Source organism: Lepidochelys kempii, chromosome 26 (assembly GCF_965140265.1).
Source record: "Lepidochelys kempii isolate rLepKem1 chromosome 26, rLepKem1.hap2, whole genome shotgun sequence".
Classification (NCBI taxonomy): Eukaryota; Metazoa; Chordata; order Testudines; family Cheloniidae; genus Lepidochelys; species Lepidochelys kempii.
This window is the reverse complement of record NC_133281.1, coordinates 1,443,388-1,495,724: the sequence shown is the minus strand read 5'-3', so window position 1 is coordinate 1,495,724 and position 52,337 is coordinate 1,443,388. Positions and strand designations below refer to the sequence as shown.

Below are 52,337 nucleotides of genomic sequence, written 5' to 3'. Positions count from 1 at the left end.
GGATGTGTCTACACTGTACAGTGATCCAGGTTTCAGCCCCAAGCTCCTTCCATCCACACACAAAGCAAAGCAGCTTGACTTGGGTCAGTAGCATTCACCCAGGACCCTGATCCTAGGGCCCAGCTGGGGTGTTCAGAGCCCAAGTCCTGCTGTGACTTGGGGCTTTCAGCGGGTCCTTGGTATCTCTTCTAGGCTGGTACCCAAGATATTCAAGTACAGAGTCATAGATGTTAAGGCCAGAAGACTATTGTGATCAGCTAGTGCACTGGTTTCAGAGTAACAGCCGTGTTAGTCTGTATTCGCAAAAAGAAAAGGAGGACTTGTGGCACCTTAGAGACTCACCAATTTATTTGAGCATGAGCTTTCGTGAGCTACAGCTCACTTCATCGGATGTGAACTAGTGCACGGTTTCTCAAATGCGGACACCAGGGGTTTCCCTCATCCCGTCCCCTTCGCCCCTGTTGTTCCTGCATGTGCGGCCTCTCTGGAGACACAGGTGGGACACACAACGCTTAAGGAGCAAGGTGAGGCGGTGAGGAAGGGGATGAGAAGGCGAGTGGCGAGGTGAGCAGCAGGCGGAGGGGTCTGGCGGGGGACTGAAGAGGTGAGTGGCAAGCCAGCAGCAGGGTGAGGAGATGGGCAGGTGGGCTGGCTGTGAGTGGGGGAGTGAGGAGGCGAGCAGCGGGGAGGCTGAGGGGGTGAGGAGGCAAGCAGCGAGCCAGCAGCAGGGTGATGAGGTGGGCAGGGTGGGTCTGGCTGCAAGCAGGGGAGAGACAAGGCGGGCAGGGGGGTGTCTGTGGCAGGGGAGTGGGGTGGAGTGAGGAGGGACACAGGAGGCGGGCGGGGGGTGAGGAGGTGAGCAGTGGGGGCATGGGCAGCAGGTGGAGCCCCCCTTTGGGGAGGCTACCCCCACTCCACCCCTTCTGCCCATGCTCCCCTCCCAGCAGCTGGACCCCCAAGACCCCCTGCGCCTGGAGCCACAAGCCCCCGGCCCAGAGAATCCCCGAGCACCCCACCCCTGTGGTTGGAGGAGCCCCGGGCTGGCTGTAGCCCCATGGACCCCCACCCCCCACCTGCCTGGAGGAGCCCCAGGCTGGCCAAAACCCAGAGTGCTTCCCCTGCGCCCCCCCGCTTGTTCAGAGGAGCTCTGGGCCAGCCGAAGCCCTGAGCCCCCCCCCGCCACCTGCCCAGAGGAGCCCTGGGCCAGCCACAGCTGTCTGTCCCCTGCCCAGACCTAAGCCACCCAGATGTGTTTTTCATTATTATATGGACTTCTATTATGTCAAAGCATTTTTAAATTTACTTCAGAATTGTTATACAGACCACTTCTTTTACCATAAATCAAAAGAAACAATAATAGTAAAGACAAGAACGTGCAAAGCACCTGATTTGTGTTTCTATTCTGTTAGGTCCAGTAAAGAATAGAGAGAACTGTGTGTGATTTTTGTTATTGTCTGCCACCACCACCACCCCGCAAAAAAACCCCTTACATTAATAAATTACAATGATTTGGATGTATATATGTGTGCATATTATTTTATTAACTTTAGGTAAAATAAATAATTGTAGGAAAAAGTGTCAGTGTGGCCACCCGCAAGAGTTGGTGGCCGCACTCTGAGGCCACCAAAAAATTTGTTGCAAGAACCCCTGACAAGTCTGACTCCCTACATAACATTAACTATAGGACTTCCCTGAATTAATTCTTGCTTCAAGTCCAGTAGTTGTGGTTGAACTCAAGAATATTTTTTATACAAACAACCAATAGTGATGGAAAGATTTCCAGTGAAGGCAAATCCTTCACTGCAACTGTTGGTAAATAAATACTACCACCACCTTACAGCACCCCTGCTACCATGGTGAGATTGTGACTCCAGAAGAAGCATGCTTCCCATTGAACCATCTGTTCATCAGAAAATAAAATAGCTTTAATGCTTAGCTATAATCATGGGAACTTACTTACTTTTCTTACTATTTGTACAGCTTTCTTACAAGAGGTGTCAAAGTAGAGAGGACCCTAATTTCCTCCCTGCCCTACCTCTCCCTACTTCAATCCCTCAGCTGAACCTAGCTGATGGATCGCCACTTTTTGAGGATGATGAGAGGTCATACTGGTTTTAAAACATACTTGCGCCTAAGTTTCCCTAGGCTGCCTCATGGAGAACTGTTTATCTAATAAAAGCCAGGATCCCTCTGATTAAGGAATGTGCAGAGGCAAGCCTTAGCCCCCCCCTCCTGTGTTATTTTATCAATTAAATTACACATTAATGACTGCAGCATCAGGGCCAATGTTCGTGACTATATGCTGCTGTCTGATCTTCTGTCATAGGTGTTCTTCATGCCTTGATGGTGTTTCCCAGCAACAGCTTCTGCGAGGGATTTAATTGATTTCTGGCCTTCCAAGAAAACCAAAGACCTAACATTTCATTTAAAAAAATATTTTTAAGAACATACAGGAGAGTACCCCACTTTACCCAGTAATGGGGATTTGAAATACAAATGTCTTTTTTCCTTAGGTTTTCTTTAAAGTATTTATAAAATCACAATTGCGGCATGTGAAGGATCCAGTTATCTGATAATGCTTTCATCCTTGTGCCCTCACTGGACCCTCAGGTCTCCTGGGCCATCACTTAGGTTTTAAGGCTGGAGTCTCTTGCTCTACGACCATTAACCAGGATGTTACCCACTATAGTAAAGCAGACTGGGGGCATTGTTTTCTCTCAAAGGTGTCAGATAATATCCCCCGAATAAATCAATTATAGTAGCCACTTTGGGAGAAAACGTAACCAAGAAATGTTTAACATTAAGCCGTTAGTCAGGGTCTTACATAAGGTCCAGGAAAGCTAGCAAACATACTAGGTTATAGTGCAAGGTACAGCTCCTGTTTATGGCATGGTAAAACCTGCCTGCGTAGAGGAGTCACTGTGCCGTGTGGTTTCGTTTCATATTATCACCGGCTATGGTTTCCTGTGGGGTGGGGGGGAATGATATGTCCAACATGCACACTGCACTTTTCTTAACATACATATTTCCTTCGTAACGTCACTTCCCTGAGACATTTCCAGCTTCTGACTCCCACCCTTTCGAGGGCATCAGACAACCTGTATTTAAATCCCAGAACCCAGAAATTAAACATGTCCTAGTTTCATATTTACGAATTTCCCGCAAAGTCTTCATCTTCAATGCTTTTCTCATATCCCTTGATTTTTGTTTTGTTATAATACCAAAGTCTGAGCCATAGGAAGACTCATTCATCCGTTCTTCTACCTGTGTCGAGCAAACCACTTGTTGTAGGCATTGTTTTGCAGAGGTGAGCAAGGAGCCTCGATTTAATTTTGGATAACAGTTCCTGACACTTCGAGAGCTACTGTAGTTTTCTTTGATTTTCTCTTATCCGGAGTTCACCGGTCTGAATTTCAACAGATACACAGGTAAACGTGCAACACCTTATGTGTGAATTTGTTTCCGAAATTCCCAAGTGTAATCCACCCTGCCCCCAGGATGTGCCCTCCCCCAGCTCCTGGTGCCTCCCCCAGCCCTGGATCCCTGCCCCTGGGGTGTCCCCACCCCAGCTCCTTGTGCCTGGCCCCCGCCGGTCGCTGCCCCGGCAGGGGGGCGGGAACCATGTGCGCAGTGGGGGAGCCCCTGAACCAAGCGGCGACCCCTGTGTGAGGGGAGCCACTTCAAGCGGGGGGGGGCAGCAGCCCCCCCGGTTCCCGCCCCCAGCGGCCCGCCCCCGGCCCTGGGGTGTCCCCGCCCCAGCTCCACCCCTGGCGGGCGGCGGGCGGAGGAGGCCGCGGCGCGCAGGCTCCAGAGGACGCAGAGCGGCCGCTGCCCCAGGCCCGCAGCCGCCCGAGCTGGAGCCGGGGATGGGGACGGGCATGGCCTGGGCCTGGGCCCGGGCCGCGGGGAGCGGCCTCGTCCTCCTGCTCCTCGCGGGGCCGGGCCTGCCGGCGGAGCGGCCAGGTGAGTGCGGCTCCCGGGAAGGGCCCGCGGCGGGGCTGGCGGGGGCCCCTGGCCGCGCCTCCCCGCCCACAGGGGTCCCGACCCCGGGGGGGTCGCAGCATCGAGTCCCCAGCCTGGGTAAGGGGCAGCGGCCCCCCCACGCCGCCGGGCTCCCAGCCCAGGGAGGTCCTGAACCCAGCACAGACCCCAAGCTTCAGGGGAGGGACCCCACGGAGCTCATGGGCTCCCAAACCGCGGGCCAGGGGCAGCGCCGTGTGGCAGCCGCCTGCCCCTGCCTCCTCTTCCCAGGGCTTAGGGCATCTCGCCGAGGTCCTGACTCCCGGGGCGGCCTGTGGCAGCAGGGCCCGAGCCCAGAGAGCGCTCGCAATAAATGTGGGGACCCCAGGAGCTGGGACAGGGGGGAGGCCTTTGGGATATACCTAACCAAAAGATCTAGCTGTGATTCGTGATTCCCAGTTTGCCTTCTGGTTTTCTGCTTTGAAAGTGGCCCTTGTTTTTGAACCGAATTTGAACGAGTTGTCAAAATCTCATTTAGGGAAGGCAGGTACTCAGTTAAGTTTTCAAACCAGGGAAACTGGTGTCCTTAAAGGCAGATATGGAAAAGATCCTTCACATCTACATTTTTTCCCATGTAAACCTGGAGTGTTGGAAGCTCTGTCTTGGGGTTCTCAAACTTCTTTGCACCGCGACAACAAAAATTACTTAATGTGACTCCAGGAGTGGGCACTGAAGCCTGATCCTGCCTGCGCCGCCCTGGACAGGTGTGTGTGTGTGTGTGTGTGTGTGAGTCAAAGCCAAAGCTCCCCGGGTGTGTGTGGGGAGCAAAGCCGAAGCCCAAGGGCTTCAGCCCCAGGCGGGGGGCTTGTAACCTGAGCCCCGTGACACAGGGGTGAAGCCCTGGTCCCCAGCAAGTCTAATGCCAGCCCTGGTGACCCCATTAAAACAGAGTTGCAACCACTGTTCCCTCTAAGCAGTGCGCGTGTGTGTGTGCACAAATCCTAAACCCTGCGCACACGGCGAAACACTGCACACAAAAATTTGCACAGAAGCACAACAATTTGCACAGAAGAAATTTTTTGCACACATGGCCTGTCAAAAATTAGAGGGAACGTTGGTCGCAACCTACAGTTTGGGAACTGCTGATCTACCTCATTATCTTCTGGATTATAGAGTTTTCTGACTTTTGAGAGTATGCTGGGTTTTACCTCTTCTTCTGTATGAAAGAGAATCTTTATCACCCTCTCAAAAGGTAATGTTTCTAGTATTTTAGTCCCTGTTAGTAATTAAATAGGTGGCAGTTTTTTGCCCTTTTAGCATTGTGCTGAAGAAGAGAGGTTTTTATTGCGTTCTGATTGATATTTTAATAGTATGACATGGATGTCACCTTTTTAGTTTGTGTATGGTTTTTTTTGTATTTGCAAAAGACATAATGTCATATGTGGTCTAATAAAATTGAACTGAATTGTTACAGTCACATCACCCAACCTGGAGGTGCTTTCGGCATGCAGACTTCAGGCAAAGGGGAAACCTCAGTGACAGGAGTTCCCCTCTTCAGGGAAACCCTAGTATCCAGACCTCTAAATCCTCAGCTAGGGGAGCACTCTGTATCAGAATCCCACAGTTGGCACTCCCCAATCTCTGGCTAGGGGAGCATTTTGTAAAGCAAGCTCCCCTCCACACCCCGAGCTTCATGTAGATGCCTAAAACTTTGGTCAAGGGGGAGCTTTCTGTGATAGAAGCACCCCTACCATGGGGACTCCTGGGGCACAGCTGCCAACGGTTGTGAGCTCAATCCTTGAGGGGCCCAATTATGGATCTGGAGCAAATATTGGGGATTGGTGCTCCTTTGAGCAGGGGGATGGACTAGATGACCTCTTGAGGTCCCTTCCAACCCTGATATTCTATGATTATTTTGAAAACACCCCAATAAATAGATAGAAGTTGGAGCGTCACTTGGAAACTGATAAGTCACTGAGGAAGCCATTATCACAAAAAGATGTACATTAATTAGTAAATGCCATCAGTTATGTATGTTGGGCATTATTTTCCCTACCTATACCCCTAGAAAGATCAAGTATTAGTCTAATATAGTAATAAAATGTTCTAACATTGCGTGGGAGAGGAGCTATGCCTTGTGCTTACTAGAGTTTCTGACTTTCAGGGTTTAGTTTTTTCCCTGATATTTAGAGTCTTATACCAATTCTGACTTTCTAACTACATATTTTATCAATTTAAAAAGTTATTTTCAAAGCACATCTCAACATTTATGCTCTGAATTTTCCTGGCAGTTGCAATCTTCAGTTCTGAGAATTCTCTTGTTTAATCCTTGAAAATTGCTGAGCTGCCTTAGAGAGCTTCCTCCATCTCAGCAACACATATGGGGACAGAACTCAGCAGAAGAGTCAGGGCATAGGAAGTTGTTTTCCCCTGTAGTGGAATAAAAGGAGGAAGAATAAACTTAAAAATAGCTAAGATTGGTTCTTTCAGTGCTTATTTAAAAAAAAAAAAAAACTTTGAAAATTTACTTTATGGTAGCTTGACATTGGAAAAACGTTAACTGCCAGCTTTACCTGAGCTGTATGGGACTTTGAGTTATGTGGTTAACTCAGCAGGAGAGTGAGTTTGTGTGTGTGTGTGGGGGGGGGGGGGGGGGGGGCGGTGAGAAAACCTGGATTTGTGCTGGAAATGGCCCAACTTGATTATCATACACATTGTAAGGAGAGTGATCGCTTTAGATAAGCTATTACCAGCGGGAGAGTGGGGTGGGAGGATGTATTTTTTCATGCTTTGTGTGTATATAAAAAGATCTTCTACAATTTCCATAGTATGCATCCGATGAAGTGAGCTGTAGTTCATGAAAGCTTATGCTCAAATAAATTGGTTAGTCTCTAAGGTGCCACAAGTACTCCTTTTCTTTTTGCGAATACAGACTAACACGGCTGTTACTCTGAAACCTGTGGTTAACATTAAATATCTTGGAATATATCCTCTCTTGTGGTTCAACTTGTATGAAGTCTAGTTTGTTTTGGTAACCAAAAATGGCCACCATACTTAATTTGTCTGAGATACTAGTATGATGGGCTTGGGGGAGATGAGAGTCTAAGTTAGGTAGCTTGGAGACTGACTGTCTAAGGTCAGAGACAGTGGAGCAGGTACTTGGTATGTTATGAAAACCAGGATGAAAATTTAAAAAAAAAATTGGATTTAGAGGTGGCTTGGTAGCCAGGGAAGGTGGCAAAGAGTCCCACTTCCTGTACAAGAGAGTAGTCATCTGGTGCCTTCTGGACATTAGCGTAGGAATTAAGAAAGGCCAGAAGCAGGCATGGTACACCATCTAGACTATTACCATTTAAGGCATGGATCAGGATTTCAGCAGGAGTGAGGTAAAGATGGATTCTAGCATTATTTCTGAAGGAGGAAGACATGAGTAGACCAGGGAAAATACTGCAAGAAATAAGAAAGTTTCGGGTCAGGGAAGACTCCCTAGATTTCTGGTCTAGGATAAAAAAAATTAAAGTTTGAGGGCGGGACAGTGAGGAATCTCTTTCTGGCACGGGGAGAGCCTGACTTGTTTCTATGGTGCTTTGAAGATAGAGCAGCACAGCGTAAGTGTTAGGCACAGTCTAGCCTATGAAGTATGAGCTTTGAGGATCAGAATGGCTGCAGGAAATGGTGACTTTAAATGAAACGGGCGGATCTTTGGTGGTAGACTTGTTCCGCACAAACCACCGTCCTGCATGCTACGTGCATTTCTGTAGACTGATCGCACATTTGCTGAAGACCAAGAGACACGTAGGCTCCTCAACAACACTGGTTAAACTCTCAGCATTCTGGGTCTGCATCCTAGATTGTGTACAGCTCTCCCACACAGCTTGGCATTTGCATTAAGGAGGATGTGGTTTGTATTAATCTCTAAATAATACATAAGTGAGCCCAAGCAATATCTTCAAAACAAAGCTGAAACATCTTAATTTCCCCAAAGCCATGAAAGATGAAAACTTGCTTCTGCCGTGAAGTACACTCTTTGTATTCTAATCCCATAGAAGGCCTCGAATGCAGTAAAATTCTAAGGTCTCTCCCCTTCCCCGCCCCCACAGTGCTTTAATGTTGTTGACCGAAAAGATTGTTGTGCATGAGCATAAAATGAATTGTGCAGTTCACCTTTCCTGTTACTCACTGTAATTAATTATATTTCTAAGTATTTAATGCACCCAGATACTACAGTAATAGGTATCTTTTTATAAATGTTTTAATAATCATGAGTAGGTTAGAACTCATTATTATTGCTAATTGTGATGTTTTCTGAGTTGCTAGGTTTAATTTATTGTGCATCTGAGTCATTCAAGTTTATGGTAAATGAGCTAATTCCTGGGTTGGAGGTACTCCCACAGCAAGTCCAATGCACACCTGAACAACGCTGTTTGTTTTTTCCATGTGCTTCCATGTGACATTTTTTTCTCCCAGAAGGCTCAGTATTGTGAATTGGAAATTCAGTAGGATACTTTGAAGTAGGGAAACCCAGTTGCTGCAGTATTAATGGAAGTCTTCTGTGTAGTAAAGTTCATAATAACCATGCGAAGGAGCAAGCAAAATCAGCTGGAGTAAAAGTCTAGTCTCTTCTCTCCCTTTAAGAGGTGGTGATATACCCACCCAGAGTTAAATACATAAATCCACGCAGCAAGAGCCAAAAGTTCCCAGGAAAAGGGGAGCCCTGTGCATGAGTCACGCAGTACAGTTATTGCTGGTCCTTCCGCTGCATTGCTGGATCCAGGGATGCTGCCAGGAGTAGGGTCTTCTCTCAGTGACAGAATCTCTGCATCCATTGATCTCTTTGTTTAGAGAGGTGGGGTGAGTTTTTTACGTGCCTTTATTGCTCTGATTTGGCTAGCAGCAGCCTGAACTAATGGATCACACAGTTGGTGTGACCTATGCTAGGAAAACGATCTGGTTTTAACTGCTAGTTTGTTGCCCATCATAACAAAGCTTGAGCTGACTTTTTGTTCACACCAGGGTCTTTAACACCACTTGAAGGGAACGGGGGAGGAGTTGGGAGTCACTGGCAATGTATCACAATCAGGGCATATCTTCTAATGTAGACACAGACTATATGATGCTGTGTTGTAGTTCTGATTGCAATTAAACCATGGAAAGATCTGTAAATGTGTTTAGGTTGTAAAGGCTGGGGTGGGAGAAGTCATATGATACTAGTTATCATCTACAGATCCTCTTGCTGGAGCAGAAAGGGCCCTAACTACTTAAAATGCTGCCTTAAAACTGTACAGGGCTTCTGTGATTGTGTGCTATATTTTAATGGTTCTCAGACTTTCACACACGGTGGACCACTTGCAAAGTTCCTCTTGTGACTCACCTTCCCCTCCCACACCTTCCACTTGGCAATTGGAGCCGGGTTAATTGAAAAAGTCATTAGGATAATATTAATGAGACAAAATAATTGCAATGGGTGCAGCTGCTTGTGAATGTGGTCACAACTGAAATTACACTTAAGAAAGAATGACCAAAACAGGTGGTTAGATATGAGGAGGAGTGTGGTACAAATGACTAGACCGGGGTGGGGAAATGTTTTGGTCCGAGGGCCACATCTGGGTGGGGAAATTGTATGAAGGGCCATGAATGTAGGTCTGGGGCATGGGGTTGGGGTGCGGGAGGGAGTGCAGGCTGTCGGAGGGGGTGTGGTGTGCAGGAAGGGGCTCAGGGCAGGGGGTTGGGGTGCAGCAGGGGGCTCAGGGCAGGGGGTTGGGGTGCAGAAGGGGGTGCAGAGTGTGGGAGGGGATTGGGGTGCAGGGGGGCTAGGGGTCTCAGGGAAGGGGGTTGGGTTGCAGGGGGGGTGTGGGCTCCAGCCTGACGCCGCTTACCTTGAGCGGCTCCGGGGTGGCAGTGGAGCAGAGCGGGGTCCCTGCCTGCCCTTGCCCCGCGCTGCTCTTGGAAACAGCCAGCACCACGTCCTTGCGTCCCCTGGGGAGCGGGGGATAGAGGGCTCCGTGCACAGCCCTCGGGCACTGCCCCCCACAGCTCCCATTGGCCAGGAATGGGGAACCGCCGCCAATGGGAGCTTCGGGGATGGTACCCACAGGTGATGGCAGCGTGCGGCAGAGCTGCCTGCCCCGCCCCACCCCCAGGAGCCACTGCCAGACATGCTGGCCACTTCCGGGAGCGGTGCGGGGCCAGGGCAGGAAGGGCTGGCAATCCTGGGAGCAAGATTGGAAGCCCTGATGGGCTGGATTTGGCCTGCGGGCCATAGTTTGCCCTCCCCTGGACTAGAGAGAATAGCCTGATCCAATGGCAGGAAGCAACATCATTAGAAGAATACAGAGGCAGTGCTGCAGATGACTGCAAAATGTGCTGCAGACAATCAAATTATGATGCTTTATAAAAAAATAAGAAAATTATCCGTAAAATCACTTACATTGGAGAGAGTATAAACGTAGTTCTACCCTTTCACAGTCCTCTTATATATGAAACAGTTGCTTTCTTAATTTATTTTCCTGACTGAATTTTAAATCCCTGGAATCTAGTGCCCAGTCTAGGACTGTTAAATGTGGATGAAATGTTGTATGGGGAATTCAGATAGTAGCTAGTCAGACTCTTTATAAGTATTTGAGTAAATGCGATGGCTGTATGTGCTAGAATCAACTCTTTTGTTCAGGGGTTGCCTCGGGATTAAATGCTTCACTTTTTCAGCAAGTCCAGAGTTGGTTTTTGTTTCCTGAGGAGATTCCTGCCATATAAACTCTGGTTATCTTGTACATAGTGGTGGATATGTGTATTTTTTTGTCTCTTATTGGATTGAGCCTTTAAAACCAAATGGGGAATACTGAGTAAACTGGGTTTGGGGTGCGGGGTGGTGGGAGGAAATGCATATTGAAGGAGGAGCGTAGAAGCAGTCTAATGCAAATTTATGTAAAGTTCATGTCAAGCTGTCCTCCAAAAAGTAGGATCCTTTGATTTAATTAAACATCAATATTTTATCTTTTTAACTTTTTTTAAATTTAGAAAGTTTTTAACGAGTTTACATATCTTTGCTGTGTAAATATCAGAAACAAAACAATAGTTACAACTGTTCTTTTGTTTAAAGAGACATACAGGAATACAGTAATCATATCTTTCTATGTAACAGGGTGTTACCATATTAGAGAAAAAAGACCAGGAGTACTTGTGGCACCTTAGAGACTAACAAATTTATTTGAGCATAAGCTTTCGTGGGCTATATTAGAGAGTATCATCATAACACCTATAATATGTCTTTTCTAAGAGATTTTCAATTTATTTATTTTTGGACAATTGTTTGAAAACAGTTTTTTGCTTTTTTAATTTTACATTTTGATAGTAAGCATTCTGCTAGACAGGAATGAGAGAACGTAACTTCTTATGACAGACTGTACAGAAAATACACGCCTTTCAAAGTAGAAAGGGGAGAGAAGGTTAGTGCAGTGTATGTAAGGTACGTTTCCAAATTGGGGAGTGACGTGGGGAGGAAGGAGAACAGAAGGTGAGGGGAGAGAAGTGCCTGTTGGGATATATAGTAGAAAATTATATCATCCTTTTCTTATCGCTGCCTCCTCGTCTTCCAGATCCATTGAGATGCAGCTTCCCACGAGAGTCGGATGTCCACCTACGTCCTTCAGTTACTCTAGCTCTGCTCGTTGTTTCAATCCCTCATCTTTCAGTTCTGTGTGCCTTCAGCATAGCATGCAGCTTTGTGAAATCTGCCATGTTTAATGGAATCTTAATGTTTTATCCTGAAGGAGTCCGAAAATGTTCCACAAAGTATATGGGGTTCCCTTCACCCACCACTCAAATGCAGCCACCTCTTCGTGTGGGATATGGAAGCTGTTTAACAGTGGACAGTAATTATTTACAAAAATCTGGGACAGGATGTGAAGAAGAATCCCTCTGCAATTGCAAATGGAAGTGCTAGAAATGGCAAGTGGGGAGTTGTCACTTGTGAGAGCGTAGATTGTGGTGGCTTATCCCAGGGAAGGAAGTGGCCCTTCCCTCTGTTATCTTCTGCCTGAGGATGTGACTGTCGGATGTTCTTTACCCTCTCTAGACTTTATGAACAAGGGCTATTGTGAGCTGGGGTTGTAGTCTTCTGGCATATCCTCCAATCAATAAATCAGAGTAACTAAAGAGTGTTTTACTGCAGTACATGCATTACACCTTCCTTTTCCCCAAGAAGTGGTGTAGCTCTGTGAGTGGCTACACTTCGCTAGCGTGATTTGATACTCTCTGAGTGGATAGCAGGGTGTGGGAGACCGGAACTGAAAATACTCTAGTTGCTTTTCGTTAGATATTGTTGGTGGAAAAGTGCCTGGGGCTCCAGTCTTTATTTGTCACTGCAGCAGTGTCAATACAGAACCTGTCTGGTCCTTAAAACTAATTCTGGGCATAAGCCCAGTTATTGGTGAGTAAAATGATTAGCATTTCAGGGCTATGAAGAGTCTTCCAGATGCTGTTTGCCACCTAAGATAGGCAAAGCAGGTCTTCTTTTGTGTGGACTTGTTTTTCAGTACCTCTGTAGATCACTGTAAGTTTTAGTTTTGTAACTGTGCCCAAAGATGTGCGAGATGCCTTGCGGAAACAAAACCAGAGAGCTTAAAGCCAATACATCTAGACATGAGCAAGCCTATAAATATAGGAAAAGAGGAGGGGATGAGGAAGTGTAGCTGTATTTCCATAAGGGCTACTGTATCAGGATCATGTGGTGGCTCAGTTTAGATGTGTGCACATTTGAAGACTTTATAAACCAATAAATATACTGCTGATTTATTGGGTCCCCTCTCATGAGCACTGGAGAAAAACTGAATCTTAAGGAGAGATGTGAAAGGGTGGCTCAGTGGATTGGAGCTGGGCGGGTGTCTCTGGCTTAGGGAGAGCAGTAAAAGAATGCATGGACGAGTCTGTGGGGAAAAGTAGATGAATGGGGGTATCTAGATTGGCATTGCTGACAGCAGAGAGGGTGAATGGTGCTGTAGACAAATACATAGCCAGGGCTGGAGTTATGTAGGGTCTTACTGATGGCAAATTTAACCAGCACTTTGTTCACAAGATCACAGTACAGTGGAGAGTTAGCTTCCAGAATACAGTATTGTAGAATAAGATGGGATTCTGGTAATGTTTAAAACCTCTGAATTGAGACTTGAGACCTGGTTCTGTTCCTCGCTCTGCCACTGACCTGCTGGGTGACCTTGAGCAAGTCACTTCAATTCTCTGTGCCTCAGTTTCCCCATCTGTAGAATGGGGATAATGATACTGACCTCTTTTGAAAGGGCTTTGAGATCTGCTGATGAGAGGTGCTATATATGAGCTAGATTTTATTATTAATGGCAGTATCACAAATGTGATTTGGATTGGCCTGTCAGTCTAGTGGCAGTTTGAGGTGTTGCATTGTGGGGACTGGAGTCCTGGTTCTGAGATTAGTCCCTCATATTCAGATCTCTTCTCTCATGAGGGGCCGAGCCAACTGCAGACAGTCCACTGAGAGATGTATTCAGCTATTCTCTGCCTGAAGCCAAACTCCGTCAACACACTGAGAGGAGTACAAGATGGGCTGGGCCATGGAAGCCAAAGTTTAATTTAGCACTTAACTAGTTGCCATTGTACAGAGAGGCAAGAACCCATCTATCTGAGAGCACTTTAAAAAGGCCAAAGACATGCAGAGTATCATTTTGTGTGGGGAAAACAGACTTGGATAAACTCTCTGGTTTAAAACTGGGGGTGGTTTATGTTTGTGTCTTTCTTCTCAGTGAAGTATCCATTATTAAACATATGGTACAGTTCCTTTCTAGGTTTGCAAGGCAGAGCTAAGTATCTCATAGTAAGGGTGCCCTCCTTTTTGTCAACCCTTTCAACAACGATACACTAGAGAGAAGCACAAAGCTGCACCATGGGTAAGTTGATTTCCCCCTGTCTTGTGTCGGAAATGTCTGAACTGTGGTGCATAAGTTAATATAGACAGAGCTCCCTGAAGGAGAGATCCATGTCCTTCTCTGTCTGTATAGTGCGGAGTGCTCTGAGCAGTCAGAGAACAGCAGGACTGGTGCAGGAATCTACTAGTAAGAAAAACTCTCACAAACTTTTTTCTTCACTGACAAAAAGCCTTCTTGGTTTTAATGAGAACTGACATGCCTTAGGATTTTATAATGAGATAACCAAGTGGAGACAAGGCACCTGTAGCTTTTACTGTAAAGTACGTAGGGAGGCTGAACCCTATATCCTTTGTCTGTGATGGATTTCACCTAGTTTACTTCATGGTAAAACTACAGAGCCTTGTCTCCAGTATGCTTTGACAGCAGGATTGCTGCTGCCATGATAAAACCACAACTTGTTTGTCAGTGAAGACATAGCTCAAGTGTGAAGGGCCTCATAATTCTACAGGGACACTTGTGCTGAATCAAGAGCAGTCTCAGGGGAACCCAACTTAGATCTAGAGAGTAGCCATGGTGACACAAGGCAGTGTTGTCAATGCAAAATGTTACTAGTCTGTGTATAACACACATGGACCCTGACCCCCCAAACTGACTGTTATTTGTTCAGAGCCAAATACTTGAACTGGAAAGGTACTCCAGAGTTAAAAATTTGCTGTCCTCTTAAAGGACCGTACCTGCTGAGCTCCATCAGCTGGACCACAGGACAGCAGTGCTTGGAATAAAAGGTTTTTTTGGGACGTGTGTGCAGTATTAGCATGGAGAGGCACTGTTAAACTGGCATGGTGCTTTAATAACTTGACATGTTTTGGCTTATTTTAATGCAAATCCCTGTTGGAGAGACTGTCTCACCCAGCTTCCTCAAAATCCCTGCAGCAAGTGGCCAAGCAAAGAGCGCCCCCAGATGTTTAAATTTCAGTGCAGTTTGCTTGCACTGACGACGATGAGGGATGGTATTTTTAAAGGAGCCTAAAGAGTTGGTGACCCAAGTCCCATTGAATTTCAAACTCTGTTAGATGCCTTTTGAAAATTCCAGCCTACTCTCAAGTGATGGAGCAGGCCTCCAGTGGGAGAGTGCTTAAGTCATGGTGATGACCCAAAGTGTGACGTACAAAGCAGTAAATACATCTGTCGTAGAAAGTGGAGTTGTTCTTCAAAGCTGAGCTGCTGCTTTAAAATAAGTGCTGTGTATTGGTAAATAGCTGCTCTATTCCTTTTCCTCCCACTGTGGCAAACAGCTAGTGTGAGCTCCAGTTGGACTGTAGCTTGTGGAATATCCTCAGTGATGATAAACTACAAGAACTGCAATGTAGTTTTGGAAATTGTTACAGGAAATAGAAGTATTTCCCTCCCTCTTTATTTTAGGTTTTAAAGCTTGTGCCCTTCTGGTGAGCTCATTGATTCCACCATTATATGCCAGTAAAATCTGTTGTACTTAAAACCCTTTGTAGCTCCCATAACCATCTTTCCAAGGGGAGGTTTCAGAGTAACAGCCGTGTTAGTCTGTATTCGCAAAAAGAAAAGGAGTACTTGTGGCACCTTAGAGACTAACCAATTTATTTGAGCATAAGCTTTCGTGAGCTACAGCTCACTCCATCGGATGCTGAAGTGAGCTGTAGCTCACGAAAGCTTATGCACAAATAGATTGGTTAGTCTCTAAGGTGCCACAAGTACTCCTTTTCTTTTTCCAAGGGGAGTGGCTATTGGCTTAAGCACAGACCCTGTTTTTTTTTTTGGCTGATCATAAACCCACATGTGCTACCTTATTTTATAGTGTAAATGCATTAGAAGCATTTTATCCCACAACTGGTGTGTAACTGATTCTCCTTAAACAGCTCAGTTGTCCAGCAGTCCTTATCAGGAAGCATCTGCATCATGTTGCTGGCGGGCCTGTATAAATCCTGGTTTGAGAGTAGCAGCCATGTTAGTCTGTATCCGCAAAAAGAAAAGGAGGACTTGTGGGACCTTAGAGACTTACAAATTTATTTGAGCATAAGCTTTCGTGAGCTACAGCTCACTTCATCGGATGCTGAAGTGAGCTGTAGCTCATGAAAGCTTATGCGCAAATAAATTAGTCTCTAAGGTGCCACAAGTACTCCTTTTTTTTTTTTTTTGGTATAAATCCTGTATGTAACAACAATATTCTATGCTAGACTCTCTTATGAAAGAGACTACGTCTTCATTATATATTGCATGCATTCAGTAAGTCCTTAAAATGCCCTTTCGTGACTTACTGTGCTTTAACAGCCTTTAACATGTAAAAGCTTTGACTGGCATTGCTGAATTTTGTAGGACTTGTTGCCTGGGTTTGCTGCTGCTACACCATGGGGAGGGAGAAAAGTAGGTTTTAGGAGCCTCTCTAGTATAATCTAGGGAGGCAGTGTGGCCTAGTGGAAAGACCATTGGACGTGGATTCAGGAGTTGGGGGGGGTTCCATTCCCAGCTCTGCCACTGGTCTGCTGGGTGACCTTGGGCAAGTTCCTACCCCTCTTTGTGCCTCATTTTCCCCACATGTCATAATGGGGCTAATGATACTGATGCCTCTGTATAGTGCTTTGAAACATGATGAAAGGTGTAAGGTGTTGTTTGTATTTTAAGAGACTATCGCGGATTGTCAAGTCTTGAATGAGCTTCTTATTTGAAACAGTCTGGATAACTTTGTTTATTACTGTCCACTTCTCAGGTGATCACTGTATTTTGTGGCAGTTGCGTATTTGGAAGTCATTTTGTGGCCTGAAAGTTTTTATCTGGCTGGGTGGTGTTCTGACCTGTGCTCCCCTGCACTTGTCAGAAGCACCCTCTTCAGAAGGAGGTTGATCTCTTTAAAGATATGTTGCTGCCTTGGTAGTACAATACTTTCATGAACAATAGGCTGGTTGGCAGAATTTATTTTCTTCCTCTCCATTAAATGCTGAGTATAAGCTTCCTAGTTTGTCCCTCTTTGATGCATAAGGTTGGATAGTATCCTATATCTGTATGAAGAAGATACCATACCTGATATTAAGTATGCTGTCAGTTGTTGATACCTTTGTATCAATTTAAAAATAAAGGGTCTTAGATAGAAAGCCAGTTATAAGAGTCAATCTGGTTCCAGATTTATCATAGGTACTTGTCAAGGCTGAGTACCCACTCTGTCACTCCAAGTGCAGAAAGTGGGGGCCAGCAAGGATTCTAAACATTAATACTTGCCACTCCAGGCTTGTATTAAACTCCCAAGGTTACAGCTTCTCTCTGACCTGGGCTTGGTAAATGCTGCCACCATCCAAATGGAAAAAAAACCCTCCTTGGATCCGGAACACTTGGGAATTCCTCCCTGTGGGGAACCCTCAAGCCCTTTCATGCCCCTTCAGGGGAAGAGCTGTGAAAGAAAACAAAGGAAATTAGCTGTGGCCACCAGCTAATCAAACAGCATATGCACAAACCTCTTAGGACACAAAAATCCAAATCCTTCTTAAAAAAGATAAATTTTATTAAAACAAAAAGAAAAAAAATACATCTGGAACTTAGACTGTTGCTAGATTTTAAAAGAGCAATCCCCAAAATTAAGAACCCAAAATAGCTTTCTTCGGGGTTCAGCTTCAAGGTTACAAGCAAACAAAAGCATCTGGGATTAGCACAGAGGAGATCCACAAGCCAGAATAAACCTGATCGCGTTTATCTAAACGTGTCCTATCCAAATGATTCCTTCTAGGTATGGAAGATAATTTTTCATACCTGGTTCGAACTTTACACAGCATTACTGCTTATGGCGTTGCTGCACTGTCCCTGCTTCTCCAGAGAACAACGGAGAAAGGACAAAAAGAACAGGAGTACTTGTGGCACCTTAAAAAGAAAAGGAGAACTTGTGGCACCTTGGAGACCTCAGAGACTTAACAAATTTATTTGAGCATAAGCTTTCGTGGGCTACAGCCCACTTCATCGGATGCATAGAATGGAATATATAGTAAGAAGATATAAATATACATACAGAGAACATGAAAAGGTGGAATTAGCCATACCAACTGTAAGAGGCTAATTAATTAAGATGAGCTATTATCAACAGGAGAAAAAAACTTTTGTAGTGATAATCAAGATGGCCCATTTAGACAGTTGACAAAAAGGTGTGAGGATACTTAACATGACAAGTTTCAGAGTAGCAGCCCTGTTAGTCTGTATCCGCAAAAAGAAAAGGAGGACTTGTGGCACCTTAGAGACGAACAAATTTATTTGAGCATAAGCTTTCGTGAGCTACAGCTCACTTCATCGGATGCATTCAGTGGAAAATACAGTGGGGAGATTTATATACACAGAGAACATGAAACAAAGGGTGTCACCATATACACGGTAATGAGAGTGATCAGGTAAGGTGAGCTATTACCAGCAGGAGAGCGGGGGGACGGACGGACGGACCTTTTGTAATGATAATCAAGGTGGGCCATTTCCAGCAGTTGGCACCCTGACAGCAGGATTGTCTGGCTATGTAGACTCCCTCCTGAGGTCCTTCACTACCAGCACTCCCAGCTATCTTCGAGACACCACTGACTTCCTGAGGAAACTACAATCCATCGGTGATCTTCCTGAAAACACCATCCTGGCCACTATGGATGTAGAAGCCCTCGACACCAACATTCCACACAAAGATGGACTACAAGCCGTCAAGAACACTATCCCCGATAATGTCACGGCTAACCTGGTGGCTGAACTTTGTGACTTTGTCCTCACCCATAACTATTTCACATTTGGAGACAAAGTATACCTTCAAATCAGCGGCACTGCTATGGGTACCCGCATGGCCCCACAGTATGCCAACATTTTTATGGCTGACTTAGAACAACGCTTCCTCAGCTCTCCTCCCCTAATGCCCCTACTCTACTTGCACTATATTGATGACATTATCATCATCTGGCCCCATGGAAAAGAAGCCCTTGAGGAATTCCACCATGATTTCAACAATTTCCATCCCACCATCAACCTCAGCCTGGACCAGTCCACACAAGAGATCCACTTTCCTGGACACTACGGTGCTAATAAGCGATGGTCACATAAACACCACCCTATACCGGAAACCTACTGACCGCTATGCCTACCTACATGCCTCCAGCTTTCATCCAGACCACACCACACGATCCATTGTCTACAGCCAAGCTCTATGATACAACCACATTTGCTCCAACCCCTCAGACAGAGACAAACACCTACAAGATCTCTATCAAGCATTCTTACAACTACAGTACCCACCTGCTGAAGTGAAGAAACAGATTGACAGAGCCAGAAGAGTACCCAGAAGTTACCTACTACAGGACAGGCCCAACAAAGAAAATAACAGAACGCAACTAGCCATCACCTTCAGCCCCCAACTAAAACCTTTCCAATATATCATCAAGGATCTACAACCTATCCTGAAGGACGACCCATCAGTCTCACAGATCTTGGGAGACAGGGTAGTCCTTGCTTACAGACAGCCCCCCAACGTGAAGCAAATACTCACCAGCAACCACACGCCACACAACAGAACCACTAACCCAGGAACCTATCCTTGCAACAAAGCCCGTTGCCAACTGTGTCCACATATCTATTCAGGAGACACCATCATAGGGCCTAATCACATCAGCCACACTATCAGGGGCTCGTTCACCTGCACATCTACCAATGTGATCTGTGCCAGCAATGCCCCTCTGCCATGTACATTGGCCAAATCAGACAGTCTCTATGTAAAAGACTAAATGGACACAAATCAGATGTCAAGAATGATAACATTCAAAAACCAGTTGGAGAACACTTCAATCTCTCTGGTCACTTGATTACAGACCTAAAAGCGGCAATTCTTCAACAAAAAAACTTCAAAACCAGACTCCAAGGAGAGACTGCTCAATTGGAATTAATTTGCAAACTGGATACAATTAACTTAGGCTTGAATAGAGACTGGGAGTGGATGGGTCATTACACAAAGTAAAACTATTTCCCCATGAAAAAAGAAAAGGAGTACTTTTGGCACCTTAGAGACTAACAAATTTTTTTGAGCATCCGATGAAGTGAGCTGTAGCTCAGGAAAGCTTATGCTAAAATAAATTTGGTATTTTGCTAAGGTGCCACAAGTACTCCTTTTCTTTTTGCGGATACAGACTAACATGGCTGCTACTCTGAAACCTATTTCCCCATGTGTCCCTCCCCCACCCCCCGCTCTTCCTCAGACGTTCTTGTCAACTGCTGGAAATGGCGCACCTTGATTATCACTACAAAAGGTTCTCCTCCTCCCCCCGCCCCCCCCATCCGCTCTCCTGCTGGTAATAGCTCACCTTACTTGATCACTCTTGTTACAGAGTGCATGGTAACGCCCATTGTTTCATGTTCTCTATGTATATAAAATCTCCCCACTGTATTTTCCACTGCATGCATCCAATGAAGTGAGCTGTAGCTCATGAAAGCTTATGCTCAGATAAATTGGTTAGTCTCTAAGGTGCCACAAGTACTCCTGTTCTTTTAACATGACAAGTTTCTTTCCCCATTTTAAAAAATTCTAGCCTTCCCATTGGCTCTTTTGGTCAGGTGCCCACTCCTTTTCTTTTACCTGTGGGTTTGTTAACCTTTTACAGGTAAAGCAAGCAGAGAACAGACATCAAGAGGGATTTTACAGCTAACTGGCTGGCTGGGTGTTCATAAAAGGGAGCTATCCCCTACTTCATTTATTACAGTACTTATATGGCTCCCATTACTGTAGTATCTGAACACCTAACAATGTGTCTATCCTCTTAACACCCAGGAGAGGTAGGGCAGTGCTATTGTCCTAATTCTACCAATGGATAACTGAGGCACAGAGAGGCTAAGTGACTTGTATTAGGTCACTCTGGGAGTCTGTGGCAGAGTAGGGAATTGAATCTGGGTCTCTCAAATCCCAAACTTGCACCTTAACCCGTGGACCATTCTTTCAAAGAGAAGTTGTTTTGTTCCACGAGCATGGTCTGTCTGTTTTATTTCCTTAGTGACATGAATGTGGTGGCATTTGCTTTTTCTTTTTTAGGTTTCCAGCAGACCTCTCATTTGTCTTCCTATGAAATTATACATCCACAGAGGTTAACAAGAGAGCAGCGAGCGGCCTCCAATTCCTCCTCAGTACAGGTACTTGGAAGTGTTTAAAATCATTCTCTGCTTCTGAATCAGGTTCGTCTAAAGTTGGCTCTAAATTCAGTTAGTCCATCCCCTGAACAATGTAACTGCAAAAGATTTCAAGTATTCAGCCTCCCACAACATATGGAAGACATTGTGCTGGCTTTCAGATGATGGTGGTTAGTGTGTTGTAGACCCATCAAGCCATGTAACTTGCCCAGAGTAGGACAGAGTCTGTGCACTTTAAGGCACTCGAGGCTTAAACTGACTGTCACTTTGTTGGGATTAACAGGATTTCTGTGACCACAGCATGATGCTGTATCACAGATGACTTGCAGCTGACTGCGGTGGTAAGCCAGTGCTTGCTCATGTTGAGATAATTAATGTAGTCACAAGTGAATTTGAACTGTCCCTTTAAATAAACAAATCCAAACCTACTGGGATAGTACCAGGCAGTGGAGAGAATAGGCCATGAATGACCAGAACATACATGCGGAAGGATGCAGTAATAAAAACCACATTGTCCTTTCCCAGCTGAGGAGATTATATGAAAAGCACTAAGCTTCTTTCCAGGAGACTTAGGATCATGCTATTGGTGGAATAATTAAACGCAGAAAGCTAATTTTGAAATGAGTGAGTTAGAACCACGCTGGGATTTGTGTCTGGAGTGTCATGTGACATAATAGGATCACCGGTATTTTGTTTATGCCTGCAGTCTGAAATCAGCAAAATGAAAAAGAATGGGAATTTCTTTATTAGCTTAGTCCCTTGGGTTTTGTGGGTGTAGAAATGGCCAAGGCAGGCAGTAATTTGCCTCACGGGTGTTTGGGAACTAAATGTATCTGAACTAAGAATGAACGTGCATAGTGATGACCTTAAGTAAACCCTCACGGCTGAGTTATAGCAGTTGAATATAAGGTCTTAATGGCAGGGCTGATGGCGGTGACATTAGTGGCACATATAGAGTAACTGGGCATGTGGGTGATGTTTACCCCAGGGTTTGGATGGTGGCTGAGAGAGTGTTTTTGTTAGTACAATGTGTAAGTGTTCTCTTTTTTGTGCTCAGGACAAGGTGTCATATGTCATTCACGTAGAGGGAAGGAAACATATAATTCACCTAGAAAAAAACAAGTAAGTGACTCGTCTTTCCCTCTGACTTCTGGTAACTCTGCCCTGGGATTATTCACTTCCTATCAACTGCATTAGATTTGTACATGCTGTTTCCAGTTCTGGATGCTGTTTCCAGGTAACATGCTGTTTTCAGTCCTGGAGGTGGTGTTTGCACACTGGCTCTGTTAAACCTGTAAAGGAAAACAGTTGAAAGTGGACTAACTCTCCCTCCCTCCCACCTCCCCACAGTAGGGTACCAACTAAACATTTTTCTGAGCTGCTTTGATGATCAGTCTCAAGTACAGGAAGTGACTTGCCCAAAAGGGATCTGGGCAGGGATTAAAAGGACATGATCTCACTTCAAAGAAACAAACAAAACACCTACCTTTTTTAGCTGCTGGCTTGTGACTTCTGCAGTTTTATTTTTAAATTCTCTCCCTAGTTGCTGTGCTAAAGGTCCACACAAATGAGGAATCTGGCTATACACACAATGCTATAATGTTCAGAGTAAACACACACTGAACATAGAGATTTTTTTTTCTCTAGTCCTTGTACAGTGATTTTAAGGGTTACTAGTAATAACAATAGGTTAAAATCAGTCAAAAGTGTGTTTTTTTTAAAGTTGATCTTCCTCATAATCAACATGTTGTAATAATAAACAAAAGAGACAATGTGGTCAAATTCACTAGGCTGTGGGGTCTCGGGCTGTCATTCATCAGATCCCTGGTCCTCAGAAGCATGGGAATTTGACTTCTCTGCTTTCTGGCTGCTTGGCCATCTCTGAATTCAGTACTGGGTCACCCTTTAAAAAAATATTTCCCAATATGCTTTCCTCCAAAACTGGAGATAGAGAAGCCAGCTGCAGCCAGTTGGCCTCTGACTGCTGCACTTTTCTATTCCCTGCCTTCCAGCTAGTGAGCATTTAGCTCTGTTTTGATGTTTCCTCTTGTCTTTTTGTGTTTCATCCCTGAGGAGGTGGTAGATTCTTGCATTAAATATCCTATTTCAGTACCTTGAGTTTTGCCATAGTATAGTTACATAGAGGAATAGATCCTAGTAACTGCATAATTCCTCAATGGTTCGTGGGTTTGGTTTTTTTTTTATATCAGTTTCCTTATTTCAATACAGATTTTTCAATACTGCCACTATTGATGAGGATCTTTGTTTTCTTGTTGCATCAACATTTTTGTATTTCTCCCCTCCCCTCCTTTTTTCAGAGAATTTTTACCCAAAGATTTCACAGTGTATACCTACAGCGAGGAAGGGAAGTTGCAGTCTGAAAATCCGGACATGCAGGTGGGTTTTCTTTCTTTTGTGTCCTTGTTGAAGCAGGGCGATTAGAACTTCATACAGCTGCATTACTAAAGAGTAATGTATTACGAAACTGACTGGAGCGTCTTCTAAAGGAGTAGGTTCTAATCTGTAAAATGCACAACGCATTTCACTCCTCATCTGGGAAGATGCCTTGAATTTGGCCGCTTGCACGTAACAGTAGAAAAATCACACTTTTCTGTGATGGGTGGGAGGGTAGGCAGGTGGGTGGGTGTGCGCTCATGTTTTATTTAAAAAACTGAATTTTTCCTGTTTGTGTGTGGGTTTTTTTTTTAAATCTTAATTTTTTTAATTAAAAAAGGAAATAGTTGTTTTGATTAGCCACTGAGCGTCTTTTCTGATTATATTCTGGTTATACTGGTGTTTCAAAACTGTAAATACAAGAGCAACGTAATATTTCTATTGTTCGCTGAATGCCACCTCCCCTTGCAGGGCGTTAGTCCTGTCTGTCAGGTGTCAGAGCAATCAAGGGGGGCAAAACACCCTGTTGGGGGTTCACTTTAGTGACTCTCAGATACAACTCTTTATGGCATTTTGACGCAGTATAAAACCAGATATAGAATATAATGACTTCCATGGACCGTCTCCCTCTTAGCCATACTCCTCCCCCAACTGCTTGGATCATTAAATGTTTGGGATCCTATAGCACTAGTGGTCCCTGGATTATAATCAGAACTGCTTAACTAGAAAAAGTGTGCACAACTCTTCTCCCCATACGGGCAAGCTGCTGCTGCGACAGCTTCCACCCCCCTTGCTTCACCACATGGCCATTAGACATTACATTTTCAAAGAATGATTAACTGGTTTCATGGAACAAACACAAATGGTGCCTCATGTCATAACAAATATATGCACATTTTACTTTCTCCACCCTCCCCTTGTTTAAAATAAGTCTGCTCTGTTGTTTGTGTGTCTGGTGTGATGCACAGTATCTCTTGCTTGGAAATGGAGCAACTGAGTGTTTAGGGTTTTTCCCCCCCTTTTCCTTTCTATGGAAAGGCAGGTACTTGAATCTGAGGAGGAACACAGTTTGTGCTTATAGCGAGGCTTTAGTTCAGCCAGCGGCTATGACAAGCCCTGTTGCTCTGGGGGATTATTACATGCTTTAAGAACTTTGTAAGGCACCAGGCCAAAGAACAAATGATTTCAGCTGCCTGACAACTACAGTGATCTCCAAAAATATGTCTGCTAGAGAACCTTAGAGCTACAGCTGCAATGCAGTGAACATTCTGTGTGGCACAGAATGAAATGCATTTGCCTTGTACTTGCCCCCGAGGATAATTTACAAAACCGGGCCAGGTAGAGTACAGAGCATGTTGGACATGCTTCTGTATGGGTTTTTGTGATGGGGGTGTGATGTAAATCTTGTGTATTTAGTGGGCTGTGAAACCACATGTTTTGCTCCCAGGGGATGGAATTGCTGCATTAGAATGGATCGTTTTGTGTCTTGTCCTGGGATCTCTTTGGAAGTCAAGCTTGAGTGGATAATGGCTTTCATCTGGCATTGTTCTGTTTTCCTGACAGTGCCTCGTCAGGGCTGGTTGAGGCGTGTTTAGGCAGCACAGAGTGTCTGTCCATTGGCAGTAATAGCAGATGTTTACCTCGCTCTAGCCAGAGAGAGGCTATAAACAAGCCAAAGGGTGTATCATGCAAAATTCGTTCCTGGAAGGCTGAATGGCTCACTGGCAGGGCTTAAATTCAGCTGGAGCTGACCAGAGCGGAGCTCCAGTAAATATTTTCAAACCTGCAGGAGTCTCGGTGCCCTGGGGCTCCAGGAAATACTCGGGGAGAATTTAAGCCCTGCTCACTGGGTTGAGCTTAAAATATTTATGGGGGGTAGGGTGGGAAGAGGAGAACAAACAACGTTGAAGTTGGACAACTCAGCTTCAAGTCCAGAGACTGTTCACAGACGGTTTATCTGAGCCTGGTTGAGTAATACTAGAACATACATTAGGAGAGTAGACTTCAGTGTAGACAGACCTGTAAAATCTTAAAACTCCACAGCAGCACAGCTGTGCCACTGTGATTGTGCCTCTGTAGTGTTTCAGGTGGTTTTCAATCTTTTTTCGTTTGCACACTCCTAAAAAATTTCAGATGGAGACGCGGGCCCCTGTGGAGATGTTAGACCTCATCTGCAGACCCCAAGGAGTCTAGAGGACATAGATGGAAAACCACTGGTGTAGACACTACTTACACTGACAGGTAGGATTCTCCCATCAGTGTAGCTAATCCACTTCTTTGAGGTGTGGTATCTAGTTTGACAGAAGAATTCTTTTGTCAACCTAGCGCTGTCTACACAGGGACTTAGGTTGGCTTAACCACTCCGCTTAGAGGATGGATTTTTCGCACCCCATAGTGATGTAGTTATGCTGATGTAATTTTCTAGTGGAGGCCGCCAGGCCTAAGAATATATTTGCTACTGTTCAGGTAAGCGAGCGAATAGGGTGGGATTTAGCCTGGTCTGCACTAGAAAATTAGATTGCCATAACTATGTTGCTCAGGGGTGTGAAAAATCCACACGGCTGAGTGGCGTATTTAAGCTGACCAAAGTCCCTGTGGAGATTGCGCTAGGTCGATGGAAGAATTCTTCCATCAACCTAGCTGCTGCTGCCTCTTGCGGAGGTAGATTACCTACACCCAGGGCTTAAATTCTCATAGAGTATTTCCCAGAGCCCTCCCCATGCCATGAAAACTCCAGGGGGGTTGAAAATCTTTACCGGAGCTCTGCTCCACATGGCTCCAGATGAATTTAAGCCCTGCCTACACTGACAGGAGAATTGTACGTGGTGTCTACACTGAGGTGCTACCCTGGTGTCACTACACTGCTGTAGTGTTTTAAGTGTACATGTGCCCTTAGACAATTCAGTAGTGCTGAATTGCTGGTCCTGTTGGGCTGTGAAATGGACCTGCAGTTATGGTACAAGGAGGCTGGCTTTCATTGTGTTTAATAATAATACAAGAGTCCTAGAGCGCCTGGTACTTAGATTAATAATTCCCCATGTTTACCTATGTGGAGGATAAACACATGTATGGTACCATCCCATGCACGCATTTCTTCAGGCTAGGGAAGGAGATCTCTTCCTACCATTAGTGCAGCAAGGTGAACAATAGCAGCAGCAGTTGTAGTCAGTTGCATTGTGTATGTATAGAAATAATACATAATTCATTTCTTTATTTTTTCCCTTAGGATCACTGCCATTATCAGGGATATGTGGAGGGGATACCAGATTCCATCGTAACTGTTAGCACTTGCTTTGGACTCAGGTAACAGAACTCTTCTTGTGTATGTAGTTATCACAACTATGCATTGTTATAATTCAGTTCTCTGAAACAGAATATTATTCTCCCTTTGACTTAATTAGTTTTGAGCCAAACTGTATTTCATCTGTTGGTGCTGGGCTGCATGAGAGTATTGTGTTTAATTAATACCATCATGTTTTTGCAGTCTTTTGTTGATACAAAACGAACAAATACTTTGATTAAGACAAAATTATTTGATTGGTGGGACTATAACCGTTTGTCCTCAAAAATTCCAATCCAGAATTTCTCCCCACCCCTCCAAAACAACTGACTTCACTGTTCAGCCATCAGTAAATCCAACAGGAATTGTTGCATCTGTTCTTAGTATTTTTACAACCTTGTATAGAAAGTTAATTTAAATGATCATTTTTGTATTGTATGCAATTATTTAGTGTTAGGGAGTTTTTAAATAAAATCTTGATTAGCAATTTTACTGAGACTTGACACTTAAAGTGTTTTATGATCAACTTTAATTTGAAAAAATCTTTGACTTGAGGTAATTTCAGCACCCTTAGGATTTTCTTGATTTGTCTATTATTGACATTCACATCACTGCTCTTTACTGCTTTGGCAACATTAACTGAACTGAAACATTTCTGTTTTCAGAGTCTGTGATTAAGGCCCCGATACTGCAAACTCTTATGAATATGCTTAATATGACACACGTGGGTTGTTCCACTGAAGTCATGAGGCTGCTTGCATGCTTAAAGTTAAGCACAGCACACAAGCGTCTATAGGAGTGGGGCCAAGCTTTTATTCTATATTTCTTTCTGTAATATGTTTGTTGTTCCCTCCTCCATCCTTCCCAAACGTCTGGATAACGGCAGCCTCTGCATTTAGTCTAGTAGTTGCTTGGCAGTAATGTGTATTCATCCGATTGTTAGGGGACTGCTGCAAGTGGAAAATGTCACGTATGGAATTGAGCCGATGGAGTCCTCCTCTGGCCTCAAACACATTATATATCGAATGGAGAATGTGAAGAAGGAGCCCATGATGTGTGGAGTTAACAACACAGACCCTGAAAGAGAACACACAGAGGATGAGCACCCTCCCAGCATGACTCAGTTGCTGCGAGTGAGTATTCTAGTGTCTTCTCTACACTGCAATTTGGAATTGCTTTTATGACTGTTCAACTAATAAGACAGAAATGGTGTATCAGGTTTCTCTCAGAGGTGACTACAGTTGAGGATTCTGACAGGCATTTTTCTACCTGCTGTAAGAACTCCATAGCTCTTTCATATCTGAACAAAACGGTTACAGTTTCCTCCAGGTTGTATTCGTACAAAAGAAGTAGCAAGGTTGCTGTAGGAGAGATTGAGGTTTGTTGACAGAGCTGCATGACAGGGGATGATGAGGGCAGGAATGCGGCTGTCCGGATTGAGGCTCATCAACAGAGTTCTGTGTCAGAAGCTAGAATGGCATTGGCCTTGCTGAAACTGGGACTGTTACTTTGATGGTTATGAGAATGGTGTAACAAAGTTTGTTCGGGGTTTCTTGTTTCACTTAGTTTAAATTTGACTAAAAAGATGGGAGCGATAAAATGTGTGAGGCATGTGAAAAACATGTATGTTTGTTCTCTTTACAGCATTTGTTAGCAGCTACTAACAGTTAGTATTTATCACAGCTACTGCCATTTTCCCTGCTTAATCTGCAGAGAAATATGTGTTGCCTTTCTAAAAAAACATGAATGGGAATAAAAAAAACCCCTTACTTTAAAAATTTAGCAGGACTTACTGGTTATGTGGCCAGTCTTTAGTCAAAAACATGTGCAGAGCAATTATTACTTTGCATGATGTTTTTTTAGTTGGCTTTGTCTTTTGGGTGTGTTTTGGATGTGCAGAAAGAATAGCAAACATGGCAGGTGACCAGCTTGGCTTAACAAAGAAATCTTTGGTGAGCTTAAACACGGAAAGGAAGCTTACAAGAAGTGGAAACTTGGACAGATGACTAGGGAGGAGTATAAAAATATTGCTTGAGCATGCAGGGGTGTAATCAGGAAGGCCAAAGCACAATTGGAGTTGCAGCTAACAAGGGATGTGAAGGGTAACAAGGGTTTCTACAGGTATGTTAGCAACAAGAAGAAGGTCAGGGAAAGTGTGGGACTCTTACTGAATGGGAGAGGCAACTTAGTGACCACATCTGCCAAGTTCAGATCCCAGATTGCTGTACTGGGCAGCACAGTATGGGGAGGGGTGAGCAGCCCTCAGCGGTGAAAGAACAGGTTAAGGACTATTTAGAAAAGATGGACATGCACAAGTCCATCGGGCTGGATGCATGCATCCGAGGATGCTGAGGGAGTAGGCTGATGTGATTGCGGAGCCATTGGCCATTATCTTTGAAAACTCGTGGCGATAGGGGGAGGTCCCGGATGATTGGAAAAAGGCAAATATAGTGCCCATCTTTAAAAAAAGGGAAGGAGGAGAATCTGGGGAACTACAGCCTCAGTCCCTGGAAAAATCATGGGGCAGGTCCTCAAGGAATCCATTTTGAAGCACTTGGAGGAGAAGAAGGTGATCAGGAACAGTCAGCATGGATTCACCCAGGGCAAGTTATGGCTGACCAACCTGATTGCCTTCTATGATGAGATAACTGGCTCTGTGGATATGGGGAAAGCGGTGGACATGATCTATTTTGACTTTAGCGAAGCTTTTGATACAGTCTCCCACAGTATTCTTGCCAGCAAGTTAAAAAAGTATGGATTGGATGAATGGACTATAAGGTGGATAGAAAGCTGGCTCGATCAGCAGGCTCAATGGGTAGCAATCAATGGCTTGATGTTAGTTGGCAGCTGGTATCAAGTGGAATGCCCTGGGGTTGGTCCTGGGGCCAACATTTTCATTAATGATCTAGATGATGGGATGGATTACACCCTCCGCAAGTTCGCGGATGACGCTAAGCTTCGGGGAGAGGTAGATACGCTGGAGGGTAGGGATAGGGTCCAGAGTGACCTAGACAAATTGGATTGGGCCAAAAGAAATCTGATGAGGTTCAACAAGGACAAGTGCAGAGTTCTGCACTTAGGACGGAAGAATTCCATGCTCTGCCACAGGCTGGGGACCGACTGGCTAAGCGGCAGTTCTGCAGAAAAGGACATGGGGATTACAGTGGATGAGAAGCTGGATATGAGTCAACAGTGTGCCCTTGTTGCTAAGAAGGCTAACGGCATATTGGGCTGCATTAATAGGAGCATTGCCAGCAGATCAAGGGAAGAGATTTGAGGCCACATCTGGAGTATTGCACCCAGTTTTGGGCCCTTCAGTACAGAAAGGATGTGGACAAATTGGAGAGAGTCCAGCAGAGGGCAACGAAAATGATTAGGGGGCTGGGGCACATGACTTACGAGGAGAGCCTGAGGGAACTGGGATTATTTAGTCTGCAGAAAAGAAGCATGAGGGGGGATTTGATAACAGCCTTCAACTACCTGAAGTGGGGGTTCCAAAGAGGATGGAGCTCGGCTGTTCTCAGTGGTAGTAGATGACGGAACAAGGAGCAATGGTCTCAAGTTGCAGTGGGGGAGGTCTAGGTTGGATATTAGGAAAAACTATTTCACTAGAAGGGTGGTGAAGCACTGGAATGGGTTACTTAGGAAGGTGGTGGAATCTCCATCCTTCGAGGTTTTTAAGCCCTGGCTTGACAAAGCCCTGGCTGGGATGGTTTAGTAGGGGTTGGTCCTGCTTTGAGCAGCAGGTGGGACTAGTTGACCTTCTGAGGTCTCTTCCAACCCTAATCTTCTATGATTCTATGATTACATTCGTAAAGCACTTGTTTTACTGAGTGTGAAATATGAGCATGGATTAGGATGAGCTCACTTTGTTTATACAGATGAACTTGTTGACTACAAAGAAAATGTGTTTTTTTTCTTCCTGTTTGCAGAGGAAAAGAGCTATACTGCCCCAGACAAGATATGTGGAGCTGTTCATAGTTGTGGACAAAGAAAGGGTAGGATTATATATTGGTTTTTCCTTAGTTCTTTGCTTATGGTGGAGGGCTCAGAAGTAACTTAAACACCCACACCCCAAATAATTATAAAACGTTTTAAGGCAGAGTAATAATGTACCTTTTTGTACTAAAACGTACTTTCAGCCCTCATTATTACAAATGGATTTATTAAAGGACAATACCAGACATAACCTAGACAATTCAAATATATACAATGTTACTACCATTGCAAAATAGGATATACAGTAAAACCTCAGAGGGTCAGAGCTTTACAGTCAAGGATCCTAATGGTCAAAGGAGAATATTTCCCTTCCTGTTCTGCCTCTCTTGAACAGATGATGATCTGACTCCATCTGTAAATGTGCTGCCTACTAGTTTGCCCTCTTCTGGTGCTTTTTTTCTGACAGCAGTTCCAGGCTTTATCTTCCAAACATGAAACTTGGAGCCTGACAATAATACTTAAAATATGTTGTTCTTCCTCTTGTGTCTTATAATCATGTCAATCACGTCTTATTTCCATTAATAAATCTCTTTATATTGCAGTATGAACTATTGGGTAGGAGTGAAACTGCTGTGAGAGAAGAGATGGTGCATCTAGCAAATTACCTGGATAGTGTAAGTTAAAGCTATACTGTGTCTAAATTGGCAATATTATTGAATGTTGTAGCCTTGCAACTTAAGTATTTAATTTTATAAACTGACCACCTTGGTCTGTTATCTTGTCAGAATCCTGCTAAGCAGGGTCAGGACCTGGTTAGTAAGTGAATGAACAAGGGAAATCCAGTGTCCTATTGGAAGTGATGTTGATGATTCAGTGGGAAGCACTCCTCCCTTGGAGTTACCGTTTGTCAGGGTTCCCCCCCCTTTGAACTCTGGAGTACAGATGTGGGGACCTGCATGAAAGACCCCCTAAGCTCATTTCTGGCAGCTTAGGTTAAAAACTTCCACAAGGCACAAATCCTTTTCTTGTCTTTGGACGGTATTGCTGCCACCACCAAGTGATTTAGACAAAGATTCAGGAAAAGGACCACTTGGAGTTCCGATTTCCCCAAAATATCCCCTCAACCCCTTTCACTCGCTTTCCTGGGGAGGCTTGAGAATAATATACCAACCAATTGCCTTTAATAAAAGTACAGACCAGACCCTTTATTTTTAGGACACTAAAATCAACCAGGTTTTTAAAAGAAGAACTTTATTATAAAGAAAAAAGTAAAAGAAGCACCTCTGTAAAATCAGGATGGAAGGTAATTTTACAGGGTTATAAAAAGATTTCCCCTCTAGGCTCAACTTCAAAGTTACTAAAACCGGAATAAACCTCCCTCTTAGCATAGGGAAAATTCACAGGCTAAAACAAAAGATAATCTAATGCATTTCCTTGCCTTTACTTACAAATTTTGTAATCTTAGATGCTTATTTCAGGTACGGGTTTAGGAGATGTTTTTTTCCTGCCTGGTCCCTCTCTCTGTCCCAAGAGAGTGCAACAGAGAGAGCACAAACAACCCTCCTCCTGGCCCCCCAGATTTGAAAGTATCTTCTTCCCTTATTTGGTCCTTTTGGTCAGGTGCCAACCAGCTTATTTGAGCTTCTTAATCCCTTACAGGTAAAGGAGGGATTTTATGCTACCCTTAGCTGTATTGTTTATGACACTGTTGAACTGACAACATCTCACTATGGAGCTAGAGGGAGCTGTAAGGTGGTGGTAGTATTTATTTACCAAGGATTGAGGTGGATTCTCCATAACTGGAAATCTTGAAATCAAGATTGTTTGTTTTTATAAAAGATATTCTTGAGTTCAACCACAACTATTGGTTTTGAAGCAGGAATTAATTCAGGGAAGTGTGATGACCTGTATTATCCAGGTGAGGTCAGACTAGATGATCACAGTTGTCTCTTCAGGCCTTAAGAACTATGGATCTGTTGTGTTCTGTTTTAATTTGACTTTGGTTTGCTGGGGACACTATTGGTTTGTGTTCAGGATCCTTTCTATTTGTCTATCTTTTTGTTTTTTCTATAGCACCCTATCGCTGTGGTATATAGGCACTAGTCCTTTAGCCTACTAAAATTTATTAGCAGGACATATATGATTTGGAAAACTGACATTCGTATTACATCGGAAAACTGAAAAATTAGATTTTGGTGCTGTGATTATATATAATATTAAAAAACAATTTATCCTATGGCATGCTCAGATCTGTCCATTCTCAGCTTTGCTCTACATTCCCCTTTTCTTTGCCTTTTCAGATGTACATTATGCTGAATATTCGCATCGTGCTGGTTGGCTTGGAGATTTGGAAGTATGAAAACTTGATTAGCACAGACGGAAGTGCAGGCGATGTGCTGGGGAACTTTGTACAGTGGCGAGAGAAGAATCTTGTCACGCGTCGACGACATGACAGTGCCCAGTTTGTTCTGTAAGTGCTGGGAATCTTTTTCCCCATCCAGAAATAATTTTAAGAAAGGGCTTTGCCAGGAGAGTTTGCTTATTTGTATTAACATGTAACTGCAGACATAAAGGTTACATTAAATGAAGATTCCATGGTAACGGCTTTACTATGAGCGGTCGGAAACAATCTGCTGCACGTGCTGTTTACTGAAGCAGTGGGAACATTCAGCACCAATTTGTTCCTGACAAATGGGGATATCACTAAAATTAGAGGTTTCAGAGTAGCAGCCATGTTAGTCTGTATTCGCAAAAAGAAAAGGAGGACTTTTGGCACGTTAGAGACTAACCAATTTATTTGAGCATAAGCTTTCATGAGCATTCGATGAAGTGAGCTGTATGCTCAAATAAATTGGTTAGTCTCTAAGGTGCCACAAGTCCTCCTGTTCTTTTTCCTAAAATTAGAACAATTTTTGGATTGTTCCAAACTTGATGCTGCTTAATTTCTCTTATTACAAAGCTCACAGCTGTGGGTGACTTCACAGATAAGCCTTTGTCACATCATTTATTGGATAGACTTGTAGATCTAGGGCTTTTCCCTTGAAGTCCATAACTATCACAGCTGTGGAGTGTTGAATGTTGTGGTTTAATGGAGCACAAGTTGTTTCTGTCATCAATGTCCAGAAGCAAGTTACATGGTTTGAGCCTTACTGTGTAGAATTAACTTGTTTCTCCATGTCACTGGCACTTTTGCATCATTGCACTATTAGCATCCCTTTCTTAAGCTGGAGTTTGTTTAATATTTGGAAGCCACATGTGGGACATTCTTGTTACTAAAATAATCTGTAGCATACTGTACTGAGATCACACGATGTAGGCTTGGTAACTTACAATGTGTCAGAGGGCAGTTTGGCAGGTAGCTCCTTCCAGCAGATTTATTTCACACAAAAAAAGCTTGATATTATAAAGTTTGATATTAAGACTTCGCTGTACTCTTGCCTGTTATGCAAGGTTGAACACCGTACATGTTGTAGTATTACACTCAGACTTTCTATAAGAATATTGGAGAAACAAAATTTAAAGGGGAAGCTGAGGAAAGGGAAGTTAATGGAGAATAACAAAGAAACCACTACAATAGAAACTTAAAGAAAAAAATAGGGTTGGTATATTACTTACATTTATATTTTGGGGTGGAGTGGGCATTGACTCTCTCTAAATTATATGGTCCCAGTTTTAAAAAACAAGCCAGTGTCTAAATAAAAGCATGGTGTTAATATCCGTCGTGCTTTCGTGGCACTGTACTTCCTGTCAGGTAACTGAAAAGCGGAACCACGACTGCTTTTATGTGGCACAGAAAGATGCCCTGAGCAGCGGCACAGCTGGTCGTGGTATTCTAGGCTGTCGTGCCTCCAGCACAGTTATGTTGACTCTTCTTTAATTTTTTTTCTGTCTAATGTGCTCTAGGAAGAAGGGGTTTGGTGGAACTGCAGGAATGGCCTATGTTGGAACAGTATGCTCCAAAAGCCATGCAGGAGGGATTAATGTGGTAGGATATCTTTAATACCCCTTTAAATAAAACTTTTATGTGAACTCTGTGTCTTTAATATCAAAGGAGACAATATTAAGGATCTGACTTAACCTCTAGAAGCAAGAGAATTCTTACTAGCTGCTGCTTTCTGCCTCCTTTAACTCTCCCCTTTGTATACGTACTGCAACTCAGAGTCCCAGATTGGGTCACGTTCTAAGACCTTAGGAGCTGTCAGTGCCCTTCCTCTGCAGGCAGCATTGAGTATCAAAGGCCTTGCTCCTTTCTGAGAGGCGCTGAACACCCATATCTCTGGTTGAAGTCAGTGGGAGCTATGGGTTGTTGTGATAATTGGATCTACACATTTACCCTACTTGTGAGCTCAACTGTAAAAAGTGAAAGTTCAGAAAATGTCACGATAACTTGTACTAACATGCTGATGGGGAAAAGGTGCAAAAAAGGGACAGACTGAATCAGTCCAAAAAAAAAATGGTATTTCGGTATAATTCAAGGACATTGTTAGATCGTGTCTGGTAAACAACAACAGTATGAGACCGGAAATCAATTCACCAAAATTGGTGTGTCGGAAACTAGACCTAATTGGTGGGGGCCTTAAAAAAAAAAAAAAAAAGAGAGGGGGAGAGAGAGAGAGAGAGTGAGAGGCTGCTAGGGAAAGACTGGGCTGACTGAAAGAGAAGAGGAAGGAGCGAGCTTCGCCATCATGACTGCCAACTCAACTGTATCCTAGGGCCCCAGACCTTCTTTTTCCCAATCCTGAAAGATGTCCTGACCAGCCTGGGCCAGAAAGAAGTAGCCAGATGACTTGGCCACCTCCTTCAGCTCTGGCTGAATCCCCAACATCACCTGGGATGTGAAAGTTTGTCATTGATCCCTCCCTGTGTGTGTTCTTTTCCTTCCCCACATTATGCCTTCTCTTTTCTGTCTCTTTCCTCTTTTGTTTAATAAGTCCAGCTTAGGTTGCCAAAACTATATTTTGCAATACTGCTGTAAGCCAGTAACCAGAAAGAAGCAGCTAAAAGCAGTGCTGTAAACAACCTAATGCAGGTACAAAATTGCCAGGTCTCAGAGTGGCTAATAAAATTGTGCGCTGGGCCTGTGTTTTTTTCCAGCTGTGAAGTTGCAAGTGAAAGACGATACCAAAGACAGAAACTGCATTTTCTATCTTCGCTGTTCTTTTCTCTCCCTTTGTTATGTCTTGTTTTTCCTTCTAGGAAATGGGACTGGACTTTAACAACAACAGCAACAATGACCGCTCCAGCCCATCTAAATTAACTTCTTTTTTCCCCCCAAAAGGACAAGTAGTTATTACCATTACGATCTGAAAGACTGTCAAACAAGGGTTTTTTTTTCTCTTTCTAAAAACTTTACCCAGCTTAAAGGAAGAAGAAAAAGGAATGATGTTAAAATGAATGTCTTATTTAATACTTCACATTTCAATTGCTTTAACTGTTTTTCCTTCCTTTCTGTATCTTTAATAAAAAATTAAAAGGACTTCTGCCATGGTCTCTGGACTTCTGCAGGCTGAGGTCTCTGTGTACCACACTCTGAACCTTGTTTAATACCTTTTCATGTTGGACAGTGCCTGGTTTGTTTTAACACCTTTCACTCTTTGGACCCATATATCCCATCTAAATTAATACAGCAAAGTGCTCCTCTAGAAATCTATCCCCAAGTCTGTGCATGACTTTTGGATTCACAAAGAGCACTCCCAAATCAGAGGGCAAGGATTTAGCTAGGCAACTGTCCTGTTGCATGAAACTGCAATGTAACTTCAGTATCACTGTTGTGAAAATTAGAGATTCACAGCGCTATGACTGTGAGAAACTAAAGCGATATGCAGGTGGGCTTTTCAGCCACTCCACAAGCAGCAGCAGGAGCAGATTTCAATAAGGAGTCAATTAACAGAACTCCTCATTTAGACCGTTTGCCAGCACCAAAATCATCACTGTGCAATCTCACTTCCTTGGAATAGTTACAGAAAACTTGCACCAGAGATACTCAAATTGCTGCTTGCGTGGTTATGAAAGGAGGTGTGCATTGGTCTGGGGGTGAAGAAAAGGCAGTTGTTTAGTTCCTGGGCTAGTAATGCAGTGGCTGATGATCTGTCTAATTCTGCATGGGTAGGTGTGATGCCCCACTGGTGTAAACAGCAATGCCCGGTGTTCTGGAACTTTAGCTGTGCCATAGTGCAGACTTGGTGGCAGATGGATACCACATGTGTTTTTAGTCTAACTGATGTCACTCCTGGATTTATAGAACAGCCTTGTAGCTGCAGTAGTGTTCAGTTCCTCTGTTGTTGCTCATGCACTTAGTCACTGTGAGCTCTACATTCAGGTAGTTTCTCTACTAACGATCACAATTGGCACTAAGTGACAGCCTTGAGGTTTTTGTAATGTGGATACCTACCCAGTGGAAATTGAACTGGGATCTCCCAATTTATTTCAGTAGGCAACTAAATTAGCCAGAGTTGCCTTTCAAACTGTTGAATTGGAGCAGAGATTCTCAAACGTTCCCATAATATGCACCAGATCTAATAGAGTGAAGATGACTCTGCCCATCCATGATCATCTCTGGGAATGGTGTATATGGAAAAGTAATAGTAAGTTATTCGACATAGTTCAACTTCTGTATGCTGTGTAGCAGCTAGAAACAGAGAAGAGAGAACACCGCATGACAGACAAGTAGGTGCTCCACAGGCCACCAGGGGTCCTGGACCAGAGCTGGAGAACAATTAAGCTAGAGACACAAGCCTCTATATTCTATTACCAATCTACGGTCAACTATGTACTTGTATAAGTTAGAAAGCATAAACCGTCTAGGTACCCGACTCTGAAGATCACGTTAATGCAGTGACTAAGCCTGGTACTAAGTTTCTGAAGGGGCTGGGGGAACATGGGCTTCGTCCTAGTACAGACACGACGGTAATTCACTCTTTTTGTTTTGGTCTTGTGTAGTTTGGGCAAATCAGTGTGCAGATGTTTGCATCAATTGTTGCTCACGAGCTGGGTCATAACCTGGGAATGAACCATGATGATGAAAGAGTTTGTCAATGTGGAGCAGAAAACTGTATTATGAACTCTGGAGCATCGTAAGTAACTTTCCTTTATGCCAGGTTGGAGGATATGTTCATAGACAATGAACAAAGATTTATAGGACACCGTTACTATTGAAAACATTCTTATAAACAGCTAATTAATTTTCACAACATGCTTAGGAGAAAGGCAAATATTAGGGGTTATCTACACATGAAGTTAATGCAGAATAAACTAAGATGTCCACTTAAAGTGGACTAAGCTCAACTGCTACTCCTGATGCCATTCTGCACCAAAAAATTAATAATTCTGCACACAGTATTTTAAAATTCTGCAAATTTTATTTGTCAAATAAATGTGGAGGCTCCAGCATGGCATTGGGGAGCACAGGCCACTGGTGCTGGTGGGAGATCACTGTGCAGCTCCCCCCACCCCCAGGACATGGACTTAACGGTGAGGCTGCACCCAATCCTGACACGGCGCAAAGACTGGGCCTGCCCCAGAAACACCCCAGGCCCTGCTCTTCTGTGCCAGGTGCACCAGGAGTGGGCGGGCAGGATCAGCAAGGCAGGATCCAAGTGTGGAGGAGCTTAGTGTGGGGGGATCCAGGTGTGGGTTGAGAGGGTTCTGTGTGGGGCAATCTGGGTGTGGGTGGCTCAGTGGGGGATGCAGTTGTTGGGGGGGGGGGGGGATCTGGATTCTCAGGGGCTTGTGGAGGGGTTCTGGGTACAACAGTAATGGGACTCTGCAGGGGGGTCCAGGTGAAGGTGGTTGGGGCTCAATGGGGAGGTCTGTGGGGGGGGGAGACAGAGCTCGGCAGGGAGGTTGGGGTGTGGGGAGCTCAGTGGGGGAGGTCCAGATGCTGGGGGAGTAGGGCTCAATGGGGTGGGGATCCAGGTGCAGCTGGTTGGGACTCGGTAGGGTGGGGATCTGGGTGCGAGTGGCTCGTTGGGATGGTCCAGGTGCAGGGGGAGTGGGGCTTGTCGGAGGGGTTCTGGGTGTGGGGTGTGTTTGGGGCTCAGCGGGAGGGTCTGAGTATGAGGTGGGGGCAGATGCGGGAGCAGCTCCCTGTAGAATGATCCCTCCTGCTGCAGCTTAGGAGCAGTGGGTGCAGGAAGCTCCTGCAGTGGCGGAGAAATCTGGGGGTGGGTCTGACACAGCCCCAGATGCTGTGTAGGGGAAGAGGAAGTCCAGTCCTCCCCAGCCCAGCTGGGACAAGCAGCTGAGCCCAGTGCAGGGTAGGAGGCACCAGCTGGGTCTTTACTAGTCCCGTTCCCAGCCCCACAGTGGTCTGTCTCTCTGCTGGCTGCCCTGGGTACCCAAAGCATACTGCTGGAAAGGGTCATATGACTGCTCTTGTGGCTTCCCTTTGCCTCCCCGTCAGAAAGTAATTTTTCTGTGGGGAAGCAAAGAAATCTGTACGGGACATAAATTCTGCACATGTGCAGTGGCGCAGAATTCCACCAGGAGTAAAACTGCACAAAGGCACTTTTAGTGCAGAATAAGAAATGTCCACAGGGGGAGCTAGTGTGGAATAGCTACTACACTTTAAATTCACACCCTAGCTTATTTTCATTAGCTTGCTCTGTGGACAACCCTATGTTATCCTTGTGTTTGGGAACTGAAAGGTTACATGACTTAACTCAGGAGTTCATGGATCCCAGACCTTTGTTTAGATGACACTTGTTCCCTTGTATTATTTTTCTGATTTTGACTCTGTTCCTTATTTTGTCATCAGGAGGTTATATAATTGAACTCATGGTACTATTTAAATATTTTCTTAATGGGTGGTCAGTTTTCCTTTAAGTAAAGATTTTTGCTTTATGAATGTAGCAGAAAGATTTATGCCTCATTCCACATTTAGAGGTATCTTACTATATTGTCCTCATCTGTCTCTAGCTGTTGGCTCTAATTTTTGCTAGGCTGACTCTTTATAGCACAAGAATGCTGGTTAAGAATAACTCATAAGTAAACATAGTGTAAAGAATTGCTAATATATTCTGTTGCAGAGGGTCCAGAAATTTCAGCAGCTGCAGTGCAGAAGACTTTGAGAAGTTAACTCTGAACAAAGGTGGAAGCTGCCTGCTTAATGTTCCCAACCCTGATGAAACCTATAGCATCCCATTTTGTGGCAACAAGTTGGTGGATGCTGGGGAGGAGTGTGACTGCGGTTCACCAAAGGTTAGTAACTGGTTCAGTTCACCAATGTTGCTCACGTGACTCTATGTTAAATGCAGTCTGCCTGCATTTCTGCACGGGTGCAGATATGATTTGTTTATCATTAACTAAATTACTCTTACTTCTTTAATTTACAGGAATGTGAAAGTGATCCTTGCTGTGAATCAGATACTTGCAAACTCCGAGCAGGGGCTGAATGTGCGTATGGCGACTGCTGTAAAAAATGTCAGGTAAGGGATCCCAGGATGGTGTTGGAAGAATCTCATGGCTTAAAGCATTCTCCACTGACTCTGAGGAAAAAGGAGTGCCAGGCTTGATTAGTGGGTCCAGGAGGGAAGTAGTCTCTGTTGAGCTGGGAAGACTTTTGCATGTGTCCAGCACAAAAGTGTGACTTCAGCAAAGTGCATGTTCAGTGTTGTTAGGCTGTTTTTGGATTTATTTTCAGAATGTATATTGATGTATGGCTTTTTACATCTTCACTTGGGATTTTATTTTTCCTTTTTCCTCCCCTTCCAGTTTCTTCCAGGAGGCACTGTGTGCCGGGCAAGTACCAATGAATGTGATCTCCCAGAGTACTGTAATGGGACCTCCCAGTTCTGTCAGCAAGACGTCACTGTTCAGAATGGGTACCCGTGCCAGAATGATGAAGCCTATTGTTACAATGGGGTTTGCCAGTACTACGATGCGCAGTGTCAGGCTATCTTCGGCTCAAGTAAGGATGATGATTGTAATGTTTCGGAGGGCCATGGCTAAAAGAGAGAAAACACCCAATTTGTTTACGAATATGGATTTTAGGTTATTTTAGTCTATAAGAAAAGACCAGCTGGAATTGGCAAAGGATTTTAAACTCTTTCTGGCATTTATGACAAATTAACTTTTGTTGTCCCATAAAATTCGTTGCTGTGCTGTGGATTCAAGTGCTACTAATTTCCTTGCTATGATATACTCACCTTGTCAGATTCTATTTATAAGGCTAAATCTATTCATCAAGACTTAATGTCCAGCTAATAATAATTCTTTCTAAGTGACTGTATTGTCTCTCAGTACTGTTAGCTTGGAACCTGTCCGGACCAACAGTTTTACCCCATTTGTGTATTTTGGTCAAGCTTTCCAACTATTCATGCTGCAGATGCGACATGGGTTTTGGGGCTAGAGAGAAGTACATGCACAGTGTGAGATGCTTCTCTGACTTTCTGTTAGCTGACCTAGTTACCCCTCTGTCTTTGCAGGAGCAAAGGCTGCCCCTAACATTTGTTTTGCTGAAGTGAATTCCAAAGGTGACAGGTTTGGCAACTGTGGTTACCATGGCAATGACTACAAAAAGTGTTCCAGCTGGTGAGTTCGGTTTAATGAGGGAGGGAATGTATAACAGGTATCATTCAGAAAGTCTCCAAAAATCCACATTCAGAGGCCTTAGAATTATCCAGCGGTCAAATCTTTATACATAGCACAGCTTGATAATAGAGATTTGTCATAGACACACACTGCCCCATAATCTGCCTTCACAAATGCTGTGTGTGTCTTTCAAAAACCAAAATAGAGTAGCTTAGAAAAGTTCTTTTAAAGCCTTAAATTTTGAATCTGCGTTATTGGAGCTTAGGTTACAAATACATAAATGTACAAAAAATTTCAAATTACTTTATAATTCTATTATAATATTAGTCTTTATCTAAATGGGCATGAATTTTTCAAACAGTTCTTGCTGTAAAGTTTAATAAATTAATGTATAAAAAGAGGCATCTTGGAAATAATGAACCTGCACTTTGAATAATGGTGTCATGTAGACATGCTCTTTCGCTGACTTTTTTTTTTCCATTAGTTACATAATGGTGGTGCAGGGGTGTATTTGCTTTTGTTTGAGGATCACAAACTTTTGCCAAGAGCAGGGGTAAATCCATATCCTCATTGTGGTTTTAGACTGATGCACAGCTCACTTTTGTTCTGCTCTTCACTTCAGTGTGATGTTAGTATTTGGGAGTGTATCTCATCTGATCTTTAATAATCGTCCATTAGGAAAGGAAGGCAGAAAGAATTAAACACCAGAATCATAACAGTCCTTAAATTATACTATTGTAGGAATGCCATGTGTGGGAAGCTGCAGTGTGAGAATGTGAAAACCATGCCTGTTTTTGGGATTGAACCTGCGATTATTCAAACCCCCATCAGAGGCACTACGTGTTGGGGTGTGGATTTCCAGCTAGGATCAGATGTTCCAGATCCTGGAATGGTGAATGAAGGCACAAAATGTGATACTGGAAAAGTAAGCAATAACAAATTAATAACTTTAAAAGATTCCTAGGAAAAACCTAAATGAGTTGTTAGATGTGTGTATATCATTTGCAGCTCCTTGTTTACATGCATACACATACATATTAATTCATGTTGGTGCATGCAACTAATGCCAAACTTAACAATTCATTACTTCCCCATCTCCTACTTCCCCAACACTAAGTGAGTAACACTCTCCCTGGAAATGGACTCTGTGAATAAATTTCTTTGAACGGAAGTTCTTTTTAGAAGAAACAAAAGCAAGTGTTAAGTTTGGATAAGGATCTCTGGAAATCGGTGATCAAGAAGAACTAGCTATACAAAAACTGCTTTTCAGGCAACGGGTGGAAATTCAGGTCTGCGTCCATACATTGTAATTATCAAGCTGGCTGAAAAGGAGAGAGAACTATTTCCTTCCTATAGTTCAGCCTAGGGGCTGCACCTAACTCTTCCCCGGCAGTGGTATGGTACCTTGCTATCTGTACATTTGTACCATGGATGATTCTGATACTACTGCTCTGTATTAAGGCCTTGTGGGAAGGATTTTAGATGAAAATGCAGCTCATTTGCAACAAACCTTATAAATTCCTTATTACAGCAAACAAGTTTATATCAGTCTTAAAGCTTCCAGGGTGAGAGAAGAATGTGCATTCTTCAAGTGGTGTGAGCTTGCCGTGGAGCACTAATTGAAGGTAGTGTGGAAGTAGCACAGGCCGTGAACTCATAAACTGAGCAAGAGTCCGGGGTAAAACAGGTGTTGGAGAACGGGAGGGGAGGAAGTGTGGGAGGTGATAGTATTAGTTAGTCCAAAACCATCTTATTTGGATTGGGGGTACTCTTGTGTCTCTTTACTTCCCTAGGTCTGTAGGCACTTCCAGTGTGTAAGTGTCTCTGTTCTGAACTATGACTGCGATGTGGAGAAAAAATGCCACGGACATGGGGTAAGTCAGGCATAAAAGTCCCTTTCTATTCTGATCCAGCCTGGTCTGAAAGTCCTGCAGTATTTCTTGGGTGTTTCTCATATTGGGCAATATCATTTTCTCGGGGTGCTCTTCAGTAAGAAAGCTCAGATTCATAGATCTTTAAGGTGTGAACAGACCACTATATCATTGAGTCTGACTTTGTTTTATGGAATTTCACTCACCTCTGTATTCAGCCCAGTAACTTGTGTTTAATAATTAGCTGTTTTAGTGCTACAAACCTTTCATTGCTCTCTACCTAAAGAATGTAACTAACACAGGGGTGGGCAAACTATGGCCCGGGGGCTGCATCCGGCCCTCCAGATGTTTTAATCCGGCCCTCAAGCTTCCGCCGGGGAGCAGGGTCTGGGGCTTGCCCTGCTCCGGCGCTTCAGCTGGGGAGCAGGGTAGGGGACTTAATCATAGAATCATAGAATATCAGGGTTGGAAGGGACCTCAGGAGGTCATCTAGTCCAACCCCCTGCTCAAAGCAGGCCCATCCCCAACTAAATCATCCCAGCCAGGGCTTTGTCAAGCCTGACCTTAAAAATAAATAACTTGCCCCACTCTGTGTGGCTCCCAGAAGCAGTGGCATGTCTCCCCCTCTGGGTCCTGTGCGTAGGGGCAGCCAGGGGGCTCCACATGCTGCCCCCGCCCCAAACACAACCCTTGCAGCTTTCATTGGCCGGGAACTATGGCCAATGGGAGCTGCAGGGGTGGTGCCTGCAGACAGGGCAGTGTGCAGAGCCGCCTAGCCGTGCCTCCGCATAGGAGCCAGAGCGGGACATACCACTGCTTCTGGGAGCTGCTTGAGATAAGCACCGCCCAGAGCTGGCACCCCTGACCCCCTCCTGTGCTCCAAACACCTGTCCCAGCCCTGATCCCCCTCCTGCCCTCCAAACCCATCGGTTCCAGCCTGGAGCACCCTCTTGCATCCCAGATCCCTCATGCCCAGCCCCATCCCAGAGCCTGCACCCCCAGCCAGAGCCCTCACCCCCTCCTGCACCCCAACCCACAATTTTGTGAGCATTTATGGCCCGCCATACAATTTCCATACCCAGATGTGGCCCTCGGACCAAAAATTTTGCCCACCCCTGAACTAACAGAAAGCTCTTTAATGTAGAAACACTGCTTTTTGTTTGAAAGCCCTAGAGGGCCGGCTTTATTATGTGAAGTTGCTTTTCTGTGCAGTTAACATGAAAGTCACCTTGATGTTCCATCTTCACTGGCTATTAAATAATGTGAGCTGAACAGGTTTTAAAACCTGTTTTAATACAATGTTTTTTCTGGCTAGTATAACCCAAGCATTACTGTTTACAAAACTGTTTTTTTAATACAACTGTTTATAGGCTGCCTAGTCCAGAAATGATTTTGTTTAAACAGAGTTTATAAAATGGAGTTTTAAGATTATTTATATTTGGCAGGCAAAACAGTGTTTAAACAGGTTTCAAACCCAGTCTGGCCAGCATAGTTTGATTACTATTGCGGATGGACACTGAAGGAAAATAAGACGCAAAATTTTAACAGTGAGGGTAATTAACCATTGGAACAACTACCTAAGGGATGTGGTGGATTTTCCAGCACATGCAATCTTTTAGAAAAATGCTCAATCTTGGTTTTAAAAAATGCTGTAGCTCACCCACAAGTTATTGGGCTGGATGCAGGAATTACTGGGTGACATTCTCTCGCATGTGTTATGTACAGGGTCAGACTAGATGATCACAGCGATGCCATTTGGCCTTAAAATCTATGAAAACCTCAGAGACTAATTGTTGCAACTTAGATACACTCTTACTGAACAAAAATAAATGTATGTATAAAAATGAACATTATAATGAATTTTTTAAAAAGTTTTGAGAAATGTCTGCCACTATCTCACGAGCTACATAACTATAACCCTCGTCGTCGAAGTGGAAGCTGCCTTTGTATTGATGAAGCATAGCACTTGCTGCTGAAAGTGCAATTGTCTGGTTCAGAATAGGCATAAGCATGCAGAACTGATTGGAAAGCAGGGACTTCAACATTGTTGGAAGAGAAGTTCTAGTACTCTGGGTTACTGTAACAGTGGCTAAAGCTTCAGAAGGGCATGGGTTTGGGGATTTTTAGTTCTTTTTAAATTAAACTCTTCTTTTTCATACATTGCAACTGTTTTTGCCTTCTCAGTCGTTCTCTAGTTAATCAGAAACATTGGCTTATCAGCAAATTATGTCCCCGTGCTTCACAAATGTATAGTAAACAGATAACATGTTTATAACTTATCTCACAACCTTCCTTTGCTACAGTGTCATTTGCTGCTGGAATGATAGTCTTGGAGGGGGTGGCTTAGAGGCTGTGGGAGCATTTCACAACCTACTGCTGCACCAAGGACAGCTTTCAGTCCAGTACAACTGGTTTTAAGATCACATTGAGCAGATTGTGGGGAACGATTCAGTGTATAGAAACGAAGTACTAGTTCTTCTTCAAGTGATGGCCCCTATGTGTGTATTCCACGGTAGGGCACACATGCACTTTGAGACCAGACACTTTATACTAGTAGTGTGCATTGGTCCGCGCCTCTGCCTCCATGTGCTCTGAACCAAGGGCATTGGGGATACCCTCCAGTTCCTCTCTACCTGCCCTCCTTCCCCTCTGCTTCATATCCTTTCCTAGAGTGATTTGCATTAGAGAAGGAACTGGAGAGGTAGTTGGTCCGTGCCTCCTCTTATACCCTCTGTTTGGAGCACAAAGCTGCACAGGGTGTAGGTGCAGACCAATGAACTGCTACCAAGAATTTTTCCAGTCCCCAACCCATGAAACCCATGTGGACCCCACCGTGCAATACACATAGGGACCACGCATCTCAAAAAACTCTAGTAACAGCAAGCTAAGTATCCTTTCTTTTTGATGCAGTAGCTGTTTTTCAGTCAATCATTTCCCGTTCTTTTGGAACCTTCTGTTTCAGAAGTTGGGCTGTAACCTTTGAAGACACCTTGCAACATTTCCTCTGCCAGTTGCTGGATCAGTCTTATGTGGAGTTACAGTCACAATGGCAGTAATATGTGGGTGTTTTTTTTTTTTTTTTAATTTAAAGGTGTGCAATAGCAACAAGAACTGTCACTGTGACTCAGGTTGGGCCCCTCCCTACTGTGACACGAAAGGATATGGAGGAAGCATAGACAGTGGACCTCCTTATAATGGCAAGTAGTGACAAGGTGACTTCAGGGCAGCATGCCCTTCTTGCTGTTGGTGCTATTTGGACAGAGTGTGCAAATACAGTGCCTAGTTGTCTGGCTGTCCTGGGAAATGAGACTGGCTGATGTGCTGGTGGTTGAAACTGCAGTGAGATTTCTTTCGAGCACAAGAGCTTAGGCTTTGGATCTTGTAGTACTGGAGACTTCTGTCCTCCAGAATGTTGGAAATCTTGCAGTCCCAGCTGTTTTTAGATGACTTCTGTCATCCTGGGCCAAAATCTTTCAAGAGTAGTTGTGTCCAAACTGGAAGTGGGGACCCATTCCAGTTTTGAATCCAACCTAGAACTAAAATTTGTAAGGCGGGGCCAATTTGAATCTGTCGATTCCAATCTATACATTCAAAATGTGAAGGCCTGTTTCTAGAAATAACGGCAGATGGAAACAGCTGTTTTATGTACAATTGCATGCACAGTCTGAGTAAACACCCATAATACTTGGGGGAGGGAGGGGGGTGTTCTCTTTCCTGCAGGCATATACACCTGCAGTGTAAATGTGTGACTTATGCGTCATGAAGGGGAGTTGGGGTACTATGAACATCATACTACTACATTACCATTTAATTAGCATTTATTATCTGTGTGCAGATTGTGCTTCATGTTGCACTAAACACAAATATAGCGCAGTCCCTGCCTCAAAGACCTTTTGGTCAGTTTAGTATGTTTTTTGGTTATTGTTTTGTGAAATCTCACTCCTGGAGGCTTTAGACAGACATGGGTTAGTGTCTGGAGCCTAGCAGAAAAAGTATGTCTTTAGGAGGGACATGGATGATGAGAGAGTGATAGTCTGGTGCACTGGGGTTGGGAGGGCATTTCATGTGTAAAAGAGACTATTGGAAAAGGAACTGAAGAGAGTTGTGAAGCTTGCTTGCTTGCATGGCTGGGCAAGGGGGATGTGGTAGGAAACAGGATCCAAGTTGTAGCCTGGGGCAGACTGGTGCAGTACCTTCAAGGCAAGGAGCGACCTGACATGGTAAGCAATGGGGAGCCAGCAGAGATAGAGATGAGGACAGGAGTGACATGGTTTGCAATAGGTCAGGAGGATAACACTGACAGCTCTTTTGGATGGAGTAATAGGGGTCTAGGGGAAGTCAGTTGTAGTTACTGAGCTGAAAAATCACTCTCTAGAGTATAGAAAAGTGTGTGAACTATCAGGAGAGAAAGGAAGGGGCATAAAAGCTCCGTGTAGAGGGATGGACTAATGACCTCCTTGAGATCCCTTTGAGTCCCACATTCGTATGATTCTATGACTTTTCATACACTATGTTGTTGAGAAAGATGCCACAAGCCTTGGGGACAGCCTGGATGAATGGAGAAGGGGAGGATGACTCTAAGGTTGTGAACCTGAGCTAAGGGAGGATAGTGGTCTTTCCCACAGCAATATGTGAAGAGGATTTGAGGGGAGTGGGGGAAGAGGGGAGCTCTGTATCAGCCCCATTTAACTTGAGCTGGTGACAGGCCCTTCAGGATGATACATGGAAGAGAGTCTGTTACTACTATATTACTGTGCTACACTATTATAGCACAGGAATATTGGAGAACGTACGCTTTACTCTTCTTTGACATGTTGTCCCTTTTGAAATGACCACCAAAATAACACATTGGGCATGCACCTGGCAATTATACTCAACTTTAGCTTTTCTTTTCTACAGAATGGTGGAAAATTGTAGAATCAGTCCTTTCAAAACCCAGCACTATTGCAGTGCTTAGTAGTGATAGTACTATGAAAACTAATTCTGTCGGATTTTCTTTCTCACCCTCTCCCTACCAGACAAAGACACCTCCTTGAGAGATGGGTTGCTGGTATTCTTTTTCCTGGTTCTTCCACTCCTTTTAGCTGCTGCTGTGGCACTTGCAAAGAGAAAGGCGCTGAAGCAGTGGTTCAGGAGAACACTGTCACATTGTCATCGGTAAGTAGATTTCCCACCCCTACCCCTGATACCTCATGAACTGACCACAGAGTCCTCTACAGAAGATGATTCCAAAGACTTGAGTGACAGTAGTCCTGAGATGTAAACCTGAGATCCCCACGAGTGGAGATCAGGCAGGTTTATTTCATGCAGTTGCAGTACAGGAGGCAAGTGACCTGATATCAATGGACTTCAGGCCATTTCTTTAAGTGTCATTTGATGTTGTCTGTTTCTGTTTTCTGGGCACATTCTTTGGGACAAAGGAACATTGTTTATCTATTCCTTGAAAGAGAGAGGCTCACAATATGTCTGGACATATGCACCTGTAAAGAGTGACATACATTTTACTGACGAATTTAGGGAATAAAATAATAGTTTTTAAACACACACTTAAATCCAGCCAGTATGTATCTGTAAGAAGTGTCATAACATGTTGATGATGATCCTATTGAATTCTAGTAAGATGCTTGACCAGTCCATGTCAATACAAATCTAATTCCAGATCACATACAAGCATGCCAACTCCTCCTCCTCGCACAGAGACGGACCGAAGAAACTTCCAGCAGAACATGCCTTATACTTCGAGGAGTGTACCCATGGTAGGTGAGACTTGTTTTTTCTCACTTCAATCTTGGAGAGCAATTATTGTCTGTTTTGAAATTAACAGAGTGGATAGAAGGTTGAATTGGTAAATGGATAATAAAAGCAAGAATTACTCCAAAACTATTACTACCTGTGTTTGGTTGGTGGGTTCTTTGTTTTGTTTTTTGTTTTGATTTTTAAAGCAATATAATCTCGTTTCTCAGCTCTTCCCCCCGCCCCCACTTGTAATGTATACATTGTAAGAAATGCTAATGACTACACTTGCTGTAGGATCTAAAATTTTACAGTAATAGCCTATAAATTATATATAGGCTATGCATGATGAATCCCTTTCTTATTTGTCTGTACTCCTTATGGTGCTGTTGAACCAACCAATAATATTAATGAGGAAGATATCCTCTGAAGCCCAAAAGTTTTCAAAGAAGAAAATATATAAGTAATTCCAAGTATAGTGCATTATTGATATTGCAAAGCTACAGTAAAAATACCATCTTGGAAGCACAACTGAGAGATTGCAGTCTCATTAAATGTTTAAGATCTATATATAAAATGTGCTTTAAAATAGAGATGGTACATACTAACATCTTGTCTAGATTTTTCTACTGACCTATAATGCACTCCTACATCTAATTGTGACAAACTATTAAAGGTGACTGCAAAGTCTTCAATCAAAATATAGTAATGTTTTTCCCTTTTTGTTACATACCACATCAGATTGTTGCTAGGAAATGAGGTTATTTTAATCAGGAGGCTTTTATTTTAAATAAAGTAAAACTTTTTTTGGGTGGTGGGAAGGACTAGGATTAGATGATTTAGTTTTATCCGTTCAACATTTCTCAAGCAGCAACCTTCTAAAGCACATCAGGATTTGCCATTTTGTAATATCAATAGATAGGCCAACTACATATTGAATGTAGTACCTTACTAACTGTAATAGAAAGGGGTGTTGCCAGTGAGGAAATGGATTATTTTCTTAACTTCTTAGTAATTAAATTTAAGGGAGGGGGAATGGGACTCTTATGGTTTATGTTGCTTAAACTGTCTTTGAGAGCCAACTGGAAGTGCATTCTCTGAAACCACAAGCAGTCTAGAAAGTATTGTAGTTTGAAAATGAAAGAGTGCTGATCAGGGACACTGTGGCTCACCATACCCAGAGCAGACTCTTCTGCACCTCAGGTTTCCCCTTCTGCATTATCTCCATTTCAGAGAGGGGTAAATCAAAGCACCGTTAAATGACATAGGGTCATCAGAGTGTCTCTTAGATAGAGAGCCACATGTTCTTGATCAGCATTTCTCTATTTTCAAACGACAGTACTCTAAACTTCTGTCACTTTTAAGCTGTCTGGAACTGACGTAATACCATTTAGCTGATGAGCATGAAATAGCATTTCTGTATTTCCCCATTATATCTCCAAATCTGCTAGTGAGTGGCCCAACATTCCAGTGAAATTACTAAAGAAGCAAATCTTCCTCCAGTTCCTGTTTGTGTGATTTTTTTTTTTTTAATATCTGATGATCTTTATTTCCTCATAGGACACGCCAACAAACAGATTCACTGTGCCATCTTATGCAGTTAATCATCATCAACCAGCTTATCACCAGCCTTACAATTATCCTCAGCCACACCAGGAGCAGCAGCAGTATAAGATACCTGCAAGGTCTGTAATGACAGTTTTGTTACTGGGGAAAATCCTTTATAATACATATCAAATGTAAAGTTGAGAACTTGAGCACACAATTTGGGGAAACTCATAGCTTGTCATTCTGACTCTAACCCTGTCTTTGGGTTCATGTGTGTAAGGGCTTTTCTCATATCATGTATACGCCAAATAATAAAGCTACACATGTGAATGAAAGGGCTATAATAAAAAAGGGGTGCAATGAAATTTATAAAACATGTATGTTCTCTGATGACACCTCTTACACTCTTGATGGTAGGTACATTATTACAAAAAGTGTGGGTGCTTTCGATCAGCTTTGAGCACCAGTTGTATCTTTCTGTTTAGTTTCACTCTAAAAATATATAAAATATATATATACAACTTTTTTGGTTTAACCATTTATTTAAATGTATAAAATGTTGTATTGATGCCTGTGTCCTTAAGGTGCTAATTAATAAAGCACAAACAGACACTTATATAAAATAAAAGGAGTACTTGTGGCACCTTAGAGACTAACCAATTTATTTGAGCATGAGCTTTCGTGAGCTACAGCTCACTTCATCGGATGCATGAAGTGAGCTGTAGCTCACGAAAGCTCATGCTCAAATAAATTGGTTAGTCTCTAAGGTGCCACAAGTACTCCTTTCTTTTTGCGAATACAGACTAACACGGCTGTTACTCTGAAACCTGTCATTATATAAAATAGTTTGTACTGTATAGTAATTTGTGTTTTAAATTGGTTTTGGTAGAGGAAAAATTCACTCCAGAATGCTTAATTAGGGAAAGCAGTGTGACTTGGGAAATGTTAGAGGCTTCATATAGTATAGAAGAAAAAACCCTGTGCAGAGAGAGAGCGTTAGATGGGAGTCATTAGGGCAGAGGTGGCAGCTGAAATTATGGGAAGGAGGCACAGGGAGAGACCATCAAAGACATGACGCTAACACAGAGCAGGAGGAAGAGGGATCATTCTCTATCTGCATATAATGGATGTAATAATCTAAACTGACATCTTCATCCCCCGTACAGGCCGCCTCCACCACAACAGAAAAACGTACCTCAGGGACACTATTTTCCTTCTCGACCTGCACCTTTACCTCCCATATAGTTTCTCTTTTACCCTCTCACAAGATGACCTGTTCACTAAAACCAAGCTGAAATTCTTTATCCTTCTTGTATCAAATGGCCCATGCTATCCCAGAGAGCCGTCATTCTGCAGTACTGGATATGGAAAATGAGATGGAAACACAAGGAATGTAAGATATTAAACAAAGATACCTCTACGAAAGCCACAGGAACAGAATACATCAAGTCTGTTCTTAGCTCCGTGTGTGAGTATTGTGGCTTTGCAAACTGAAGTTGGACTATCCAGTTGGAAGTGGATCAGTCTGCAGTAAAATAATGTTTAAAGTACAGCACTTGGGAGTTCCTTTTTATTTCCCCCATCTTATGATGAGACACAATCATTAAATATTCCATGTGGCGTATTGTCTTTCTATATGCATAATAAAAAGTAAAAAACCTATTACCCGGGCAGGTGTCAAAAAATGGAACCGTGAAAATCAGGCCACTTGATTTAACAAAATATTGTTTACATGTTCTTGTTTTGCCTGGACTAGAAACCATTATTCCTGTATATGCAACTAAGAGCACAAGTGAAATAAGATGTCAGTATATTTTGAAAGGAAGATGAACTACCCTATAAACATGTTTGTGTATATGTTTTTACTGGTGTGTTTAATATAAACACACTTTTTAAACAACAAAGAAAATTTTAACTTCATGCTGACTGACACTAGGCTATAGACAATAAAGGATACTAGGGCAGTTAATTTAAATGTTTTTTAAATACACAGTTTTAAGTAGCTAGACGAGAAACCTCTACTAATTTACCACTTATACTTTA

The 52,337-nt window shown here is 43.6% G+C and overlaps 1 protein-coding gene across 5 annotated transcripts; it reads left to right on the top strand.

Annotated features, from left to right (window-relative positions):
- The first annotated feature begins 3,749 nt into the window (after positions 1-3,749).
- On the top strand, positions 3,750-51,652 carry ADAM9 (ADAM metallopeptidase domain 9). Of its 5 annotated transcripts, none has more exons than XM_073325455.1 (22): positions 3,752-3,963; positions 20,905-21,002; positions 22,057-22,121; positions 23,318-23,396; positions 26,620-26,696; positions 27,617-27,806; positions 30,606-30,671; positions 31,215-31,286; positions 32,913-33,082; positions 34,516-34,597; positions 37,552-37,685; positions 39,639-39,810; positions 39,945-40,037; positions 40,324-40,519; positions 41,037-41,142; positions 41,884-42,067; positions 42,936-43,016; positions 46,105-46,210; positions 48,032-48,170; positions 48,673-48,769; positions 50,307-50,431; positions 51,461-51,652. In XM_073325455.1, exons 1-22 carry the CDS (start codon positions 3,867-3,869, stop codon positions 51,537-51,539), a joined length of 2,508 nt encoding a protein of 835 aa, XP_073181556.1. In that variant the 5' UTR covers positions 3,752-3,866; the 3' UTR covers positions 51,540-51,652. The 5 variants fall into 5 exon arrangements, with proteins under 5 accessions (XP_073181559.1, XP_073181558.1, XP_073181556.1 ...); XM_073325456.1 differs by lacking the exon at positions 3,752-3,963 and adding an exon at positions 13,352-13,871; XM_073325457.1 differs by lacking the exon at positions 51,461-51,652 and having other exon boundaries at positions 3,751-3,963; positions 48,673-48,773.
- Positions 51,653-52,337: the final 685 nt, after the last annotated feature.

Bases quoted from the DNA above. Each gene is read 5' to 3' on its own strand.
- ADAM9 (XM_073325455.1), top strand. From the start codon at position 3,867: ATGGGGACGGGCATGGCCTGGGCCTGGGCCCGGGCCGCGGGGAGCGGC. The intron at 22,122-23,317 runs GTAAGTGACTCG...TCCTTTTTTCAG, and splicing joins ATTCACCTAGAAAAAAACAA to AGAATTTTTACCCAAAGATT. The intron at 41,143-41,883 runs GTGAGTTCGGTT...ATACTATTGTAG, and splicing joins TACAAAAAGTGTTCCAGCTG to GAATGCCATGTGTGGGAAGC.